This window comes from Rutidosis leptorrhynchoides, chromosome 10 (genome assembly GCF_046630445.1).
Source record: "Rutidosis leptorrhynchoides isolate AG116_Rl617_1_P2 chromosome 10, CSIRO_AGI_Rlap_v1, whole genome shotgun sequence".
Classification (NCBI taxonomy): domain Eukaryota; kingdom Viridiplantae; phylum Streptophyta; class Magnoliopsida; order Asterales; family Asteraceae; genus Rutidosis; species Rutidosis leptorrhynchoides.
The window spans coordinates 329,674,115-329,746,203 of record NC_092342.1 but is presented as its reverse complement, the minus strand read 5'-3'; positions in this window follow the sequence as shown (position 1 = coordinate 329,746,203).

The window sequence follows — 72,089 nt, the reverse complement described above, 5'->3', positions numbered from 1 at the left end:
AAACGCTTCGACAGTCCGTACCTTTCTCCTCGATTCGAGTTAAATTTCACCAACTACACCGTTAAACTCGAAATATTTTTATGAACAAAACGAAACTAACTACGTTCGCAACGGACACTTTTTAAAAAAAACGCTAAATGCAACGACAACCCGTATTTTTTCGCTCTCCGCGAGTTAAATTTTTTCGACAGCAGCGTCATACTCGAAATAATTTTATGAACAAAACGAAAAAAAGTCCGTTAGAAACGGACACTTTTTTAAAAAACGCTAAACACAACGACAAACCGTATCTTCCTCCCCGCCGTGAGTTAAATTTTTTCGACAGCACCGTTAGACCCAAAATAATTTTATCAAAAAAACGAAACTAACTACGTTCGAACCGTACATATTTTAAAGAATACTAAAGACGACGACACCTACAACGGCGCTTAACACATGAGCGGTTTTCCCTTCTGTAAATACATAAAGCTACGTTAAATATGAATACGCAGGCCAAAAACCTTCGCCGCATCGCGCGGGCCTGACCCGGACTAGTTAATGGATACTTGCTTAATTCGATAAGGCTAATTACATTTTTGCCTCCAAAGTTAATAATTGTGACAAATTTGACCCTTTATATAACTGTTTTTTAACAATTATTGTGACTGAGATACATTTGACTCTTTGATACACTTGTAATGTTGTCAAATTGTCATTTTAACCCCAATGCTGGAATTTGTTATCATTAATCTTTTACATCCAAATATGTGGTACTGTACCAACTAAATTTTAGTACAATACGTCTAGTTTAAAAGCCCAATAGCAGAATTGATGGTATTTCATATGCCCGAGAGACATATTAAATTAATGTGGCTAATGTATTATAATTCAAGTCGGGTCATACCCAATAACAAGTTTACCAACACTTTATATGTATTTAATCTTAACGACTGGATCGTTAAATAAATACGCGACACTTTAACTTTAGAAAATCGGTTTTCTGAAATGTTATTACTTGAAATAAATTATTTGAATAATTTGTATTTAATTATTTATAGGTTTAAATAATTATGTTGTGTTATATTTTATAAAATTGGTTTATAAAATAAGTGACTTAACAAATGCATACTTTATATAATAAGTTTTATAAAAATTACAAAGTATTTTATAACAAGTTTTATAAAATATAAACCTTGTTATATAATTAATAGTGTGCAGATTTTTGGAGTCTCCAAGGAGACACCCATGATTTGTTTTGTCACTTTTAAGATAGCACAACTCCTAAGGTACATGCTTAAGTAGTTTACCAAAGTCTTGACTCAAGTAATACATGCAAATACACTTAAACACATCAAGAAAACTGCACTTTCTCTCCCACTTTTCTGCTGTAAAACCGTGAGCTGTTGGGAGCCAAAGGAGAGTTCAAAATTCTTTTTTGCAAGTTCATTCAAGTGTCAATTAAATCCTAACTAAAGGCAATGGTGTTCGGGTTAAAAGCTTGGGGTATTACAACTTGAGGCTTCATCTTTTGGAGCTCCATTTTCATCATCTTCATCATCTTTTCTGCTGTTCAAAATTCAGCCCTCAAACAATCTTTGAGGAGTTATATACACTCTTCTTTACTTGTTATATTTGTAAGCATATAATCAAGACTTGATATCTACTTGGAATTCAAATTAATTGGTTAAATATATACACTTGTTTTCTTAATAAATCATGCTTCCGCTTGCTATATATCTTACTAAATTGGTTTAGTAATTATGTTAACATTAAGAACATGTTGTTATATTAAATTCCAACAATGGTATCTAGAGCCGAAGTTGTTGAAATATGCTTCAATATGGTCTTTAAACCCACTATATTTGCATTTCATGTACATGCATGAATATGGAATGTAAAAATGTTCGGGTTTGGGTGGGTTTGTGAGTTTGGCCGAATTCTTAAGAGTTTCCAAGAGGGTTTGGAACTTGCAAATTGGTCATATTTGTTGTATGTAGTAGTTCACAATCAATGCCTTGACCTTATGTTTGAATGCATGTGTGTTTGAATGATTTGTATTTATTCATTTGATATGTAATATTAATTCATTCATTTAGTTTGTAATATTATTAATTTAGGTTATGTAATTTATTTTATATTTGGTATGTAAAATAGATTAGGTTGTAATTTCATTTTTTTTAGACAAAATGTATTAGGATATATTTTGTAAAAATGATGAAGATGATGAAGACTTGAAGAACACAAGAAGGAGCATTTGGATGCAAGATTAAGTGGGAGATTTAAAATCTCCTACTTTGTGTTATAACCCATTAACCGGTGACATTTGTTTTCGGCTAAACAAATGTCCACCAAAAGGCTTGATTGTGAACATAATTATTTTGCATGTGTGGTTGTTTATTTGTTTGATTATATTTTGTATGTTTGGTTGCTATAAGTAAATCACAAATTAACAACAAGCAAAATGACAATTTAATTGGTTAAATTAGACATTATTAACACATGCAAAATAACAATTTAATTGGTTAAATTAGGAATGGCTAAAAGGATTTAATAAATGGTTATTAAAGCATAATAAATGGTTTATTATCAATGTAGTAAAATTGGATTTATTACATGACATGAAAATGGATTTCAAATGAACCATACACTAAATGCATGTTGGTGTATAGTATAAAAGTTTTCTCAAACTAGAATTAAAGAAAACTTAAAACCCTTTACACACTAGGTTAACAAGTTTAACGCCATCCTATTGTATGCCACTTAGACGTGTTAGGGAACTTATAATGTGAAATGTCCCGTTCTTATTGATTAAAAATGTTCCATATTAATTGATTTCGTTGCGAGGTTTTGACCTCTATATGAGACGTTTTTCAAAGACTGCATTCATTTTAAAACAAACCATAACCTTTATTTCATCAATAAAGGTTTAAAAAGCTTTACGTAGATTATCAAATAATGATAATCTAAAATATCTTGTTTACACACGACCATTACATAATGATTTACAATACAAATATGTTACAACAAAATAAGTTTCTTGAATGCAGTTTTTACACAATATCATACAAGCATGGACTCCAAATCTCGTCCTTATTTAAGTATGCGACAGCGGAAGCTCTTAATAATCACCTGAGAATAAACATGCTTAAAACGTCAACAAAAATGTTGGTGAGTTATAAGTTTAACCTATATATATATCAAATCATAATAATAGACCACAAGATTTCATATTTCAATACACATCCCATACACAGAGATAAAAATCATTCATATGGTGAACACCTGGTAACCGACATTAACAAGATGCATATATAAGAATATCCCCATCATTCCGGGACACCCTTCGGATATGATATAAATTTCGAAGTACTAAAGCATCCGGTACTTTGGATGGGGTTTGTTAGGCCCAATAGATCTATCTTTAGGATTCGCGTCAATTAGGGTGTCTGTTCCCTAATTCTTAGATTACCAGACTTAATAAAAAGGGGCATATTCGATTTCGATAATTCAACCATAGAATGTAGTTTCACGTACTTGTGTCTATTTTGTAAATCATTTATAAAACCTGCATGTATTCCCATCCCAAAAATATTAGATTTTAAAAGTGGGACTATAACTCACTTTCACAGATTTTTACTTCGTCGGGAAGTAAGACTTGGCCACTGGTTGATTCACGAACCTATAACAATATATACATATATATCAAAGTATGTTCAAAATATATTTACAACACTTTTAATATATTTTGATGTTTTAAGTTTATTAAGTCAGCTGTCCTCGTTAGTAACCTACAACTAGTTGTCCACAGTTAGATGTACAGAAATAAATCGATAAATATTATCTTGAATCAATCCACGACCCAGTGTATACGTATCTCAGTATTGATCACAACTCAAACTATATATATTTTGGAATCAACCTCAACCCTGTATAGCTAACTCCAACATTCACATATAGAGTGTCTATGGGTGTTCCGAAAATATATATAGATGTGTCGACATGATAGGTCGAAACATTGTATACGTGTATATGGTATCTCAAGATTACATAATATACAATACAAGTTGATTAAGTTATGGTTGGAATAGATTTGTTACCAATTTTCACGTAGCTAAAATGAGAAAAATTATCCAATCTTGTTTTACCCATAACTTCTTCATTTTAAATCCGTTTTGAGTGAATCAAATTGCTATGGTTTCATATTGAACTCTATTTTATGAATATAAACAGAAAAAGTATAGGTTTATAGTCGGAAAAATAAGTTACAAGTCATTTTTGTAAAGGTAGTCATTTCAGTCGAAAGAACGACGTCTAGATGACCATTTTAGAAAACATACTTCCACTTTGAGTTTAACCATAATTTTTAGATATAGTTTCATGTTCATAATAAAAATCATTTTCTCAGAATAACAACTTTTAAATCAAAGTTTATCATAGTTTTTAAATAACTAACCCAAAACAGCCCGCGGTGTTACTACGACGGCGTAAATCCGGTTTTACGGTGTTTTTCGTGTTTCCAGGTTTTAAATCATTAAGTTAGCATATCATATAGATATAGAACATGTGTTTAGTTGATTTTAAAAGTCAAGTTAGAAGGATTAACTTTTGTTTGCGAACAAGTTTAGAATTAACTAAACTATGTTCTAGTGATTACAAGTTTAAACCTTCGAATAAGATAGCTTTATATGTATGAATCGAATGATGTTATGAACATCATTACTACCTTAAGTTCCTTGGATAAACCTACTGGAAAAGAGAAAAATGGATCTAGCTTCAACGGATCCTTGGATGGCTCGAAGTTCTTGAAGCAGAATCATGACACGAAAACAAGTTCAAGTAAGATCATCACTTGAAATAAGATTGTTATAGTTATAGAAATTGAACCAAAGTTTGAATATGATTATTACCTTGTATTAGAATGATAACCTACTGTAAGAAACAAAGATTTCTTGAGGTTGGATGATCACCTTACAAGATTGGAAGTGAGCTAGCAAACTTGAAAGTATTCTTGATTTTATGTAACTAGAACTTGTAGAATTTATGAAGAACACTTAGAACTTGAAGATAGAACTTGAGAGAGATCAATTAGATGAAGAAAATTGAAGAATGAAAGTGTTTGTAGGTGTTTTTGGTCGTTGGTGTATGGATTAGATATAAAGGATATGTAATTTTGTTTTCATGTAAATAAGTCATGAATGATTACTCATATTTTTGTAATTTTATGAGATATTTCATGCTAGTTGTCAAATGATGGTTCCCACATGTGTTATGTGACTCACATGGGCTACTAAGAGCTGATCATTGGAGTGTATATACCAATAGTACATACATCTAAAAGTTGTGTATTGTACGAGTACGAATACGGGTGCATACGAGTAGAATTGTTGATGAAACTGAACGAGAATGTAATTGTAAGCATTTTTGTTAAGTAGAAGTATTTTGATAAGTGTATTGAAGTCTTTCAAAAGTTTATAAATACATATTAAAACACTACATGTATATACATTTTAACTGAGTCGTTAAGTCATCGTTAGTCGTTACATGTAAGTGTTGTTTTGAAACCTTTAGGTTAACGATCTTGTTAAATGTTGTTAACCCAATGTTTATAATATCAAATGAGATTTTAAATTATTATATTATCATGATATTATCATGTATGAATATCTCTTAATATGATATATATATACATTAAATGTCTTTACAACGATAATCGTTACATATATGTCTCGTTTAAAAATTATTAAGTTAGTAGTCTTGTTTTTACATATGTAGTTCATTGTTAATATACTTAATGATATGTTTAATTATCATAGTATCATGTTAACTATATATATATCCATATATATGTCATCATATAGTTTTTACAAGTTTTAACGTTCGTGAATCATCGGTCAACTTGGGTGGTCAATTGTCTATATGAAACATATTTCAATTAATCAAGTCTTAACAAGTTTGATTGCTTAACATGTTGGAAACATTTAATCATGTAAATATCAATCTCAATTAATATATATAAACATGGAAAAGTTCGGGTCACTACAGTACCTACCCGTTAAATAAATTTCGTCCCGAAATTTTAAGCTGTTGAAGGTGTTGACGAATCTTCTGGAAATAGATGCGAGTATTTCTTCTTCATCTGATCTTCGCTCTCCCAGGTGAACTTGGGTCCTCTATGAGCATTCCATCGAACCTTAACAATTGGTATCTTGTTTTGCTTAAGTCTTTTAACCTCACGATCCGTTATTTCGACGGGTTCTTCGATGAATTGAAGTTTTTTGTTGATTTGGATTTCATCTAACGGAATAGTGAGATCTTCTTTAGCAAAACATTTCTTCAAATTCGAGACGTGGAAAGTGTTATGTACAGCCGCGAGTTGTTGAGGTAACTCAAGTCGGTAAGCTACTGGTCCGACACGATCAATAATCTTGAATGGTCCAATATACCTTGGATTTAATTTCCCTCGTTTACCAAATCGAACAACGCCTTTCCAAGGTGCAACTTTAAGCATGACCATCTCTCCAATTTCAAATTCTATATCTTTTCTTTTAATGTCAGCGTAGCTCTTTTGTCGACTTTGGGCGGTTTTCAACCGTTGTTGAATTTGGATGATCTTCTCGGTAGTTTCTTGTATAATCTCCGGACCCGTAATCTGTCTATCCCCCACTTCACTCCAACAAATCGGAGACCTGCACTTTCTACTATAAAGTGCTTCAAACGGCGCCATCTCAATGCTTGAATGGTAGCTGTTGTTGTAGGAAAATTCTGCTAACAGTAGATGTCGATCCCAACTGTTTCCGAAATCAATAACACATGCTCGTAGCATGTCTTCAAGCGTTTGTATCGTCCTTTTGCTCTGCCCATCAGTTTGTGGATGATAGGCAGTACTCATGTCTAGACGAGTTCCTAATGCTTGCTGTAATGTCTGCCAGAATCTTGAAATAAATCTGCCATCCCTATCAGAGATAATAGAGATTGGTATTCCATGTCTGGAGACGACTTCCTTCAAATACAGTCGTGCTAACTTCTCCATCTTGTCATCTTCTCTTATTGGCAGGAAGTGTGCTGATTTGGTGAGACGATCAACTATTACCCAAATAGTATCAAAACCACTTGCAGTCCTTGGCAATTTAGTGATGAAATCCATGGTAATGTTTTCCCATTTCCATTCCGGGATTTCGGGTTGTTGAAGTAGACCTGATGGTTTCTGATGCTCAGCTTTGACCTTAGAACACGTCAAACATTCTCCTACGTATTTAGCAACATCGGCTTTCATACCCGGCCACCAAAAATGTTTCTTGAGATCCTTGTACATCTTTCCCGTTCCAGGATGTATTGAGTATCTGGTTTTATGAGCTTCTCTAAGTACCATTTCTCTCATATCTCCAAATTTTGGTACCCAAATCCTTTCAGCCCTATACCGGGTTCCGTCTTCTCGAATATTAAGATGCTTCTCCGATCCTTTGGATATTTCATCCTTTAAATTTCCCTCTTTTAAAACTCCTTGTTGCGCCTCCTTTATTTGAGTAGTAAGGTTATTATGAATCATTATATTCATAGATTTTACTCGAATGGGTTCTCTGTCCTTCCTGCTCAAGGCATCGGCTACCACATTTGCCTTCCCCGGGTGGTAACGAATCTCAAAGTCGTAATCATTCAACAATTCAATCCACCTACGCTGCCTCATATTCAGTTGTTTCTGATTAAATATGTGTTGAAGACTTTTGTGGTCGGTATATATAATACTTTTGACCCCATATAAGTAGTGCCTCCAAGTCTTTAATGCAAAAACAACCGCGCCTAATTCCAAATCATGCGTCGTATAATTTTGTTCGTGAATCTTCAATTGTCTAGACGCATAAGCAATCACCTTCGTTCGTTGCATTAATACACAACCGAGACCTTGCTTTGATGCATCACAATAAATCACAAAATCATCATTCCCTTCAGGCAATGATAATATAGGTGCCGTAGTTAGCTTTTTCTTCAATAACTGAAACACTTTCTCTTGTTCATCATTCCATTCAAATTTCTTCCCTTTATGCGTTAATGCAGTCAAGGGTTTTGCTATTCTGGAAAAGTCTTGGATGAACCTTCTGTAGTAACCAGCTAGTCCTAAAAACTGGCGTATGTGTTTTGGAGTTTTTGGGGTTTCTCACTTTTCAACAGTTTCTATCTTTGCCGGATCCACCTTAATACCTTCTTTGTTCACTATGTGACCTAGGAATTGAACTTTTTCCAACCAAAATGCACACTTTGAAAATTTAGCATACAATTCTTCCTTCCTCAATACATCTAACACCTTTCTCAAATGTTCACCGTGTTCTTGGTCATTCTTTGAGTAAATAAGTATGTCATCAATGAAAACAATGACAAACTTGTCAAGGTATGGTCCACACACTCGGTTCATAAGGTCCATGAACACAGCTGGTGCATTAGTTAAACCAAACGGCATGACCATAAACTCGTAATGACCGTAACGTGTTCTGAAAGCAGTCTTTGGAATATCATCTTCTTTCACCCGCATTTGATGATACCCGGAACGTAAGTCAATCTTTGAATAAACAGACGAGCCTTGTAGTTGATCAAATAAGTCGTCGATTCTCGGTAGTGGGTAGCAGTTCTTGATGGTAAGTTTGTTCAAATCTCGGTAGTCGATACACAACCTGAATGTACCATCTTTCTTCTTGACAAACAAAACAGGAGCTCCCCACGGTGATGTGCTTGGTCGAATGAAACCACGCTCTAAAAGTTCTTGTAATTGGCTTTGCAGTTCTTTCATCTCGCTGGGTGCGAGTCTGTAAGGAGCACGAGCTATTGGTGCAGCTCCTGGTACAAGATCTATTTGAAATTCAACGGATCGATGTGGGGGTAATCCCGGTAATTCTTTCGGAAATACATCGGGAAATTCTTTTGCAATGAGAACATCATTGATGCTCTTTTCTTCAGTTTGTACTTTCTCAACGTGTGCTAGAACAGCATAGCAACCTTTTCTTATTAGTTTTTGTGCCTTCAAATTACTAATAAGATGTAGCTTCGTGTTGCCCTTTTCTCCGTACACCATTAAGGGTTTTCCTTTTTCTCGTATAATGCGAATTGCATTTTTGTAACAAACGATCTCTGCTTTCACTTCTTTCAACCAGTCCATACCGATTATCACATCAAAACTCCCTAACTCTACTGGTATCAAATCAATATTAAATGTTTCGCTAACCAGTTTAATTTCTCGATTCCGACATATATTATCTGCTGAAATTAATTTACCATTTGCTAATTCGAGTAAAAATTTACTATCCAAAGGCGTCAATGGACAACTTAATTTAGCACAAAAATCTCTACTCATATAGCTTCTATCCGCACCCGAATCAAATAAAACGTAAGCAGATTTATTGTCAATAAGAAACGTACCCGTAACAAGCTCCGGGTCTTCCTGTGCCTCTGCTGCATTAATATTGAAAACTCTTCCGCGGCCTTGTCCATTCTTGTTCTCCTGGTTCGGGCAATTTCTAATAATGTGGCCCGGTTTTCCACATTTATAACAAACTACATTGGCATAACTTGCTCCGACACTACTTGCTCCGCCATTACTCGTTCCGACACCATTTGTTCCTTTCGTTCTATTAACCCCTGGTCCGTAGACCTCACACTTCGCCGCGCTATGACCATTTCTTTTACACTTGTTGCAAAATTTGGTGCAGAACCCCGAGTGATACTTTTCACACCTTTGGCATAGCTGCTTCTGATTGTTGTTGTTGTTGCGGTTATTATTGTTGTGGGGATGATTGTTGTAGTTGTTGTTGTTGTTGTTGTTGTTGTTGTTGGGCCGTTTGTTGTAGTTGCGATTGATGTTGCGATTGTTGGGATAATTGTTGCGATTATTGTTGTAATTGCTGTTGTTGTTGTATTGGTGATTCTTATCACCGTTTTCCTCCCACTTTCTTTTGACTTGCTTCACATTGGCCTCTTCAGCAGTCTGTTCTTTAATTCTTTCTTCAATCTGGTTCACTAGTTTGTGAGCCATTCTACATGCCTGTTGTATGGAGGCGGGCTCGTGTGAACTTATATCTTCTTGGATTCTTTCCGGTAATCCTTTCACAAACGCGTCGATCTTCTCTTCCTCATCTTCGAATGCTCCCGGACACAATAGGCACAATTCTGTGAATCGTTTTTCGTACGTGGTAATATCAAATCCTTGGGTTCGTAACCCTCTAAGTTCTGTCTTGAGCTTATTGACCTCGGTTCTGGGACGGTACTTCTCGTTCATCAAGTGCTTGAATGCTGACCACGGTAGTGCGTACGCATCGTCTTGTCCCACTTGCTCTAGATAGGTATTCCACCATGTTAACGCAGAACCTGTGAAGGTATGTGTAGCGTACTTCACTTTGTCCTCTTCAGTACACTTACTTATGGAAAACACCGATTCGACTTTCTCGGTCCACCATTTCAATCTGATCGGTCCTTCGGTTCCATCAAATTCCAAAGGTTTGCAGGCAGTGAATTCTTTGTAGGTGCATCCTACACGATTTTCTGTACTGCTAGATCCAAGGTAATTGTTGGTATGTAGCGCAGCCTGTACTGCGGTTATGTTTGAAGCTAGAAAAGTACGGAATTCCTCTTCATTCATATTCACGGTGTGTCGAGTAGTCGGTGCCATTTCCTTCAAAATAGTCAAATGGAACAAGTTAATCATACAGAATATTAAGAGTAGTTAATAGTATTTCGTAGCATAATATGAACTCATTTATAAAAGCTTTTTCTTCATATTAGCGTTTTATAAGTTTAAATTCGGGTAGTACCTACCCGTTAAGTTCATACTTAGTAGCTAATATACAATTCAACTACTACAATTCTATATGAAAAAGTGATTATAATAATATTTCGCGTTCAAACTTTTACACAATATTTTACAAACTTACAATACCGCTTATTTTACATATAGCATGAAATATAGCACACAATAAATTTGATACAAGATGGTTGTGAAGATAATTCTAGCTAGTACACAAGTCGTTCAGCAAAGGCAATAAAGACACGTAATTCATACGTCCAGAAACAAGTCATGCATTCTGGTTTTACTAGGATTACTTCCCATCCTTGGTCTTGTGGAACATAACCGTTATGGCCGTTGATAAGACAGCGTGTTGTAACGTCGTCAAAGGGACGAGGGTTACGTAATGTCCAACAGTCCCGTAACAATCTAAAAACCTCATTTCTTACCCCAATTACCGACTCCGTCACTTGTGGGAACGTTTTGTTTAATAGTTGTAGCCCGATGTTCTTGTTCTCACTTTGGTGAGAAGCGAACATTACTAATCCGTAAGCATAACATGCTTCTTTATGTTGCATGTTAGCCGTTTTTTCTAAATCACGAAGTCCAATATTCAGATATATTGAGTCAAAATAATTTCTTAACCCATTGCGTAAAATAGCATTTGGGTTCCCCGCAATATATGCGTCAAAGTAAACACATCGTAACTTATGGATTTACCAATGTGATATCCCCCATCTTTCGAACGAAAGCCTTTTATAAACCAAGGCATTCTTGGAACGTTCTTCGAATGTCTTACAAACTGATCTCGCCTTAAATAGTTGTGCCGAAGAATTCTGACCGACTCTAGACAAGATTTCATCAATCATGTCTCCGGGTAGGTCTCTTAAAATATTGGGTTGTCTATCCATTTTGTGTTTTTATACTGTAAAATAGACAAGAGTTAGATTCATAAAAAAAAATACTTATTAATACAAGCAATTTTTACATATATCATAAAGCATAAGCACACTATATTACATATATTACACCACACGAATACAACTATCTTATTCCGACTCGCTTGTTTCTTCTTCTTCGGTTTTGGTTCGTTTTGCCAAGTTTCTAGGGATATATGATGTTCCCCTAATACGAGCCGTCATTTTCCACATTGGTTTAGAAAAACCTGGTGGTTTAGAGGTTCCCGGGTCATTGTTACAACTTAAGGACTTCGGGGGTTGACGATACATATAAAGTTCATCGGGGTTGGAATTAGATTTCTCTATTTTTATGCCCTTTCCCTTATTATTTTCTTTTGCCTTTTTAAATTCAGTTGGGGTAATTTCTATAACATCATCGGAATTCTCGTCGAAATCCGATTCATCAGAGAATTGGTAATCCTCCCAATATTTTGCTTCCTTAGCGGAAACACCATTGACCATAATTAACCTTGGTCGGTTGGTTGAGGATTTTCTTTTACTTAACCGTTTTATTATTTCCCCCACCGGTTCTATTTCTTCATCCGGTTCCGATTCTTCTTCCGGTTCCGACTCTTCTTCCGGTTCCTCTTCGGGAACTTGTGAATCAGTCCACGAATCATTCCAATTTACATATGACTCTTCATTATTATTAGGTGAGTCAATGAGACTTGTTCTAGAGGTAGACATCTATCACATAATATCAAATGCGTTAAGAGATTAATATATCACATAATATTCACATGTTAAAAATATATAGTTTCTAACAAAATTTGTTAAGCAATCATTTTTCAAGTAAACACGGTCGAAGTCCAGACTCACTAATGCATCCTAACAAACTCGATAAGACACACTAATGCAAAATTCTGGTTCTCTAAGACCAACGCTCGGATACCAACTGAAATGTCCCGTTCTTATTGATTAAAAATGTTCCATATTAATTGATTTCGTTGCGAGGTTTTGACCTCTATATGAGACGTTTTTCAAAGACTACATTATTTTAAAACAAACCATAACCTTTATTTCATCAATAAAGGTTTAAAAAGCTTTACGTAGATTATCAAATAATGATAATCTAAAATATCCTGTTTACACACGACCATTACATAATGATTTACAATACAAATATGTTACAACAAAATAAGTTTCTTGAATGCAGTTTTTACACAATATCATACAAGCATGGACTCCAAATCTCGTCCTTATTTAAGTATGCGACAGCGGAAGCTCTTAATAATCACCTGAGAATAAACATGCTTAAAACGTCAATAAAAATGTTGGTGAGTTATAGGTTTAACCTATATATATCAAATCATAATAATAGACCACAAGATTTCATATTTCAATACACATCCCATACATAGAGATAAAAATCATTCATATGGTGAACACCTGGTAACCGACATTAACAAGATGCATATATAAGAATATCCCCATCATTCCGGGACACCCTTCGGATATGATATAAATTTCGAAGTACTAAAGCATCCGGTACTTTGGATGGGGTTTGTTAGGCCCAATAGATCTATCTTTAGGATTCGCGTCAATTAGGGTGTCTGTTCCCTAATTCTTAGATTACCAGACTTAATAAAAAGGGGCATATTCTATTTCGATAATTCAACCATAGAATGTAGTTTCACGTACTTGTGTCTATTTTGTAAATCATTTATAAAACCTGCATGTATTCTCATCCCAAAAATATTAGATTTTAAAAGTGGGACTATAACTCACTTTCACAGATTTTTACTTCGTCGGGAAGTAAGACTTGGCCACTGGTTGATTCACGAACCTATAACAATATATACATATATATCAAAGTATGTTCAAAATATATTTATAACACTTTTAATATATTTTGATGTTTTAAGTTTATTAAGTCAGCTGTCCTCGTTAGTAACCTACAACTAGTTGTCCACAGTTAGATGTACAGAAATAAATCGATAAATATTATCTTGAATCAATCCACGACCCAGTGTATACGTATCTCAGTATTGATCACAACTCAAACTATATATATTTTGGAATCAACCTCAACCCTGTATAGCTAACTCCAACATTCACATATAGAGTGTCTATGGTTGTTCCGAAATATATATAGATGTGTCGACATGATAGGTCAAAACATTGTATACGTGTCTATGGTATCTCAAGATTACATAATATACAATACAAGTTGATTAAGTTATGGTTGGAATAGATTTGTTACCAATTTTCACGTAGATAAAATGAGAAAAATTATCCAATCTTGTTTTACCCATAACTTCTTCATTTTAAATCCGTTTTGAGTGAATAAAATTGATATGGTTTCATATTGAACTCTATTTTATGAATCTAAACAGAAAAAGTATAGGTTTATAGTCGGAAAAATAAGTTACAAGTCGTTTTTTTAAAGGTAGTCATTTCAGTCGAAAGAACGACGTCTAGATGACCATTTTAGAAAACATACTTCCACTTTGAGTTTAACCATAATTTTTGGATATAGTTTCATGTTCATAATAAAAATAATTTTCTCAGAATAACAACTTTTAAATCAAAGTTTATCATAGTTTTTAATTAACTAACCCAAAACAGCCCGCGGTGTTACTACGACGGCGTAAATCCGGTTTTACGGTGTTTTTCGTGTTTCCAGGTTTTAAATCATTAAGTTAGCATATCATATAGATATAGAACATGTGTTTAGTTGATTTTAAAAGTCAAGTTAGAAGGATTAACTTTTGTTTGCGAACAAGTTTAGAATTAACTAAACTATGTTCTAGTGATTACAAGTTTAAACCTTCGAATAAGATAGCTTTATATGTATGAATCGAATGATGTTATGAACATCATTACTACCTTAAGTTCCTTGGATAAACCTACTGGAAAAGAGAAAAATGGATCTAGCTTCAACGGATCCTTGGATGGCTCGAAGTTCTTGAAGCAGAATCATGACACGAAAACAAGTTCAAGTAAGATCATCACTTGAAATAAGATTGTTATAGTTATAGAAATTGAACCAAAGTTTGAATATGATTATTACCTTGTATTAGAATGATAACCTACTGTAAGAAACAAAGATTTCTTGAGGTTGGATGATCACCTTACAAGATTGGAAGTAAGCTAGCAAACTTGAAAGTATTCTTGATTTTATGTAATTAGAACTTGTAGAATTTATGAAGAACACTTAGAACTTGAAGATAGAACTTGAGAGAGATCAATTAGATGAAGAAAATTGAAGAATGAAAGTGTTTGTAGGTGTTTTTGGTCGTTGGTGTATGGATTAGATATAAAGGATATGTAATTTTGTTTTCATGTAAATAAGTCATGAATGATTACTCATATTTTTGTAATTTTATGAGATATTTCATGCTAGTTGCCAAATGATGGTTCCCACATGTGTTAGGTGACTCACATGGGCTACTAAGAGCTGATCATTGGAGTGTATATACCAATAGTACATACATCTAAAAGCTGTGTATTGTACGAGTACGAATACGGGTGCATACGAGTAGAATTGTTGATGAAACTGAACGAGGATGTAATTGTAAGCATTTTTGTTAAGTAGAAGTATTTTGATAAGTGTATTGAAGTCTTTCAAAAGTGTATAAATACATATTAAAACACTACATGTATATACATTTTAACTGAGTCGTTAAGTCATCGTTAGTCGTTACATGTAAGTGTTGTTTTGAAACCTTTAGGTTAACGATCTTGTTAAATGTTGTTAACCCAATGTTTATAATATCAAATGAGATTTTAAATTATTATATTATCATGATATTATCATGTATGAATATCTCTTAATATGATATATATACATTAAATGTCTTTACAACGATAATCGTTACATATATGTCTCGTTTAAAAATCATTAAGTTAGTAGTCTTGTTTTTACATATGTAGTTCAGTGTTAATATACTTAATGATATGTTTACTTATCGTAGTATCATGTTAACTATATATATATCCATATATATGTCATCATATAGTTTTTACAAGTTTTAACGTTCGTGAATCACCGGTCAACTTGGGTGGTCAATTGTCTATATGAAACATATTTCAATTAATCAAGTCTTAACAAGTTTGATTGATTAACATGTTGGAAACATTTAATTATGTAAATATCAATCTCAATTAATATATATAAACATGGAAAAGTTCGGGTCACTACATAATGGGACAAAGGTCACCTAACCGTTATGAGCAAACTAATATGATTGAGGTAAATTTCACACACTTGTGGGATGAAGGTCACCTAACCACTTGTATGTTAAGTTTACATGTCTATACAAGTAGGATGACTTGATTTGGAAATCATGAACTTAGGGTCACCGAAGCATGATGAACAAATAGGCGTTGATGGGATAATATGCCATGCAAAAGGATTGCATGATCCCATAACTTAGAAGTTGCAAAAGGATTGCAATTGTCATATAATGACTACCTAGCTAAATCAAATGACGGGATAAAGGTCACCTAACCGAAATTTGGTTTACCGTTGGATTCTAAAATTTAATAAATATCAATTGGATTTAAAGGGTATTGATTGTTAAATTAAAACTAATACTTAAACAACTTTGTTAAATTTTGTAGATGGCCGCCAATAACAACAACATTCCAAATGCACCCATAAACTTTAACAACCTATCGTTGAGGTCAATCCTCGAAAAGGAAAAACTCAACCATACGAACTTCATGGATTGGTTTCGCAATCTAAGAATTGTCCTCAAACTTGAGGATAGGGCGTATGTGTTGGAAGACCCCATTCCCGATCAACCGGACGAGGATGATACCGAAGGCATGGCTTATTGAGAGAAATATTGCACCGATTCGGTGCAAGTTTCTTGCCTCATGCTTGGGACTATGATACCCGAACTCTAAAAGGACTTCGAGCATCACAGTGCATATGACATGATCACACAGTTGAAGGAGATGTTCCTTCAACAAGCTCGTGTCGAGCGCTTTGAAACGGTCCGAGCACTTCATGCATGTCGGATGGACGACTCCCAATCCGTTTCATCTTATGTCCTTAAGATGAAAAGCCTAATTGATCGAGCGAACTGTCTAAACTGCAACGTATCTAATGAATTAGCCACGGACCTTATCCTTAATTCCTTGTCAAAGAGGTTTGACACATTTGTAATAAATTACAACATGAATGGATGGGATAAGAGCATTGGTGAATTACATGCCATGCTAAAGACGGCCGAAGCGAGCATGGGTAAAAGGGCTTCACCCATGTTTATGATCAATAACGGTGGGTCCAAAAACAATAACACTTCTAAGCCAAAGGCGGCTAAGAGGAAAGGACCCGCCTACCAAGGCAAGGGCAAGGGAAAAGGGAAAGTGGTTACCCCAACCAATAATAACAAGAAGCAAAAGGTTGCCGGTAAAGCTAACCCCAAGGAAGATCCGTGCTTCGGTTGCGGTGAAATGGGTCACTGGAAACGAAACTGCCCGGTCTACCTTAAGGAGTTGAAGGAAAAGAGGGATGCAGGGCAAACCTCAGGTAATGTATATATGGTATACATTGAGCTTAGTATTACTTCTTCTAATACATGGGTATTAGACACAGGATGTGGAACTCACATTTGCAATTCTATGCAGGGGTTCAAAAGAAGTAGACAAGAAGTGGAAACATCAAGTCTCTTCATGGGAAATGGAGCTAAGGTGCAAGTAGTAGCTCAAGGAGACTTTATTTTGAAGCTTCCAAGTGGTTTGGAGCTTATGTTGAAAAATATTTTGTATGCACCCGATTTATCACGAAACATTATTTCTGTATCCCGTTTGAAACAATATGGTTTTAATCTTAATTTCATTAATGATGATATCCATGTTTCTTTAAATAACGTGTTCTATTTTAAGGCTTCGCCTTCGAATGGTATTTATGAATTGGTTCATGATGACACATCATACAATAGCTCAATATACCATGCAAACACCAAGAAACTCAAAAGGAATTTGAGTGATTCCTACTTATGGCATTGTCGTCTTGGTCACATAAACAAGAATCGAATGCATACACTTCAAAAGAATGGACTTTTGAAATCAAATGAACTAGACTCGTTTGATGTATGTGAATCTTGTTTACAAGGCAAAATGACTAAAGCACCTTTCAAAGGGACCTATGAAAAGGCTAAAGACTTATTAGGATTAATACATTCGGATGTATGTGGACCTTTTAAGCCCATAACTAGGAAAGGTGAAAGATACTTCGTTACTTTCATTGATGACTTTAGTCGTTTCGGATATGTCTACTTATTAAGACACAAGGACGAAACTTTTGAAGCATTCAAGGAATATCAAAACGAAGTACAAAATCAACTCAATAAGACAATCAAGGTACTTCGTACCGATAGAGGAGGTGAATACCTAAGCGATGTTTTCCAAGATCATCTTAAAGGTTGTGGGATTATCTCGCAACTCACTCCTCCTGGAACACCCCAACTTAATGGAGTTTCCGAAAGGAGGAACCGAACCCTAATGGATATGGTTCGATCTATGATAGCTAGAAGCTCGTTACCTCTATCATTTTGGGGTTATTGTCTATGCTCCGCGGCTCGTATTTTAAATATGGCCCCAACCAAGAAAGTGGAACGAACTCCTCATGAGATGTGGTTTGGAAAACCTCCATCTCTATCATACTTAAAAGTATGGGGATGTGAAGCTTACCCTAAGCGTTACGTCCATAATAAATTGAATGCTCGATCCACGAAGTGTATCTTCATAGGATATCCCAAGGATGATATGGGATACTATTTCTATGATCCATCCGAGCAAAATGTATTTGTTGCTCGGAAGGCAGAATTCCTTGAAACTAAGTTTCTAATGGAAGGAAATAGTGAAAGGAAGATAGATCTTGAAGAGGTTCAAGATCAAGTAGATAATACATAATTGGTTGACACTAGCACTCAACGTGAAAATGTTGAGAATGATCAAATGGATGATCAAAATACACAAGACGTTCACAGATCTGGTAGGATTAGTAATCCTCCTGAGAGATATGGGTTTCTCATGGATGGTTGCTATGTGGTTGATTTGGATGAACCAATAAACTACCAAGATGCTTTATCAAGGATTGATAAAGATAAATGGCAGGAAGCCATGAACGCTGAGATGCAATCCATGTATGACAACCAAGTTTGGGAACTTGTTGAACAACCTACTGGCTCAAGGCTAGTTGATTGTAAATGGCTTTTCAAAATGAAAACTGACATACATGGAAACTTGGATACATATAAATCTAGACTTGTAGCAAAAGGTTTCACTCAAACTAAGGGGTTGACTATGATGAAACTTTTTCGCCTGTGGCAATGCTAAAGTCTATTAGGATATTACTTGCCATTGCTGCTCATTATGATTATGAAATATGGCAAATGGATGTCAAGACCGCTTTCCTAAATGGACATCTTGAGGAAGATGTCTATATGGTTCAGCCTGAAGGTTTTGTTGATCCTAAATATCCTAAAAAGGTATGCAAGTTAAAGAAGTCAATCTACGGATTGAAACAAGCATCTAGAATGTGGAATCATCGTTTTAATGAGGAGGCCAAGAAATTTGGCTTCATTAAAAATGGTGATGAAGCTTGTGTATACAAGAAAGCTAGTGGGAGCACTATCATGTTCCTTGTATTATATGTGGATGACATATTATTATTTGGGAATGATATTCCAGCAATTCAAGGAGTTAAAACTTGGTTAAGTAAATGCTTCTCCATTAAATAAATGATTCTCCATTAAATAAATGATTCTCCACTAAGGATCTTGGAGACTCACCTAATAATAATGAAGAGTCAAATGTAAATTGGAATGATTCGTGGACTGATTCACAAGTTTCCGAAGAGGAACGGGAAGAAGAGTCGGAACCGGAAGAAGAATCGGAACCGAAAGAAGAATCGGAACCGGAAGAAGAAATAGAACCAGTGGGGGAAATAATAAAATGGTTAAGTAGAAGAAAATCCTCAACCAACCGACCAAAGTTAATTATGGTCAATGGTGTTTCCGCCAAGGAAGCAAAGTATTGGGAGGATTACCAATTCTCCGATGAATCAGATCCCGACAAGGATTCCGATGATGTTATAGAAATTACCCCAAAACAATTTAATAAGGCAAAAGAGAGCAATAAGGGAAAGGGCATAAAAATAGAGAAATTTAATTCCAAACCCGATGAACTTTATATGTATCGTTAACACCCGTATTTCTTAAGTTGTGACAATAACCCGAGAACCTCTAAACCACCAGGTTTTTCTAAACCAATGTGGAAAACGACGGCTCGTATTAGGGGAACATCATATATCCCTAGAAACTTGGCAAAACGAACCAAAACTGAAGAAGAAGAAACGAGCGAGTCGGAATAAGATAGTTGTATTCATGTGGTGTAATATATGTAATATAGTGTGCTTATGCTTTATGATATATGTAAAAATTGCTTGTATTAATAAGTATTTTTTTTATGAATCTAACTCTTGTCTATTTTACAGTATAAAAACACAAAATGGATAGACAACCCAATATTTTAAGAGACCTACCCGGAGACATGATTGATGAAATCTTGTCTAGAGTCGGTCAGAATTCCTCGGCACAACTATTTAAGGCGAGATCAGTTTGTAAGACATTCGAAGAACGTTCCAAGAATGCCTTGATTTATAAAAGGCTTTCGTTCGAAAGATGGGGGATATCACATTGGGAAATCCATAAGTTACGATGTGTTTACTTTGACGCATATATTGCGGGGAACCCAAATGCTATTTTACGCAACGGGTTAAGAAATTATTTTGACTTAATATATCCGAATATAGGACTTCGTGATTTAGAAAAAGGGGAAAACATGCAACATAAAGACGCATGTTATGCTTACGGGTTAGTAATGTTCGCTTCTCACCAAAGTGAGAACAAGAACATCGGGCTACAACTATTAAACAAAACGTTCCCACAAGTGACGGAGTCGGTAATTGGGGTAAGAAATGAGGTTTTTAGGTTATTACAAGACTGTTGGTCATTACGTAACCTTCATCCTTTTGACGATGTTACAACACATTGTCTTACTATCGGTCACAACGGTTATGTTCCACAAAACCAAGGATGGGAAGTGGTATTAGTAAAACCAGAATGCATGACTTGTTTCTGGACGTATGAATTACATGTCTTTATTGCCTTTGCTGAACGCCTTATTTATTAACTAGAATTATCTTCGCAACTACTTTGTATCAAAGTTTTATGTGCTATATTTCATGCTATATGTAAAAAAAAAAAAGCGGTATTGTAAGTTTGCAAGTTATTGTATAAAAGTTTGAATATGATATTTTTTTTTTTGTGATTAGTTTTTCATATAGAATTGTAGTAGTTGAAATGGTATGTTAGCTACTAAGTATGAACTTAACGGGTAAGTACTACCCGAATTAAAGAGTATAAAACGCTAATATGAAGAAAGAGCTTTTATAAATAAGTTCATATTACGCTACGAAATACTATTGACTACTCTTGATATTCTATATGATTAACTCGTTTCATTTGACTATTTTGAAGGAAATGGCACCGACTACTCGACACACCTTGAATATGAGCGAAGAGGAATTTCGTGCCTTTCTTGCTTCAAACATAGCCGCAGTACAGGCTGCGCTACATACCAACAATAACTCCGAATCTAGCAATGCAGCTAACGGCGCAAGAAATCGTGTAGGATGCACCTACAAAGAATTCACTGCCTGCAAACCTTTGGAATTTGATGGAACCGAAGGACCGATCGGATTGAAATGGTGGACCGAGAAGTTCGAATCGTTGTTTGCCATAAGTAAGTGTACTGAAGAGGACAAAGTGAAGTACGCTACGCATACCTTCACAGGTACTGCGTTAACATGGTGGAATACCTATCTAGAGCAAGTGGGACAAGATGATGCTTACGCACTACCGTGGTCAGCATTTAAGCACTTGATGAACGAGAAGTACTGTCCCAGAACCGAGGTCAATAAGCTCAAGACAGAACTTAGAGGGTTACAAACCCAAGGATTTGATATTACCACGTACGAAAGATGATTCACAGAATTGTGCCTATTGTGTCCGAGAGCGTTCGAAGATGAGGAAGAGAAGATCGATGCGTTTGTGAAAGGATTACCGGAAAGAATCCAAGAAGATATAAGTTCACACGAACCCGCCTCCATACAACAGGCATGTAGAATGTCTCACAAACTAGTGAACCAGATTGAGGAAAGAATTAAAGAACAGGCGGCTGAAGAGGCCAATGTGAAGCAAGTCAAAAGAAAGTGGGAGGAAAACGGTGATAAGAATCACCAATACAACAACAACAGCAATTACAACAATAATCGCAAAAACTATCCCAACAATCGTAACATCAATCGCAACTACAACAAACTGCCCAACAACAACAACAACAACAGCAACTACAACAATCATCCCAACAACAATAACAACCGCAACAACAACAATCAGAAGCAGCTATGCCAAAGGTGTGAAAAGTATTACTCAGGGTTCTACACCAAATTTTGCAATAAGTGTAAAAGAAATGGTCATAGCACGGCGAAGTGTGAGGTCTACGGACCAGGGGTTAACATAACGAAAGGAACAAATGATGTCGGAAAGAGTAATGGTGGAGCAAGTAGTGTCGGAGCAAGTTATGCCAATGTAGTTTGTTAAAAATGTGGAAAATCGGGCCACATTATTAGAAATTACCCGAACCAGGAGAACACGAATGGACAAGGCCGTGGAAGAGTTTTCAATATTAATGCGGCAGAGGCACAGGAAGACCCGGAGCTTGTTACGGGTACATTTCTTATTGACAATAAATCTGCTTACGTTTTATTTGATATAGAAGCTATATGAGTAAAGATTTTTGTGCTAAATTAAGTTGTCCATTGACGCCGTTGGATAGTAAATTTTTACTCGAATTAGCAAACGGTAAATTAATTTCAGCAGATTATATATGCCGGAATCGAGAAATTAAACTGGGTAGCGAAATATTTAAGATTGATTTGATACCAGTAGAGTTAGGGAGTTTTGATGTAATAGTTGGCATGGACTGGCTGAAGAAGGTGAAAGCAGAGATCGTATGTTATAAAAATGCAATTCGCATTGTACGAGAAGAAGGAGAACCCTTAATGGTGTACGGAGAAAAGGGCAACACGAAGCTACATCTTATTAGTAATTTGAAGGCACAAAAACTAATAAGAAAAGGTTGCTATGCTGTTCTAGCACACGTCGAGAAAGTACAAACTGAAGAAAAGAGCATCAATGATGTTCCTGTCGAAAAAGAATTTTCTGATGTATTTCTGAAAGAATTACCGGGATTACCCCCACATCGATCCGTTGAATTTCAAATAGATCTTGTACCAGGAGCTGCACCAATAGCTCGTACTCCTTATAGACTCGCACCCAGCGAGATGAAAGAACTGCAAAGCCAACTGCAAGAACTATTAGAACGTGGTTTCATTCGACCAAGCACATCACCATAGGGAGCTCCCGTTTTGTTTGTCAAGAAGAAGGATGGTACATTTAGGTTGTGTATTGACTAAAGAGAGTTGAACAAACTTACCATCCAAAACTGTTATCCACTGCCGAGAATTGACGACTTATTTGATCAACTACAAGGCTCGTCGGTTTATTCGAAGATCGATTTACGTTCTGGATATCATCAAATGCGAGTAAAGGAGGATGATATTCCAAAAACTGCTTTTAGGACGCGTTATGGTCATTACAAGTTTATGGTTATGCCGTTTGGATTGACTAACGCACCAGCTGTGTTCATGGACCTTATGAACCGAGTGTGTGGGCCATATCTTGACAAGTTTGTCATTGTTTTCGTCGATGACATACTTATTTACTCAAAGAATGATCAAGAGCACGAAGAACATTTGAGAAAAGTGCTGGAAGTATTGAGGAAAGAAAAACTGTACGCTAAGTTTTCAAAGTGTGCATTTTGGTTAGAAGAAGTTCAATTCCTCGGTCATATAGTGAACAAAGAAGGTATCCAGGTGGACCCGGCAAAGATTGAAACCGTTGAAAAGTGGGAAACCCCAAAAACTCCGAAGCATATACGTCAATTTTTAGGATAGGCTGGTTACTACAGAAGATTCATCCAAGATTTCTCCAAAATAGCAAAACCCTTGACTGCATTAACGCATAAATGGAAGAAATTTGAATGGAAGGAGGAACAAGAGAAGGCGTTTCAGTTATTGAAGAAAAATCTAACTACGGCACCTATATTGTCATTGCCTGAAGGGAATGATGATTTTGTGATTTATTGTGACGCATCAAAGCAAGGTCTCGGTTGTATATTAATGCAACGAATGAAGGTGATTGCTTATGCGTCTAGACAATTGAAGATTCACGAACAAAATTATACGACGCATGATTTGGAATTAGGCGCGGTTGTTTTTGCATTAAAGACTTGGAGGCACTACTTATATGGGGTCAAAAGTATTAAATATATCGACCACAAAAGTCTTCAACACATATTTAATCAGAAACAACTGAATATGAGGCAGCGTAGGTGGATTGAATTGTTGAATGATTACGACTTTGAGATTCGTTACCACCCGGGGAAGGAAACTGTGGTAGCCAACGCCTTGAGCAGGAAGGACAGAGAACCCATTCGAGTAAAATCTATGAATATAATGATTCACAATAACCTTACTACTCAAATAAAGGAGGCGCAACAAGGAGTTTTAAAAGAGGGAAATTTAAAGGATGAAATACCCAAAGGATCGGAGAAGTATCTTAATATTCGGGAAGACGGAACCCGGTATAGGGCTGAAAGGATTTGGGTACCAAAATTTGGAGATATGAGAGAAATGGTACTTAGAGAAGCTCATAAAACCAGATACTCAATACATCCTGGAACGGGGAAGATGTACAAGGATCTCAAGAAACATTTTTGGTGGCCGGGTATGAAAGCCGATGTTGCTAAATACGTAGGAGAATGTTTGGCGTGTTCTAAGGTCAAAGCTGAGCATCAGAAACCATCAGGTCTACTTCAACAACCCGAAATCCCGGAATGGAAATGGGAAAACATTACCATGGATTTCATCACTAAATTGCCAAGGACTGCAAGTGGTTTTGATACTATTTGGGTAATAGTTGATCGTCTCACCAAATCAGCACACTTCCTGCCAATAAGAGAAGATGACAAGATGGAGAAGTTAGCACGACTGTATTTGAAGGAAGTCGTCTCCAGACATGGAATACCAATCTCTATTATCTCTGATAGGGATGGCAGATTTATTTCAAGATTCTGGTAGGCATTACAGCAAGCATTAAGAACTCGTCTAGATATGAGTACTGCCTATCATCCACAAACTGATGGGCAGAGCGAAAGGACGATACAAACGCTTGAAGACATGCTACGAGCATGTGTTATTGATTTCGGAAACAGTTGGGATCGACATCTACCGTTAGCAGAATTTTCCTACAACAACAGCTACCATTCAAGCATTGAGATGGCGCCGTTTGAAGCACTTTATGGTAGAAAGTGCAGGTCTCCGATTTGTTGGAGTGAAGTGGGGGATAGACAGATTACGGGTCCGGAGATAATACAAGAAACTACCGAGAAGATCATCCAAATTCAACAACGGTTGAAAACCGCCCAAAATCGACAAAAGAGCTACGCTGACATTAAAAGAAAAGATATAGAATTTGAAATTGGAGAGATGGTCATGCTTAAAGTTGCACCTTGGAAAGGCGTTGTTCGATTTGGTAAACGAGGGAAATTAAATCCAAGGTATATTGGACCATTCAAGATTATTGATCGTGTCGGACCAGTAGCTTACCTACTTGAGTTACCTCAACAACTCGCAGCTGTACATAACACTTTCCACGTCTCAAATTTGAAGAAATGTTTTGCTAAAGAAGATCTCACTATTCCATTAGATGAAATCCAAATCAACGAAAAACTTCAATTCATCGAAGAACCCGTTGAAATAACGGATCGTGAGCTTAAAAGACTTAAGCAAAACAAGATACCAATTGTTAACGTTCAATGGAATGCTCATAGGGGACCCGAGTTCACCTGGGAGAGTGAAGATCAGATGAAGAAGAAATACCCGCATCTATTTCCAGAAGATTCGTCAACACCTCCAACTGCTTAAAATTTCGGGACGAAATTTATTTAACGGGTAGGTACTGTAGTGACCCGAACTTTTCCATGTTTATATATATATATTAAATGAAATTGTTATTTACATGATTAAGTGTTTCTAACATGTTAAGCAATCAAACTTGTTAAGACTTGATTAATTGAAATAGATTTCATATAGACAATTGACCACCCAAGTTGACCGGTGATTCATGAACGTTAAAACTTGTAAAAACTATATGATGACATATATATGGTTATATATATAGTTACATGATATTATGATAAGTAAACATATCATTAAGTATATTAACAATGAACTACATATGTAAAAACAAGACTACTAACTTAATGATTTTGAAACGAGACATATATGTAACGATTATCGTTGTAACGACATTTAATGTATATATATCATATTAAGAGATATTAGTACATCATAATATCATGATAATATAATAATTTAAAATCTCATTTGATGTTATAAACATTGGGTTAACAACATTTAACAAGATCGTTAACCTAAAGGTTTCAAAACAACACTTACATGTAACGACTAACGATGACTTAACGACTCAGTTAAAATGTATATACATGTAGTGTTTTAATATATATTCATACACTTTTGAAAGACTTCAAGACACTTATCAAAATACTTCTACTTAACAAAAATGCTTACAATTACATCCTCGTTCAGTTTCATCAACAATTCTACTCGTATGCACCCGTATTCGTACTCGTACAATACACAGCTTTTAGATGTATGTACTATTGGTATATACACTCCAATGATCAGCTTTTAGCAGCCCATGTGAGTCACCTAACACATGTGGGAACCATCATTTGGCAACTAGCATGAAATATCTCATAAAATTACAAAAATATGAGTAATCATTCATGACTTATTTACATGAAAATAAAATTACATATCCTTTATATCTAATCCATACACCAATGACCAAAAACACCTAAAAACACTTTGATTCTTCAATTTTATTCATCTAATTGATCTCTCTCAAGTTCTATCTTCAAGTTCTAAGTGTTCTTCATAAATTCTACAAGTTCTAGTTTCATAAAATCAAGAATACTTCCAAGTTTGCTAGCTTACTTCCAATCTTGTAGAGTGATCATCCAACCTCAAGAAATCTTTCTTATTTATAGTAAGATATCTTTCTAATACAAGGTAATACTCATATTCAAACTTTGATTCAATTTCTATAACTATAACAATCTTATTTCGAGTGGAAATCTTACTTGAACTTGTTTTCGTGTCATGATTCTACTTCAAGAACTTTCAAGCCATCCAAGATCCTTTGAAGCTAGATCCATTTGTCTCTTTTCCAGTAGGTTTATCCACAAAACTTGAGGTAGTAATGATGTTCATAACATCATTCGATTCATACATATAAAGCTATCTTATTCGAAGGTTTAAACTTGAAATCACTAGAACATAGTTTAGTTAATTCTAAACTTGTTCGCAAACAAAAGTTAATCCTTCTAACTTGAATTTTAAAATCAACTAAACACATTTTCTATATCTATATGATATGCTAACTTAATGATTTAAAACCTGGAAACAAGAAAAACACCGTAAAACTGGACATACGCCGTCGTATTAACATCGCGGGCTGTTTTGGGTTTGATAATTAAAAACTATGATAAACTTTGATTTAAAAGTTTTTCTTCTGGGAAAATGATTTTTCTTATGAACATGAAACTATATCCAAAAATCATGGTTAAACTCAAAGTGAAAGTATGTTTTTCAAAATGGTCATCAAGACGTCGTTCTTTCGACTGAAATGACTACCTCTTACAAAAATGACTTGTAACTTATATTTCTGACTATAAACCTATACTTTTTCTGTTTAGATTCATAAAATAGAGTTCAATGTGAAACCATAGCATTTTTATTCACTCAAAACGGATTTAAAATGAAGAAGTTATGGGTAAAACAAGATTGGATATTTTTTGATTTTGTAGCTACGGGAAATATTAACAATTCTATACAAATCATATCCTAGCTAACTTATATTGTATTATACATGTATTCTAATATATTATGTAATCTTGGGATACCATAGACACTTATGCAAATGTTTTGACATATCATATCGACTCATGTATATATATTATTTGGAACAACCATAGACACTCTATATGCGGTAATGTTGGAGCTAGCTATACAGGGTTGAGGTTGATTCCAAAAATATATATACTTTGAGTTGTGATCTAGCCTGAGACGTGTATACACTGGTGATAATGCTAAAAACGAACATATATTTCATTGTATTATCCCTCAAGAAAGACAAGCTTTTAGTTGCAGTTGTCCTATTTACAAGTAATATTCGTTTAAATAATAAAAGGTGAAGACAAAAGACAGATTCGACGAATTGAAGATGCAAACGACCAAAAAGCTCAAAAGTACAAAGTACAATCAAAGTGGTTCCAATTATTGAAAAGAAACGTCTCAAAATTACAAGAGTACAAGATTCGAAACGCAAAATACAAGATATTAAATTGTACGCAAGGACGTTCGAAAATCCGGAATCGGGACCAGAGTCAACTCTCAACGCTCGACGCAACGGACTAAAAATTACAAGTCAACTATGCACATAAATAAAATATAATATTTAAATAATTCTTATAATTATTTATATATTATATTATTATTTAAAAAACCGTCGGCAAACTAAAAAACAAAGACATGTGAGCCTCCCCAGCTGGCCATGCGATCGCATGGCCTTGAAGGGCAAAGCTCATGCGACCGCATGAGCTCATTTTTCAGCTCACAGGCCTATAAAATCGAGTGTTTGGTTCATCATAATCATATATCCATCCATCAATCTCTCTATCTAAATGTGTGTGTATATATATATATATATATATATATATATATATATATATATATATATATATTTATATTATAATTTTAATTTTAATTTTAATTTGCAATAATAAGGGTATGTTAGCGAATGTTGTAAGGGTGTAAGTCGAAATTCTGTCCGTGTAATGCTACGCTATTTTTAATCATTGTAAGTTATGTTCAACCTTTTTACATTAATGTCTCGTAGCTAAGTTATTATTATGCTTATTTAAAACGAAGTAATCATGATGTTGGGCTAAATACTAAAATTGGGTAATTGGGCTTTGCACCATAATTGGGGTTTGGACAAAAGAACGACACTTGTGGAAATTAGACTATGGGCTATTAATGGGCTTTATATTTGTTTAACTAAATGATAGTTTATTAATTTTAATATAAAGATTTACAATTGGACATACCTATAAATAACCATATACACTCAATCGGACACGATGGACGGGGTATTTATATGTACGAATAATCGTTCATTTAACCGGACACGGGAATGGATTAATAGTCTATGGAATGATTAAAACAGGGGTGAAATTATGTATAAGGACACTTGGCATAATTGATAACAAAGTATTAAAACTTTGGGTTACACGCAATCGATAACCTGGTGTAATTATTAAACAAAGTATTAAAACCTTGTTACAGTTTAATTCCCCAATTAGTTGGAATATTTGACTTCGGGTATAAGAATAATTTGACGAGGACACTCGCACTTTATATTTATGACTGATGGACTGTTATGGATAAAAACCAGACGGACATATTAAATAATCCAGGACAAAGGACAATTAACCCATAGGCATAAAACTAAAATCAACACGTCAAACATCATGATTACGGAAGTTTAAATAAGCATAATTCATTTATTTTCATATTTAATTGCATTTCTAATTATCGCATTTTTATTTATTATCATTGTATTTAATTGCACTTTTAATTATCGTACTTTTTAATTATTGCAAGTTTATTTTATCGCACTTTTATTATTCGCAATTTCATTATCGTTATTTAATTTACGCTTTAAATTAAGTTGTATTTTTTTTTTTTTACATTAGGTTTTAACTGCGACTAAAGTTTTTAAAATCGACAAACCGGTCATTAAATGGTAAAAACCCCCTTTTTATAATAATAATATTACTTATATATATTTGTATTTTTATAAAATAAAATTAATATAGCGTTAAGCTTTGTTTAAAGATTTCCTTGTGGAACGAACCGGACTTACTAAAAATTATACTACTGTACGATTAGGTACACTGCCTATAAGTGTTGTAGCAAGGTTTAAATATATACATTCTATAAATAAATAAATATCTTGTGTAAAATTGTATCGTATTTAATAGTTTTTCCTAGTAAAATATTTTAACGCCTTGATTCGAGTAAAAAAATTTTTTTTTTTTTTTTTTTTTTTGAAAAGTTAAGTTACTGCCTGGACAAGGCTTATGCCGCGGCGCGGCGAGCCTTGTCGCGGCGCGGTACAACACGGGAAAACTTATGTTTCTTGACTCAGCTTCTGTTATCAACCTTAGTGCATTGCCGCGGCGCGGAGCCCCTGGCCGCGGCGCGACATAACACGGGTCCAGGACCCTACCTGCAACATTTTACTAACACCAAATTTTTACACATTTTCTCATTTTCAAACACAAGCAAAACTGCATAAATCGTACACAAACTTAAGAAATCCGTTTCAAATACCACTAAACATTCACAAACATCTTTTAAACATCAAAACATATTTTCATGATCTAAACCATACTTTTGTCCCAAAACTTGACATATAACAAACATGACACATTCAAAATACTAGGCGTTGATAAGCGGTAACCGTAGAGCGTGTTTACAAATAGGGACTTGCAATACCACTTACACCAATGCCAATACTCCTCCAGCTCTTCACACGGGTTCCTTACCTTCTCGATGAACCTTAGCACCTAAAACATAAAACATCATGGGGGTAAGCTTTTACACTTAGTGAGTTATAGGAAAGCAACAAACATAAAACATAAACATAAATCATTTGGGCATAATCGAAACACTTATCCTTCAACCCTTAGGTTGCTTGCATACTTTCGGATCCGATCATTCATACCATAGACATGACTTACTAGGCCGAACCTAGTAATCATGTCTAAGCTAACCATAGACATACTAAATATGCCTAAGCTATCATCATCTCATACATAGACACCCGAAGTGTCTAAGCTAACATGAACCATAGGCAAGATTACTAGCAATGTAATAACCTTGCCTAAGCTAAGCATCATCCATAGACACAACTATTGAGCTAACCCAATAGTTCTATCTAAGCTACGTAACTAGTGCACTTAGTCGTTACTCTCTTGCACGGATGCAATCCGAGAACACTAAGCCACTCTTGACCCGCCCATATTACCCCTATAAACTCACCTTGCTTAATTGAATTTCCTTGGTCACTTGTAACTTCTTTTCCTTGATTAGCACCTATACATGAGCTAATCTCATTAATCACATAACTAAATCAAAATCACAACTTTCTTGAATCATTACGTCATTCATACTTACACTTACACTTTACCCCCTAATCACAACATACATTCATTCATACTTTCTAACTTAGAACTCATCTTTTCTAAAACAAGCATGTTACCAAATCAAACATCACATTTAATCATGTACATTACTAACTCATCACTTTTAGCTTTATCATGCAACTTTTTCCTTTAATCCTTTCATTAAACATCAAATGTGCATAATAATTCAATTTCATTACTAACACCATTAACTTATCAAATTATCAATTTCTATAACTTATAACTATAACAAAAGTTCATACATGAGCATCCTTCATCAAAATTTCTAGCTAGAACACAAAATCATCTCATTGAGGCATTTTAACAAACACTTGGTGTGCATGACTAGAAATCTAATTAGAACATCATCATTCTCACCATAATCATGCCATAAATCTATAATGCAAGTTCATACATGTAATTACTTCCAAAATCAACAACAAATCCATACTAACTCATCCAAATGTGCACAATTTAACAAATAGCAACTTTCTTAAGCATAATCTCATCATTAGCATACAATGCAAGCAATAATTAGACACAAAATCCATACCTTGTCTTTTAGAGTTTTAAGAACCCTAATTGTGCACAATGAAGATGAAATTGGAAGATTAGAGCTTGCTAAAGTGATTAGGGTGTGTTAGATTTCACAAATTCAAGCTTGCATGAGTTAAATTTCAACAAATGATGGATCCTCCTTCTTCCCTTGCAAATGTCGACATACACAACCCAGGAGCACCCTCTGTATTTTATTTTTTTGTGAATAATAATCAATTTCCAGCATTTCTAATTTCTTTTATTAAAACAACTATGGCATAATTGCAATTTCTACCCTCCCCATGTAAACTATAGTTAAGGAGGTCCTAAATCATAACCTTGCATCTTTAGTCCCTTGAAACTTAACTAACAACATTAACTTTCGTCTATTTAACATAAAATATCCTTTACCATATAATTTCTTGGCAATAAAAATTTACAATAAATAATACCTTAAATATTTGGGATGTTACAACTCTCCCCCTCTTGGATCGTTCGCGTCCTCGCGAACCATTCTTGATGCAACGACGGATAATACTTCAAGAGCCATTCTTCGGGTTCCCATGTACATTCGGAACCTTTTCTAAATTGCCATAATACCTTCAACAATATAACCGATTTATTTCTCAAGTGCTTAACCTTTTGATCCAAAATCTTTATCGGCTTCTCCACATATCTTAACTTATTATCGACCTCAATTTCATTCAAAGGAACATAGGTTGAATCATCCGCCAAACACTTTCTCAATTGCGACACGTGAAACGTGTCATGTATATTACTCAATTCATCGGGTAAAGCCAAACGGTAGGCTACCTTCCCAACTTTCGCCACTATCTCAAATGGTCCCACAAACCTTGGACCCAATTTTCCCCTCTTTCTAAAACGGATAATGCCTTTCCATGGAGAAACTTTTAGCATCACTTTATCACCTACTTGAAATTCTATCGGCTTTCTCCTCTTATCAACATATGACTTTTGTCGATCTTGTGCCGCCTTCATTCTTTCACGAATTTGATCAATCATCTCGGTGGTTTGTTGCACTATTTCCGTACTTCCCAATTCTCGTTGACCTACCTCGCCCCAACAAATCGGGGTTCTACACCTCCTTCCATACAACATCTCATATGGTGCCATTCCAATCGTAGAGTGATAACTATTGTTATATGAAAATTCAACTAAAGGTAAATGAGTATCCCAACTCCCACCAAAATCGATGATACATGCTCTTAACATATCTTCAAGGGTTTGTATAGTCCTTTCACTTTGACCATCCGTTTGCGGGTGAAACGCGGTACTTATGTGTAACTTAGTACCCATTTCCTCTTGAAACTTTCTCCAATATCGTGATGTAAATCGGGTGTCTCGATCCGAAACAATGGAAACCGGCACTCCATGCCTTGCAACAACTTCTTTCATATACAACTTAGACATTGCTTCCGATGATGAAGCTTCCCTTATTGCCAAAAATAATGCACTTTTAGTCAATCTATCAACAATAACCCAAATTGCATCGTGTTGTCGAGGGGTCTTAGGCAACTTAGTCACTAAATCCATCGTAATATGCTCCCATTTCCACACCGGTACCTCTAAAGGTTGCATCTTACCGTAAGGCATTTGATGATCGGCCTTCACTTGAAGACAAGTAAGACACTTGTGCACATACTTAACTATATCCCTTTTCATTCCCGGCCACCAATAGTCTTTCCTTAAATCTCTATACATCTTCGTAGCACCGGGGTGAATCGAATACTTAGACTTGTGAGCTAAGTCAAGGAGCTCACTTCTAACACCACCTTGCAAAGGTACCCAAATTCTCCCATATCTAAGCCTTAAACCACGAGAATCCACTATAAAATCATTAACTTGCCCCTTGATCCTTTCCTTTCTCACGTTCTCGGGCGATAATGCTTCACCTTGTGCATCACGAATATCATCAAATATTTGAGGTGCTATTACCATAGCCAAACTTGTTATCTTAATCGGTTGATGACTCGACTTCCTACTAAGAGCATCCGCCACCACGTTCGCTTTTCCGGGGTGATATAAGATCTCACAATCATAATCTTTCACTAAATCAAGACCCCTCCTTTGCCTATCATTCAAATCCCTTTGATCAAACAAATACTTTAAGTTCTTATGATCGGTATAAATGGAAAACTTAACACCATAAAGATAATGACGCCAAATCTTTAAAGCAAAAACTACGGCCGTCAATTCTAGATCATGTGTGGGATAACGTTTCTCGTGTTCCTTCAATTGTCGGGAAGCGTATGCTATGACCTTCCCATTTTGCATCAATACACACCCTAAGCCTTTCTTAGAAGCATCACAATAAACCGTCATGTTCTCATTTCCTTCCGGTAAAACCAATATAGGAGCTTGAACAAGCTTCTCCTTAAGGAGTTGAAACGCTTGTTCCTGCTTTTCTTCCCATTTCCATGGCACACTTTTCCGAGTCAACTTAGTGAGTGGGGTGGCTATTCTTGAGAAATCTTGTATAAACCGTCGATAATACCCCGCTAAGCCTAGAAAACTCCTAACCTCGGTAGGATTCGTAGGTGGTTCCCATCTCATAATTGCCTCTATTTTAACCGGATCAACACAAATACCCTTCTTGTTAATGACATGACCCAAAAATTGAACTTCACGAAGCCAAAACTCGCACTTAGAGAACTTAGCAAACAATCTTTCTCTTCTTAAAGTCTCTAATACTTGTCTTAGATGTACCGCATGCTCCTCTTCACTCCTTGAATATACCAAAATATCATCAATAAATACAATTACGAACCTATCAAGCATCGGTCGACAAACTCTATTCATCAAATCCATAAATGCGGCCGGTGCATTCGTTAACCCAAACGGCATAACCACAAACTCATAATGACCATACCTCGTTCGAAAAGCCGTTTTAGGGACGTCTTCTTCCCTCACTTTCAATTGATGGTAACCCGACCTTAAATCTATCTTTGAAAAGAAACTTGCACCTTGTAATTGATCAAACAAGTCGTCTATCCTTGGCAACGGATACTTATTCTTAATCGTGACTTTATTCAATTCTCGATAATCAATACACATTCTCATAGTTCCATCCTTCTTTTTCACAAATAAAACCGGAGCTCCCCAAGGTGAGCTACTAGGACGTATAAAACCTTTATCTATCAAATCTTGCAATTGAGTCATCATTTCTCTCATTTCCGATGGGGCTAATCGATATGGAGCTTTGGCAATTGGCGTGGCCCCGGGTATCAAATCTATTCTAAACTCTACCTCACGCTCGGGAGGTACACCGGGCAATTCACTTGGAAACACATCCGGAAACTCGTTAACTATCGGTACATCATTTAAATCAACAATCTTTTTCGAATTATCCACAACATGTGCCAAAAACGCACAACACCCGTGAGACAAAAACCTTTTAGCCTTAGCATACGTGCATATAGGAATAGCACGCCTAGCTCTTTCCCCATAAATCCATATAACCTTCCCACTAGGTGATTGAACTAACACAATTTTCTTACGACACAAAATTATTCCTTCATTGTCGTCTAGCCAATCCATGCCCACTATTACTTGAAATTCCCCCATATGCATGGGTATTAAATCAATGACAAACTTTTCATCATCCAAAATAATTTCACACCCCTTAATGATACTATACACCATCACAGTCTTATTATCCGCTATTTCAACCTCTAATGGGTGTTCTAACATACTTGGGGTCATATTAAAATGCTTACAAAAAGAATATGATACAAACGACCGCGTAGCACCGGAATCAAACAAAACATGCGCAGGTAAAGAGTTTACAATAAAGGTACCTGACACCACATTTTGGGACTCCTTCGCTTCGAGTGCGGTAATCTGATGAGCTCGGGCCCTTGGTCGGCTATCACTAGTCTTCGGTTCCGTCTTAACCTCTTTCTTAACACTACCACTAGCTAAATCTTTCTTGTATTCTGGACATTCGGCTTGAAAGTGACCTTTCTCAAAACAATAATAACATTGCTTACCTTTCTTAGGACATTCGGCGGCCCTATGTCCCGGCTTCCCACAAGAGTAACAATCGGAGGTACCTGCTTTACATTCACCCGTATGATTTTTACCACATCTAGTACACAACTTGGCTTCTTTCCCACCGCTCTTACCCGACACAAAACCCCCTTTTGACTTGTGCGGGGATTCGGAACCAAACTTACCCTTCTTCGGACTAACATTTTGCATTGCCTTAGAGTCTTGGTCTAACTTTCGCTTGAACGCCGCCTTCTTCCTAAGTTCATGTTCTCTAACAAGTGCTCGATTCATCATCTCGGCTAAAGTCTTATAAGTACTCTTATCGATAAACTCACTTATTTCGGGATTCAACTTTTCATGATAATGGTCCATCATCAACTTGGGACTTGACACGAAGTCCGGACAAAAACGAGACTTATCATTAAACTCGGCATTAAACTCGGTCACCGACTTACTTCCATGCTCTATATTCATAAACTCGGATTTCAACCTACTAACCTCGGCGGGTGGAGCAAATTGGGTCATAAACATTTCACGGAACTTGTCCCATGAGAAACTCGTAGCCACGTCTCGCCCATGAGACTTAACTATAAAATTCCACCACTCATAACCACTACCCTTCATTTGATGAGCCGCATAGATCACCTTTAAATGCTCGGGGCATTCACACAACATGAAAGTCTCTTCAATCTCATCAATCCATCTTTGGCTAACAATAGGGTCAACCTTACCATGAAACTCCGGGGGATGGCAATTTGCAAAGTTCTTATATTCAAAACGGTCATCCTTTCTTTTCGGGGCTTCTACCTCTTCTTGCCTTACTCCACTTCCCCCTTCACCTCTTAAGGTAGGGTTATTAGCAACAAAAGTCTTTAACTTCTCATCTAATTGATCATTGATCAACGTCTTAATCTTCTCTAACAAAGTTGGAGTATAACGTATCAAAGCTTGCCCTATTTGCCCCGAAATGTCATTTGGCATGTTAACTTCTTCCGATTCGTTTTGAGAGTCTTCTATAGACTCCGTGGATGGGGTGCGGACGTACTCATCATCCTCATCTTGACCTCGGTTTGGCGATACAATAGCCATTCTGAAAATTACATTCAACCATTAGTTCAAATACCGGTAACACCATTATTCATCAAAACCAAACAATCCGAAAGAATTCCTAACTCGATTCACCATGACCATAGTAGACGTCCATGTGTACTAGAATGAAATAATAGCAATGGCCTGTTGTTATTACACCATTTCATTACACATCTAGTCTACCACGACATCATGGCTAGCGAGTATCAAACTCCTTACATAAACCAATTCGTAATCTTATTCATTATTCTATGGGTCTTGTCAATGACTCTACCCTATGGAGCATGGCACAACTATACGACTTTAACACTTATGCAAGTCCTAAACCGCTTATCCTTTCGCAACAATGGTTTAAGCCTAGATAATCCCTATCGTGGGTTATCCAAGTCCCTTAAACCACAGCTCTGATACCAACTTTTAACGCCTTGATTCGAGTAAAAAAATTTTTTTTTTTTTTTTTTTTTTTGAAAAGTTAAGTTACTGCCTGGACAAGGCTTATGCCGCGGCGCGGCGAGCCTTGTCGCGGCGCGGTACAACACGGGAAAACTTATGTTTCTTGACTCAGCTTCTGTTATCAACCTTAGTGCATTGCCGCGGCGCGGAGCCCCTGGCCGCGGCGCGACATAACACGGGTCCAGGACCCTACCTGCAACATTTTACTAACACCAAATTTTTACACATTTTCTCATTTTCAAACACAAGCAAAACTGCATAAATCGTACACAAACTTAAGAAATCCGTTTCAAATACCACTAAACATTCACAAACATCTTTTAAACATCAAAACATATTTTCATGATCTAAACCATACTTTTGTCCCAAAACTTGACATATAACAAACATGACACATTCAAAATACTAGGCGTTGATAAGCGGTAACCGTAGAGCGTGTTTACAAATAGGGACTTGCAATACCACTTACACCAATGCCAATACTCCTCCAGCTCTTCACACGGGTTCCTTACCTTCTCGATGAACCTTAGCACCTAAAACATAAAACATCATGGGGGTAAGCTTTTACACTTAGTGAGTTATAGGAAAGCAACAAACATAAAACATAAACATAAATCATTTGGGCATAATCGAAACACTTATCCTTCAACCCTTAGGTTGCTTGCATACTTTCGGATCCGATCATTCATACCATAGACATGACTTACTAGGCCGAACCTAGTAATCATGTCTAAGCTAACCATAGACATACTAAATATGCCTAAGCTATCATCATCTCATACATAGACACCCGAAGTGTCTAAGCTAACATGAACCATAGGCAAGATTACTAGCAATGTAATAACCTTGCCTAAGCTAAGCATCATCCATAGACACAACTATTGAGCTAACCCAATAGTTCTATCTAAGCTACGTAACTAGTGCACTTAGTCGTTACTCTCTTGCACGGATGCAATCCGAGAACACTAAGCCACTCTTGACCCGCCCATATTACCCCTATAAACTCACCTTGCTTAATTGAATTTCCTTGGTCACTTGTAACTTCTTTTCCTTGATTAGCACCTATACATGAGCTAATCTCATTAATCACATAACTAAATCAAAATCACAACTTTCTTGAATCATTACGTCATTCATACTTACACTTACACTTTACCCCCTAATCACAACATACATTCATTCATACTTTCTAACTTAGAACTCATCTTTTCTAAAACAAGCATGTTACCAAATCAAACATCACATTTAATCATGTACATTACTAACTCATCACTTTTAGCTTTATCATGCAACTTTTTCCTTTAATCCTTTCATTAAACATCAAATGTGCATAATAATTCAATTTCATTACTAACACCATTAACTTATCAAATTATCAATTTCTATAACTTATAACTATAACAAAAGTTCATACATGAGCATCCTTCATCAAAATTTCTAGCTAGAACACAAAATCATCTCATTGAGGCATTTTAACAAACACTTGGTGTGCATGACTAGAAATCTAATTAGAACATCATCATTCTCACCATAATCATGCCATAAATCTATAATGCAAGTTCATACATGTAATTACTTCCAAAATCAACAACAAATCCATACTAACTCATCCAAATGTGCACAATTTAACAAATAGCAACTTTCTTAAGCATAATCTCATCATTAGCATACAATGCAAGCAATAATTAGACACAAAATCCATACCTTGTCTTTTAGAGTTTTAAGAACCCTAATTGTGCACAATGAAGATGAAATTGGAAGATTAGAGCTTGCTAAAGTGATTAGGGTGTGTTAGATTTCACAAATTCAAGCTTGCATGAGTTAAATTTCAACAAATGATGGATCCTCCTTCTTCCCTTGCAAATGTCGACATACACAACCCAGGAGCACCCTCTGTATTTTATTTTTTTGTGAATAATAATCAATTTCCAGCATTTCTAATTTCTTTTATTAAAACAACTATGGCATAATTGCAATTTCTACCCTCCCCATGTAAACTATAGTTAAGGAGGTCCTAAATCATAACCTTGCATCTTTAGTCCCTTGAAACTTAACTAACAACATTAACTTTCGTCTATTTAACATAAAATATCCTTTACCATATAATTTCTTGGCAATAAAAATTTACAATAAATAATACCTTAAATATTTGGGATGTTACAAATATAAGCTATTTCATATACACCTCGCATAACATCAAGTATTTTTGGCACCGCTGCCGGGGAACAATCTAGCTTAAAAGCCGGAAGCGCAACGCTAATATTTTAAAAAAAAAAGATTTTTATTTTTTTAGTTTAACTTTTATAAAAAAATACGCTTTTGTAAAAATACGTTTTAAATATTCAAAAATATAAAAAGAAAACAAAAATTATAAATATTTTTAAGAGTTTGTTAAATATATAAGTTTTATAAAGTTTCTTTATTTTTATTTTAGTTTCTAAAAATATAAATTTTATTTAAATATTTTGTTTTAATATAAATCAAAACAGCAAAACAGAAAAGAAAAAAAAAACATTCGGCCTGGTACTGTAGCAGCCCGTAACCTGGCCCAAAATCCTAGCTCATGCGATCGCATGAGCTCGAAGGCATATTTTCATGTGATCGCATGAGGGCATCTGACACGCCACAGTTGATTCTCGTAGTGCATTAATTACGGATAATAATTATAATTATTATTATTTAACTTAAAACCCTAATTAGGGTTAGTATTTTTAATTGTTTAATTTTAGTTTTTAGATTTAATTTGTATTTTTAGTTTTAGTTTTTATTAATACATAAAATTAATAGTTTTATAAAATAAAAAATATAAAAATAATATTTTTATAAAAATTGTACTTTTTACAACTTTTAGTATATTTTTATATTTTGTACCTTTTAATTGTTTTAGCGTAATTTTTATATCTTTCGTTTGTATTTAGTTTTAAGATATAGTTTTTGCCATAGTTATTTTTACTTCTAGATTTTTAGGCTTTGCCGTAAAAACCATTAAGTGCTTTTTCTTTAGACTAAGATTTAGGTGCTTTAGAATTTTGCGACACCTTTTTAAGTTTTAGTACCTTTTTAAGATATTGCCATTTGGGATATAGTTTTTCTTGTAAGCTTTAATATTTTTAGACGCAACTTTTAATTTTTTAGTTTTTAGTGCCTTTTTAAGTTTAGACGCGCTACTTTCTTATTTTTATTTTTCGACGCCTATTATTTTTCAATCTTTTATTTTTTCGACGTTTTTCGACGCGCTCTTTTTCTTTCTTATTTTTCGACATTCTAGTTTTAGGACATAGATTTTTATTCTACTTCTTCTCTATATTTCTTTAAATTACGAAAATTTATTTTAAGTGGTTAAATTGATAGACATCAAAATTTTCTGGTTCGTAGTAATAGTTGGATTTGTACGTGAACCGGGTTATTGGAGCCAAACAGTACTCAATTATATTGAGACCAAATGAATCCTGCCCCTCTGCTGCATCTTTTGGCTATTCGAAACGTGGACAAAATCAGAAAAGTCTATTAATTGGATAACTTATATAATTTTTCTTTCTTTTTAAAAACTAATATGATATTCAGTGAATGCACCGAGCAAAACGTTCACCACCTTTTGTACGTTCACCACCTGTAACTCGATCAAGACATTTAGCAAATATTGTCGCCGTTGATTTTTCTTTAGAATCGTCATCCAGTCGACCAAGTACTCCAATTCAAATTTCCGATAATCCATTTTTTGAACCCAACCTCACAATTGAGAATCCGGAGAATATTCAGGGACGATTCATAGATCCTGAACCATTAATTTGTCCTCCGGAACCACCAATCATTCAAACAGAGATTGTTGAGGAACGAACCATTAAATCAGAATCCTCTAGTGATTCAGATTCAACAAATTCAATCATGGAAAATCTGGAACCTCTAAGTATGGAAGACCGAATGCGAGCTAAACGCACTGGCCATGGTCACGCAATTACTCAATCAGACATTAATGCGCCAGATTATGAAATCAAAGGACAAATTCTACATATGGTGACTAATCAATGCCAATTTAGTGGTGCGCCGAAGGAAGATCCAAATGAACATCTTCGTACCTTTAATAGGATCTGTACTCTATTTAAAATAAGAGAAGTAGAGGATGAACAGATATATCTCATGTTATTTCCCTAGACTTTAAAGGGAGAAGCCAAAGATTGGTTGGAATCGTTACCTGAAGGGGCGATTGATACATGGGACGTTTTAGTTGAAAAATTTCTTAAACAATTCTTTCCGGCATCTAAAGCCGTAAGACTTCAAGGAGAAATTGATACATTCACACAAAAGCCAAACGAAACTCTATATGAGGCGTGGACAAGATTTGGAAAGTTATTGAGAGGATGTTCGCAACATGGTTTAGACACTTGTCAAATAGTACAAATATTCTACCAAGGATACGACATCACTACAAGAAAAGACATAGATATAGAAGCTGGTGGTTCTTTTATGAAGAAAACAGAAACTGATGCTTATAAAATTATTGATAACACTGCTTCCCACTCACATGAGTGGCACCAAGAAAAAAATATCGTTAGATCATCTAAAGCAGCTAGAGCCGATTAGAGCCATGACTTAGATTCCATTTCTGCAAAGATAGATGCTGTCGAGAGACGAATGGAAAAGATGACTAAGGATATACACTCAATACGAATTAGTTGTGAGCAGTGTGGAGGACCACATTTGACAAAAGATTATCTTAGTATTGAACTAACAATGGAACAAAGAGAGAATGTTTCATATCTAAACCAAAGGCCTGGAAATAATTATCAGAATAATTATCAACCGCCAAGACCAATTTACAATCAAAACCAAAATTATAATCGAAATGTTCCATACAACAACCAACAAGGTCCTAGTAATCAACAAGTATCCAATAATACTTACAATCAGCAAAGACCTAATTTTCAAAATAAACCACCACAAACCGATGATAAAAAGCCAAATTTAGAAGATATGATGACGAAGCTAGTTGAATTTCAAACACAGTTTTTCACATCTCAGAAACAAACCAATGAACAAAATGCTCAAGCATTTAGAGATCAAAAGCTTCTATTCAAAATTTAGAACAAGAAGTAAGTAACCTAGCAAGGTTGATAGGTGAAAGAAAACCGGGAAGTCTACCTAGTGATACAAATGCTAACCTCCGGAATGAAACAGCTAAAGCTATTACCACAAGAAGTGGTATTACACTTAAACCACCTGAAATACCTATAATTTCTGATGAAACTATTCCTACTCCACAAGAACCACAACCTGAACAAGATAAGGAAAAAGAATCGGTAGTTGAAAAGGTTAATGAAGATAACACAGTTAAGACTAAACCTTATGTTAAACCATACCAACCACCACTTCCTTACCCGAGTAAAATGAGAAAAGAGAGACTTGAAGCCGAGCAATCCAAATTCTTGGATATGTTTAAACAGATAAATGTAAATCTTCCTTTCATTGATGTAATTTCAGGAATGCCTAGATATGCTAAATTTCTGAAAGATCTAATCTCAAATAGAAAGAAAATGAAAGAACTCTCGGCTGTTACTATGAATGCTAATTGTTCAGCAGTGCTGTTGAATAAGATACCAGAAAAATTATCTGATCCAGGAAGTTTCACAATTCCATGTTTTCTGGATAGTCTTAGTTCAATAGAAGCATTGGCAGACTTAGGTGCTAGTATAAATTTAATGTCATATTCACTATACGCTAAACTAGACCTTGGAGAATTGAAACCAACAAGAATAAGTATACAACTAGCCGATAGATCAATAAAATATCCTAGAGGGATAATGGAGAACATGCTAGTTAAATTTGGTACTTTAGTATTTCCAGTAGATTTTGTTGTTCTGGACATGGAAGAAGATTCTCAAGTTTCTCTCATATTAGGAAGACCATTCTTAAACATGGCTAAAGCAATGATAGACGTGTTTGGTAAGAAACTGACCCTAAGTATAGAAGACGAGAGTGTTACCTTTTCAGTTGATAGAGCAATGCAACAACCGCAATCTGCAGATGATACATGTTATTATATTCAAACTATAGAATCACATACAGAACTGTTAGAAGAATTTTCAGAATTACAAGGAACAGGAGAATGTTCTTTAGGAGAAGGAACTGAACCAATTGATGAAACTGAAATGTTAGCTACACTTATGGCGAATGGATATGAACCAACAACAGAAGAAATTCAAATGCTAAAAGAAGAAGACAGATATCGATATAAATCATCGATAGAAGAACCTCCGACATTAGAGTTAAAGCCACTTCCAAACCATTTGGAATATGCTTATTTACATGGTGAATCTGAATTACCTGTAATAATATCGCCTTCTCTTACTGAAAATGAAAAATCTCAACTCATTTCTGTGTTGAAAGCTCATAAACCAGCTATTGCATGGAAAATTCATGATATTAAAGGAATAAGTCCTTCGTATTGCACACATAAAATCCTTATAGAAGAAGGTCATAAAACGTATGTGCAACGTCAACGAAGACTAAATCCTAATATGCAAGATGTTGTTAAGAAAGAAATTATTAAACTGCTTGATGCAGGTTTAATTTATCCAATTTCTGATAGTCCATGGGTAAGCCCAGTTCAATGCGTGCCTAAGAAAGGTGGCATGACTGTCATTACAAATGAGAAAAATGAGCTTATTCCGACTAGGACTATAATAGGATGGCGTGTTTGTATTGATTATAGAAAATTAAATGACGCCACCAGAAAAGATCACTTTCCCTTACCTTTCATTGATCAAATGTTGGAAAGATTAGCCGGAAATAGTTACTATTGTTTTCTTGATGGTTTTTCCGGATACTTTCAGATTCCAATAGCACCCGAGGACCAAGAGAAAACCACATTCACGTGCCCTTATGGTACTTTTGCTTACAAACGCATGCCATTTGGACTTTGCAACGCCCCTGCAACCTTTCAAAGGTGCATGATGGCAATTTTTCATGACCTGATAGAAGAATGCATGGAAGTTTTCATGGATGACTTTTCAGTCTTCGGTGATACATTTGAATCATGTCTAGTTAATCTTGAACGAATCCTTATTAGATGCGAACAATCAAATCTAGTGCTTAATTGGGAGAAATGCCATTTAATGGTTAAAGAAGGCATCGTTCTTGGACATAAAATTTTAAAAGAAGGAATTGAAGTGGATAGAGCTAAAGTAGATGTAATTGCTAAACTTCCACATCCCACCAATGTTAGAGGAGTTAGGAGTTTTATAGGGCATACCGGTTTTTACCGACGTTTCATAAAAGATTTTTCTAAAATTGCCACTCCTATGAATAAACTCCTAGAAAAGGATGCTCCATTCATCTTTTCAGATGAATGTATCAAATCTTTTAATATTCTTAAAGAGAAACTCACTAATGCGCCGATCATGATAACACCAAATTGGAATCTACCATTTGAACTTATGTGTGATGCAAGTGATTTTGCAATGGGAGCCGTTTTAGGACAAAGGATTGAAAAACGATTTCAACCTATATATTATGCTAGTAAGACGTTACAAGGAGCACAAACAAATTACACAACTACTGAAAAAGAACTCCTTGCTATTGTCTTTGCTTTTGACAAATTTCGTTCATATCTCGTTCTAGCTAAAACGGTGGTCTATACTGACCATTCTGCTCTTAGATACCTATTTTCGAAACAAGATGCCAAACCAAGATTAATCCGTTGGATCTTACTCTTACAAGAGTTTGATATTGAAATCCGAGATAAAAGAGGAGCAGAAAATCTCGCCGCTGATCATCTTTCTCGTCTTGAAAATCCTGAATTAGAAGTTCTAAATGAATCGGCCTTACAAGACAACTTTCCTGATGAATATCTATTGAAGATAGATTATAATGAAATTCCATGGTTTGCAGACTATGCAAACTACTTAGTATATGAATTCCTTGAAAAAGGATTGTCGTACCAAAAACGAAAGAAATTCTTTAGTGACATAAAACACTATTTCTGGGAAGATCCACATTTATTTAAAAGTTTTCCAGATGGAATAATACGCCGATGTGTATTCGGAGATGAAGCTAGTAAAATCTTAAACCATTGTCACACAGGACCAACAAGAGGGCATTATGGGCCTCAACTCACAGCAAGAAAAGTTTACGATGCTGGATTCTATTGGCCTACAATTTACAAAGATGCACACCTTCTTTGTAAATCCTGTGATGCTTGTCAAAGGGCCGGAAAAATAAGTCAACGTGATGAAATGCCACAAAATGTCATTCAAGTATGTGAAGTATTTGACATTTGGGGTATTGACTTTATGGGTCCATTTCCAAAATCTCATAATAATCTATATATTCTCGTAGCCATTGATTATGTATCTAAATGGGCGGAAGTACAAGCTCTCCCAACTAATGATGCACAAGTTGTAGTCAACTTTTTAAAACGTCTTTTTGCAAGGTTTGGAACACCGAAAGCTTTAATAAGTGATCGGGGAACTCATTTTTGTAATAATCAACTTGAGAAAGTTCTTAAAAGATATGGAGTAACTCATAAAATCTCCACTGCTTATCATCCACAGACAAGTGGACAAGTTGAAAATACCAACCGAGCTTTAAAACGTATTCTAGAGAAAACCGTAGGATCAAACCTGAAGGAATGGTCAATTAAATTGGAGGATGCACTCTGAGCTTTTAGAACAGCCTACAAAACTCCAATTGGAACCATACCTTTTAGACTCGTTTACGGAAAAACATGTCATCTTTCAGTAGAAATTGAACACAAAGCATTTTGGGCTTTGAAAACATGTAATCTTGATTTACATGAAGCCGGACGTCTACGGTTAAATCAATTAAACGAATTAAAAGAATTAAGACATGAAGCATATGAAAATTCGTTAATCTATAAGGAAAGAACGAAGAAATGGCATGATAAAAGAATCAGAAGTTCAAAAGAATTTAAAGAAGGAGATAGAGTTCTTCTTTTCAATTCACGATTCAAACTATTTCCTGAAAAATTGAAATCAAGATGGTCTGGACCATTCATAGTCAAAAGAGTTTTCCCATACGGAATAGTAGAATTGATAAATTCAAATGGGATTGAATTTAAAGTTAATGGTCATAGAGTTAAACATTACATAGATAGTCCGATGGAAGTTGACAACGAAGTTAATCACAATTTCAACACCACAGCTAACTAAGTGTGGGGAGAATCAAGTCTTTAAAGGATAATATGTGTTTTTGTTAGAGTTAGATTTTCTGTTTTCGTGTAGTTCTCGACAATGGAACCCGAATGGTCTTTCCCTAGCAGACCCTAAAGAACTAGTCTTCTCCCCCCATTCTGAATTTTTATTTTTTTTAGGTTTTACGAAATGAAGACTTCCTGTGAACTAAACCATGGTCTAATGCTACACGCTTCAATCACTAAACGTAATAATGACACCCTTCCAAGTGAAATAGTATCAGTAATCAGAGAAAAATTGGACGGAGTAAGAAAAGAATCCAGATGCGAAGATAATAAGTTACAATTTGGTAAAGGAAAATCAAAATCCGCAGCGAAAAGAAGAGCACGACACCTTGAAAAATGTCACAAATGCGGAAAATGGTCACACGAAGGTAAATGTTCAAATAATCAAACCTATTCAAACACCGAATTTGTTACTTTATGCAGAGACGGACTGTTCATATGTTTAGAAGAAAAAACGTTAAATGCTCGATGTTACGCCTATGTAGCCATGGAAAACCAATTAGTCCGACTATCTTATGAGTGGGCTAGAGCATATCACTAAGAATACTATCTCACAGGTAAGTCTGTACAGTTTTTATTTTTATTTTTATTTTTAACCTTTTGATAATAAACGCTAATTTGTTCGCTATAAAGTATTAAATTGGTATTCAATAAAATTAGGTATTGCGACCGAAATTATTGATATCATACAAAAATTTATTACATCACTGCGAAATTTACCATTTATTCTTAAGGTATAAATATCTTTAATCAATCAACCCAAAATATTTCAAAAATTCGTCATGAGTTAAATTATGTCATGGAACCGAAATTACTTTACCGAAAAGAGGGGCGTATATTTTTTATAATATTTGATTGATTAAAGTGGGATAAAAGACCAAAAAGATTTTTAATTTTATTTTTACCTTGTTTTTAAAATTAATATATAAATATTAAATTAATATTGTAAACTTCTTTAAAATTGTAAATATTTGAAAAATTAATATTTTTAATATAAGTTTGTATGTATAAAAACAAAAATATAATATAAGTTTGGTGTGAATTTAAAAACAAAAATTTACTTTATTTTGCTATGTTAAAAAAATAATTTTTAAAATTCGTCGTAAGTTGAAGACTAGGTCGTTGAACCGAAATTGCTTTACCCGAGGGAGTGACGAGAAATTTTATTATCATTATTTTTAATCTTATTGAATTAAAGTATGCCAAAAACATTAAAAAAACCCAAAAATCTTTACTTTTAAAAACCGCGCTTTAAATTGACAAATTTTAAAATTTTGTCGAGGGACGGACTAGGACAACGATCCGAAACACCCTCGCTCCTAAAGGAAAACAAAATTTTTAGAATTTAATTAATTATAAGTTTTATAAAGTATAAGGTTTTATATAATAAAAAAAAGCCAAAAATACTGTAGCCGGACCCCCATGCGATCGCATGGGTATTGCACTCCAACTCCATGCGATCGCATGGAGCTGGAAATTTGGCCAGGATCATAAGGCAGTCGCCTGTTCTGCCTCACTCCACAAACACACACATATTCGAACCAACTCCCAAATCACCTCTAAAATTCGCAAATTTTCACCGTAATTCGTCAAATTTCTTGCTCTAATCATGCCTAGATTCTCATTCTTCAGCAAAAAGGTAAAAATTACACCCCTAAACTCTATAAATTCCTAGTTTTTGTGATAATTACCAATATTTTACCTAATGCAATTTTGTTAATTTCTAGTGTAATTAGTGTTAAATTGTTGGTATTTTATGCATGTATAACCTAGATTGATGCTATTTAACATGATTTGAAGCCAAAAACTTCAAAATTTTTAGAAATCTAGGGTTTGTGTTCTTGAGCAATTTGGCGCTTTTTGATATAAACAGGTTATGGCCGATTTTTGTCATGAATTATTGCTAAATTGAGTAGTGTAACATGTTTAGGTAGTTAAATGATCCAAACATTGATCCTAAACATGATTTTTAAAGATTAAAGTGGACTTATTAGGTACAAAATTCATGAACTTGATTAATTTGATATATTTGCCATTTGAGACTTGTTTAATTATTAGTAATGACTATTTTGACATGTTATTTGAGTTAAATGCTTATGAACTTTGTCTACATTTCCATATGTGCTTATTTGAAAAAGTATAGAATTGTAAAAAATTGTGAAAATATGTATAAGTTTAATTTTGATTTAACATGTTATTGTGATTGTTTTAAGTTGTTATTTTGCTAACACTAATGCATATTTGAATGCACAAATTTTGTGTTTAATGTGTTTTGAAGAAAGCCGATACTGGAGGTTCAGGATCATCATCATCTAGACAACCTGCTCCAGAACCAGAACCAGAAATGCAATATGAACCTGAACAACAACCACAACAGGAACCACAACATCAGCCTGATCAGCACGTACCTTATTATGATCCGCTACAGTTACCTAATGAATTCACAGTATTTTCCCCGCATCCGCCTGTCGAATACCCAACAATTTCGGAACACATGTTACATCCTAATCTGAGATTCGATAGACGATGGAGAGATTACCCGGCATATCAAAGTAATAAATTTAAATTGGTAACAAAAGAGGTAGAGGTGCCGAGGGTAATTGATAATGCTAAAAACGAACATATATTTCATAGTATTATTCCTCAAGAAAGACAAGCTTTTAGTTGCAATTGTTCTATTTACAAGTGATATTCGTTTAAATAATAAAAGGTGAAGACAAAAGACAGACTCGACGAATTGAAGACGCAAACGACCAAAAAGCTCAAAAGTACAAAGTACAATCAAAGAGGTTCCAATTATTGATAAGAAACGTCTCGAAATTACAAGAGTACAAGATTCAAAACGCAAAGTACAAGATATTAAATTGTACGCAAGGACGTTCGAAAATCCGGAACCGGAACATGAGTCAACTCTCAACGCTCGACGCAACGGACTAAAAATTACGAGTCAACTATGCACATAAATATAATATAATATTTAAATAATTCTTAAAATTATTTATATATTATATTTATATTAAAAATCCGTTGGCAAGCTAGGAGCCAAGGCTTTGTGAGCTGGATTTGATATCTCCGCGACTCGCGGAGTTTGAGGAACGAGAGGGTCGCGACTCACGGAGCCCCAAAAAATGAAACTGCCTATAAAAGCAAACGCAGTTTGATCGATCCATATATCAATCTCTCTATATCTATACGTAATATTTATTTATAATTTATATTTTAATTTTAATTTTAATTTTAAATCGTAATAATAAGGGTATGTTAGCGAATGTTGTAAGGGTGTAAGTCGAAATTCTGTCCGTGTAACGCTACGCTATTTTTAATCATTGTAAGTTATGTTCAACCTTTTTACATTAATGTCTCGTAGCTAAGTTATTATTATGCTTATTTAATCCAAAGTAATCATGATGTTGGGCTAAAAATATTAAAATTGGGTAATTGAGCTTTGTACCATAATTGGGGTTTGGACAAAAGAACGACACTTGTGGAAATTAGACTATGGGCTATTAATGGGCTTTATATTTGTTTAACTAAATGATAGTTTGTTAATTTTAATATAAAGATTTACAATTGGGCGTCCCTATAAATAACCATATACACTCGATCGGACACGATGGGCGGGGTATTTATATGTACGAATAATCGTTCATTTAACCGGACACGGGAATGGATAATAGCCACTAGAATTATTAAAACAGGGGTGAAATTATGTACAAGGACACTTGGCATAATTGTTAACAAAGTATTAAAACCTTGGGTTACACTCAGTCGACATCCTGGTGTAATTATTAAACAAAGTATTAAAATCTTGTTACAGTTTAAGTCCCCAATTAGTTGGAATATTTGACTTCGGGTATAAGGATAATTTGACGAGGACACTCGCACTTTATATTTATAACTGATGGACTGTTATGGACAAAAACCAGATGGACATATTAAATAATCCAGGACAAAGGACAATTAACCCATGGGCATAAAACTAAAATCAACACGTCAAACATCATGATTACGGAAGTTTAAATAAGCATAATTCTTTTATTTCATATTTAATTTCCTTTATTTTATATTTAATTGCACTTCTAATTATCGCACTTTTATTTATTGTTATTATATTTAATTGCATTTTTAATTATCGTACTTTTTAATTATCGCAAGTTTATTTTATCGCACTTTTATTATTCGCAATTTCATTATCGTTATTTACTTTACGCTTTAAATTAAGTCTTTTATTTATTTAGTATTTTACATTTGGTTTTAACTGCGACTAAAGTTTTAAAATCGACAAACCGGTCATTAAACGGTAAAACTCCCCCTTTATAATAATAATATTACTTATATATATATTTGTATTTTTATAAATTAAACTAATATAGCGTTAAGCTTTGTTTAAAGATTTTCCCTGTGGAACGAACCGGACTTACTAAAAACTACACTACTGTACGATTAGGTACACTGCCCATAAGTGTTGTAGCAAGGTTTAAGTATATCCATTCAATAAATAAATAAATATCTTGTGTAAAATTGTATCTTATTTAATAGTATTTCCTTGTAAAATTTAATAGTATTTTATACCCCTTAGCTTTAAACATCAGTAATTGATTGGAATCCTTTGGAAACGGTCCATCTAGCTGACCGTGTTAGACAACATTTAGTACAAAGGTATGGCAGTTCTTCTTTTACAGATTGGGAACGTCTTTTCACCATTCGTAGACCTGTATATAAAGAATGGTGTGTTGAGCTGATGAGTACTATAGCATTAAATGTAGATGTAGATAGGTTAGATGATAGAAGTTTTCTTAGATTTATCCTTGGCGGTAGGATGTACAGAATGTCCATGATGGACATGGCCAGGGCATTACAGATTTACACTCCTAGTGAATTGCTACTACCCGATTGTATGAGTTTGATTTATCGTGGTGAAAGGGTATATAGGAACTTTGACGCTGACGCCGTTTGGAGGCGTATGTCAAACTATAATGTTTTTACACTAGGAGGAAAACACTCCTACTTACATATTAACAAAGCCGAGCTTCGTGTGATTCATAGATTTTTGGCTAACTCGATTACACAGAGAGGTCACAATAAGGAGAAAATGACCTTACATGATTTATTTTACCTAAAGTGTATTCGAGACCCAAGGAGCTTTGTTAATATCCCTTACTGTGTTGGTTTTTATTTATCTAAAATGGTAGAAGGAATGCAGGACGGGAGTATAATAGGAGGAGGTATTTTTGTTACTCTCATTGGAGAGTATTTAGGTGTTGATAGGAACCAAGGAGGTCCATTACAGCTTTGTAGAGAACAGGATGAGACCATAGGATTGCGGGTTTATGTGGGTGCTAAAGTATTGAAGAGTAGATGCAACCAGGCATTGCCCTATGAAGGTAATCATCCTCAGGTAGAGAGAGGCTCAGACGAGGAAATGAAGGAAGTGGAAGACATTAGGGATGTCTTTCGAGATGCTATTCTTGACGTCCACGTTCGTATAGATGAGGAATCAATGACGAACGCGGCCAGACATAGTATGTATGAGCAGTGGAACTCCGAGCGAGTATACGAGGATTATAGGCGATGCCAACACGATAGCTGGGTAGTTCATCAGCACCAAATCATGAGCCAGCTATCATATCAGGTACCAAATAATTACGTGCCTACTCGACCTGCTCATTTTCCGCCACACAGCCCCGACATCTGACCACCCTTTAACCGGTATGACTATAACCAAGCCTATCAGAACACCTATAACCAACATTGTAACATATTTTTATTTCTATTCTAGTTTTTAAAATATAAGTTTTATTTAAATTATATAAATATTTTAATTAAATTAAAAATAGAAAAATAAAAAAATATATATAAATAAAATTACGTTGAACCTGTCAAACGAAGCAACCTGATCTGAAATTAAAAAACCCCGCGACTCGCGGAGTTTTTCAGCCTCGGGCACCGCAAGTCGCGGAGCAGCCCTGACACGGGTACACAGGAACCCTAACAGCATTAATTACGGGATAATTATTATTATTATTAATTCTAAACCCTAATTAGGGTATTTTTATTATAATATTTAGTTTTAATTAGTTTATTTAGTTTTATTTAATTTTATTTAGTTTAATTAAATTATAAAATTAATAATTTTATAAAATAAATAATATAAAAATAATATTTTTATAAAAATTGTACTTTTTACAACTTTTAGTATATTTTTATATTTTGTCCCTTTTTAATTGTTTTAGCGTAATATTTGTGTTTTTCGCTAGTTTTTAGTTTTAAACTTAATTTTTGCCATAGTTATTTTTATTTATAGATTTTTAGGCTTTGTCGTAAAATCCCTTAAGTGCTTTTTCTTTAGACTAAGATCTAGGTGCTTTAGAATTTTGCGACACCTTTTTAAATTTTAGTGCTTTTTTTTTAAGTTATTGCCATTTGAGATATAGTTTTACTTGTAAGCTTTAATATTTTTAGACACCTTTTACCTATGTATCAATTATCATTCCAATTAGTAATCTCAATTTGCGATTATAATTTTAAGTTAGTGATAGTAATAAGGTTGGGTTAGTCGAGTGTTTTTTAAGTTCTATAAGTCATTTCTTTTTATTTCTTATTTTCTGACGCCTTTCATTTTTCACCCCTTTTCTTTTTCTTTTTCGACGCACTCTTTTTCTTTCTTATTTCTCGCTATTCTAGTTTTAGGACATAGATTTTTTTTCTACTTCTTATCTAAATTTCTTAAAATTACGAAAATTTATTTTAAGTGGTTAAATTGATAGACATCAAAATTTTCTGGTTTGTAGTAATAGTTGGATTTGTACGTGGACCGGGTTATTGGAGCCAAACAGTCCTCAATTATATTGAGACCAAACGAATCCTGCCCCTCTGCTGCATCTTTTGGCTATTCGAAACGTGGGCAAAATCAGAAAAGTCTATTAATTGGATAACTTATATAATTTTTCTTTCCTTTTTAAAAACTAATAGGATATTCAGTGAATGCACCGAGCAAGACGTTCACCACCTTTTGTACGTTCACCACCTGTAACTAGATCAAGACATTTAGCAAATATTACCGCCGTTGATTTTTCTTTAGAATCGTCATCCAGTCGACCAAGTACTCCAATTCAAATTTCCGATAATCCATTTTTTGAACCCGACCTCACAATTGAGAATGCGGAGAATATTCAGGGACGATTCATAGATCCTGAACCATTAAATTTTCCTCCGGAACCACCAATCATTCTAAAAGAGATTGTTGAGGAACGAACCATTAAATCAGAATCCTCTAGTGATTCCGATTCAACAAATTCAATTATGGAGAATCTAGAACCTTTAAGTATGGAAGATCGAATGAGAGCTAAACGTACTGGCCAAGGTCACGCAATTACTCATCCAGACATTAATGCGCCAGATTATGAAATCAAAGGACAAATTCTACATATGGTGACTAATCAATGCAAATTTAGTGGTGCGCCGAAGGAAGATCCAAATGAACATCTTCGTACCTTTAATAGGATCTGCACACTATTTAAAATCCGAGAATTGGAAGATGAACAAATATATCTCATGTTATTTCTCTGGACTTTAAAGGGAGAAGCCAAAGATTGGTTGGAATCATTACCTGAAGGGGCGATTGATACATGGGACGTTTTAGTTGAAAATTTTCTTAGACAATTCTTTCCGGCATCTAAAGCCGTAAGACTTCAAGCAGAAATTGTTACGTTTACACAGAAACCGAATGAAACTCTATATGAGGCGTGGACAAGATTTGAAAAGTTATTAAGAGGATGTCCGCAACATGGTTTAGACACCTGTCAAATAGTACAAATATTCTACCAAGGATGCGACATCACTACAAGAAAAGACATCGATATAGCAGCTGGTGGTTCTATTATGAAGAAAACCGAAACTGATGCTTATAAAATTATTGATAACACTGCTTCCCACTCACATGAGTGGCACCAAGAAAAAGATATCGTTAGATCATCTAAAGCAGCTAGAGCCGATTCTAGCCATGACTTAGATTCCATTTCTGCAAAGATAGATGCCGTCGAGAGACGAATGGAAAAGATGACTAAAGATATCCACTCAATACGAATTAGTTGTGAGCAGTGTGGAGGACCACATTTGACAAAAGATTGTCTCAGTATTGAACTAACAATGGAACAAAGAGAGAATATTTCATACATAAACCAAAGGCCTGAAAATAATTATCAGAATAATTATCAACCGCCAAGACCGATTTACAATCAAAACCAGAATTATAATCGAAATATTCCATACAACAACCAACAAGGTCCTAGCAATCAACAAGTATCCAATAATACTTACAACCAGCAAAGACCTAATTTTCAAAACAAACCACCACAAATCGATGATAAAAAGCCAAATTTAGAAGATATGATGACGAAGCTAGTTGAAACTCAAACGTAGTTTTTCACATCTCAAAAACAAACTAATGAACAAAATGCTCAAGCATTTAGAAATCAACAAGCTTCTATTCAAAACTTGGAACAAGAAGTAAGTAACCTAGCAAGGTTAATAGGTGAAAGAAAACCGGGAAGTTTACCTAGTGATACAAATGCAAACCCCCGGAATGAAACAGCTAAATCCATTACCACAAGAAGTGGTACAACACTTAAACCACCTGAAATACCTGTAACAATTGATGAAGCTATTCCTACTCCACAAGAACCACAACCTGATCAAGATAAGGAAAAAGAACCGGTAGTTGAAAAGGTTAATGAAGATAACACAGCTAAGGATAAACCTTATGTTAAACCATACCAACCACAACTTCCTTACCCAAGTAAAATGAAAAAAGAGAAACTTGAAGCCGAGCAATCCAAATTCTTGGATATGTTTAAACAGATAAATGTAAATCTTCCTTTCATTGATGTGATTTCAGGAATGCCTAGATATGCTAAATTTCTGAAAGATCTAATCTCGAATAGAAAGAAAATGGAAGAACTCTCGGCTGTTACTATGAATGCTAATTGTTCAGCAGTGCTGTTGAATAAGATATCAGAAAAACTATCTGATCCAGGAAGTTTCACAATTCGATATTTTCTGGGTAGTCTTAGTTCAATAGAAGCATTGGCAGACTTAGGTGCTAGTATAAATTTAATTCCGTATTCACTATACGCTAAACTAGACCTTGGAGAATTGAAACCAACAAGAATAAGCATACAACTAGCCGATAGATCAATAAAATATCCTAGAGGGATAATGGAGAACATGCTAGTTAAAGTTGGTACTTTAGTATTTCCAGTAGATTTTGTTGTTCTGCACATGGAAGAAGATTCTCAAGTTCCTCTCATATTAGGAAGACCATTCTTAAACACGGCTAAAGCAATGATAGACGTGTTTGGTAAGAAACTGACCCTAAGTATAGAGGATGAGAGTGTTACCTTTTCAGTTGATAGAGCAATACAACAACCGCAATCTGCAGATGATACATGCTATTATATTCAAACTATAGACTCACATGCAGAATTGTTAGAAGAATTTCCAGAATTACAAGGAACAGGAGAATGTTCTTTAGGAGAAGGTAATGAACCAATTGATGAAACTGAAATGTTAGCTACACTAATAGCTAATGGATATGAACCAACAACAGAAGAAATTCAAATGTTAAAATAAGAAGACAGATATCGATATAAATCATCGATAGAAGAACCACCGACATTAGAATTAAAGCCACTTCCAAACCATTTGGAATACGCTTATTTGCATGGTGAATCTGAATTACCTGTAATAATATCGTCTTCTCTTACTGAAAATGAGAAATCACAACTCATTTCTGTGTTGAAAGCTCATAAACCAGCCATTGCATGGAAGATTCATGATATTAAAGGAATAAGTCCTTCGTATTGCACACATAAAATCCTTATGGAAGAAGGTCATAAAACGTATGTACAACGCCAACGAAGACTAAATCCTAATATGCAAGATGTAGTTAAAAAAGAAATTATTAAACTGCTAGATGCAGGTTTAATTTATCCAATTTCTGATAGCCCATGGGTAAGCCCAGTTCAATGCGTGCCTAAGAAGGGTGGCATGACTGTCATTACAAATGAAAAAAATGAGCTTATTCCTACTAGGACTGTAACAGGATGGCGTGTATGTATTGATTATAGAAAATTAAATGACGCCACCAGAAAAGATCACTTTCCCTTACCTTTCATTGATCAAATGTTGGAAAGGCTAGCCGGAAATAGTTACTATTGTTTTCTTGATGGATTTTCCGGATATTTTCAAATTCCAATAGCACCCGAAGATCAAGAGAAAACCACGTTCACGTGCCCTTATGGTACTTTTGCTTACAAACGCATGCCATTTGGACTTTGCAACGCCCCTGCAACCTTTCAAAGATGTATGATGGCGATTTTTCACGACATGATAGAAGAATACATGGAAGTTTTCATGGATGACTTTTCAGTCTTCGGTGATACATTTGAATCATGTCTAGCTAATCTTGAACGAATGCTGATTAGATGCGAACAATCAAATCTAGTACTTAATTGGGAGAAATGCCATTTCATGGTTAAAGAAGGCATCGTTCTTGGACATAAAATTTCAAAAGAAGGAATTGAAGTGGATAGAGCTAAAGTAGATGTAATTGCTAAACTTCCACATCCCACCAATGTTAGAGGAGTTAGGAGTTTTCTAGGGCATGCCGGTTTTTACCGACGTTTCATAAAAGATTTTTCTAAAATTGCCACTCCTATGAATAAACTCCTAGAAAAGGATGCTCCATTCATCTTTTCAGATGAATGTATCAAATCTTTTAATATTCTTAAAGAGAAACTTACTAATGCGCCGATTATGATAACACCAAATTGGAATCTACCGTTTGAACTAATGTGCGATGCAAGTGATTTTGCAATGGGAGCCGTTTTAGGACAAAGGATTGAAAAACGATTTCAACCTATATATTATGCTAGTAAGACATTACAAGGAGCACAAACAAACTATACAACTACTGAAAAAGAACTCCTTGCTATTGTCTTTGATTTTGACAAATTTCGTTCATATCTCGTTCTAGCAAAAACGGTGGTCTATACCGACCATTCTGCTCTCAGATACCTATTTTCGAAACAAGATGCCAAACCAAGATTAATCCGTTGGATCTTACTCTTACAAGAATTTGATATTGAAATCCGAGATAAAAGAGGAGCAGAAAATCTCGCCGCTGATCATCTTTCTCGTCTTGAAAATCCCGAATTAGAAGTTCTAAATGAATCGGCCATACAAGACAAATTTCCTGATGAATATCTATTGAAGATAGATTATAATGAAATTCCATGGTTTGCAGACTATGCAAACTATTTAGTATGTGGATTCCTTGAAAAAGGATTATCGTACCAAAAACGAAAGAAATTCTTCAGTGATATAAAACACTATTTCTGGGAAGATCCACATCTATTTAAAAGTTGTCCAGATGGAATAATACGCCGATGTGTATTCGGAGATGAAGCTAGTAAAATTTTAAACCATTGTCAGACAGGACCAACAAGAGGGCATTATGGGCCTCAACTAACAACAAGAAAAGTTTATGATGCTGGATTCTATTGGCCTACAATTTACAAAGACGCACATCTTCTTTGCAAATCCTGTGATGCTTGTCAAAGGGCCGGAAAAATAAGTCAACTTGATGAAATGCCACAAAATGTCATTCAAGTATGTGAAGTATTTGACATTTGGGGTATTGACTTTATGGATCCATTTCCAAAATCTCATAATAATCTCTATATTCTCGTAGCCATTGATTATGTATCTAAATGGGCGGAAGCACAAGCTCTCCCAACTAACGATGCACGAGTTGTAGTCAACTTTTTAAAACGTCTTTTTGCAAGGTTTGGAACACCGAAAGCTTTAATAAGTGATCGGGGAACTCATTTCTATAACAATCAACTTGAGAAAGTTCTCAAAAGATATGGAGTAACTCATAAAATCTCCACCGCATATCATCCACAAACAAGTGGACAAGTTGAAAATACCAACCGAGCTTTAAAACGTATTCTAGAGAAAACCGTAGGATCAAATCCGAAGGAATGGTCCATTAAATTGGAGGATGCACTCTGGGCTTTTAGAACAGCCTACAAAACTCCAATTGGAACCACACCTTTCAGACTCGTCTACGGAAAAGCATGTCATCTTCCAGTAGAAATTGAACACAAAGCATTTTGGGCTTTGAAGACATGTGATCTTGATTTACATGAAGCCGGACGTCTACGATTAAGTCAACTAAACGAATTAGAAGAATTAAGACATGAAGCATACGAAAATTCGTTAATCTATAAGGAAAGAACGAAGAAATGGCATGATAAAAGAATCGGAAGTTTAAAAGAATTTAAAGAAGGAGACAGAGTTCTTCTTTTTAATTCACGATTCAAGCTATTTCCTGGAAAATTGAAATCAAGATGGTCTGGACCATTCATAGTCAAAAGAGTTTTCCCATACGGAATGGTAGAATTAATAAATTCAAAAGGGATTGAATTTAAGGTTAATGGTCACAGAGTTAAACAGTATATAGATAGTCCAATGAAAGTTGACAATGAAGTTAATCACAATTTCGATACCACAGCTAACTAAGTGTGGGGAGAATCAAGTCTTTAAAGGATAATATGTATTTCTGTTAGAGTTAGATTTTCTGTTTTGGTGTAGTTCTCGAAAATGGAACCCGAATGGTCTTTCCCTAGCAGACCCTAAAGAACTAGTCTTCTCCCCCCATTCTGAATTTTTATTTTTTTTAGGTTTTTACGAAATGAAGACTTCCTGCGAACTAAACCATGGTCTAATGCTACACGCTTTGATCACTAAACGTAATAATGACACACTTCTGAGTGAAATAGTATCAGTAATCAGAGAAAGATTGGACGGAGTAAGAAAAGAATCCAGATGCGAAGATAATAAGTTACAATTTGGTAAAGAAAAATCAAAATCCGCAGCGAAAAGAAGAGCACGACACCTAGAAAGATGTCACAAATGCGGAAAATGGTCACATGGAGGTAAATGTTCAAATAATCAAACCTATTCAAACACCGAATTTGTTAGTTTATGCAGAGACGGACCGTTCATATGTTTAGAAGAAAAAACACTGAATGCTCGAGGTTACGCCTATGTAGCTATGGAAAACCAATTAAACCGACTATCTTATGAATGGGATAGATCATATAACTAAGAATACTATCTCACAGGTAAGTCTGTACAGTTTTTTTTATTTTTATTTTTAACCTTTTGATAATAAACGCTAATTTATTTGCTATAAAGTATTAAATTGGTATTGAATAAAATTAGGTTTGGCGATCGAAATTATTGATATCATTCAAAAATTTATTACATCACTGCGAAATTTAACGTTTATTCTTAAGGTATAAATATCTTTAATCAATCAACCCAAAATATTTCAAAAATTCTTCATGAGTTAAATTAGGTCATGGAACCGAAATTACTTTACCGAAAAGAGGGGCGTATGTTTTTGATAATATTTGATTGATTAAAGTGGGATAAAAAGCCAAAAAGATTTTTAATTTTATTTTTACCATGTTTTAAAATTAATATATAAAAATTAAAATAATATTGTAAACTTTTTAAAATTAATATATTTAAAATTGTAAATATTTGAAAAATTAATCTTTTTAATATAAGTTTGTATGTTTAAAAACAAAAATATAATATAAGTTTGGTGTGAATTTTTAATTTTTATTATATGAATTCTTAATTTTATGCATTTTAAATTTAAGTTTGGTGTGAATTTAAAAACAAAAATTTACTTTATTTCGCTAAGTTAAAATATGATTTTTAAAATTCGTCGTGAGTTGAAGACTAGGTCTTTGAACCGAAATTGCTTTACCCGAGGGAGGGACGAGAACTTTTATTATCATTATTTTTAAACTTATTGAATTAAAGTATGCCAAAAACAAAACAAAAAAAAACCCCCCCCCCAAAAATCTTAGCTTTTAAAACAATCGCTACAAAAAGACAAATTTTAAAATTTTGTCGAAGGACGGACTAGGACATCGATCCGAAACGACCTCGTCCTAAAACAAAGGAAAACAAAATTTTAAATTTATTTTATATTTGTTTTATAAGTTAAGGCTTATATAAAAAAAAAAAAAAAAAAAACCCAAACACCGCGACTCGCGGTATTTGAAACTGCCAAACGCCGCGACTCGCGGAGAGACCACAATACAGAAAAAAATAAAATCGCTGGAACTGATCAGTCCACACACCACACACAAAAACTGCGAACAAAACACCCGAAAAACACACACTAAAACCTCCAAAAATCGAAATTTTTCACCGTTTTTCATCAAATCTTTTACTAAAATCATGTTGAGAAGGATGCTATCAAGAAATTACTCAAGAAAAATGGTAAATTTCTACACCTAAACACCATTTAATCCGAAAATTGGTGTTCTTGAGCAATTTTTTCCCCAATTCGATTTTGATACTTTTTAGTGTAATTATGCTTAAATTGCTTATGTATTATGCTTGTATAACCTAGATTGATGCTATTTAACATGATTAGATGCCTTAAACTTCAAATTTTGAGTAATCTAGGGTTTGTGTTCTTGAGCAAATTTGGGGCTTTTTGATATAAACAGGTTATGGCCGATTTTTGTCATGAATTATTGCTAAATTAAGTAGTGTAACATGTTTAGGTAGTTAAATGATCCAAATTTTGAGCCTAAGCATGATTTTGAGAATTAAAGTGGACTTTTTCAAGTCTAAAATTCATGAACTTGATTTTTGAGAGATAATGCCATTTGAAACTTGTTTAATTGCTAGTAATGATTATTTTGACATGTTATTTGAGTTGAATGCTTATGAACTTGGTGAACATTTTCGTATATGCTTATTTGAAAAAGTGTAGATTTGATAAAAATATGAAAATGAGCTTATGTTTGATATAAATTGAACATGTCATTGTAATTATTTTGATTGATGATTTTGCTGACACTAATGCATATTTGGATGCACAAAAATTGTGTTTGATGTGTTTTGCAGACTGAAAGGGGTGAAACTGAAATGTACCGTTCTTATTGATTAAAAACGTTCCATATTAATTGATTTCGTTGCGAGGTTTTGACCTCTATATGAGACGTTTTTCAAAGACTGCATAACATTTTAAAACAAACCATAACCTTTATTTCATCAATAAAGGTTTAAAAAGCTTTACGTAGATTATCAAATAATGATAATCTAAAATATCCTGTTTACACACGACCATTACATAATGGTTTACAATACAAATATGTTACAACAAAATAAGTTTCTTGAATGCAGTTTTTACACAATATCATACAAGCATGGACTCCAAATCTCGTCCTTATTTAAGTATGCGACAGCGGAAGCTCTTAATAATCACCTGAGAATAAACATGCTTAAAACGTCAACAAAAATGTTGGTGAATTATAGGTTTAACCTATATATATCAAATCATAATAATAGACCACAAGATTTCATATTTCAATACACATCCCATACATAGAGATAAAAATCATTCATATGGTGAACACCTGGTAACCGACATTAACAAGATGCATATATAAGAATATCCCCATCATTCCGGGACACCCTTCGGATATGATATAAATTTCGAAGTACTAAAGCATCCGGTACTTTGGATGGGGTTTGTTAAGCCCAATAGATCTATCTTTAGGATTCGCGTCAATTAGGGTGTCTGTTCCCAAATTCTTAGATTACCAGACTTAATAAAAAGGGGCATATTCAATTTCGATAATTCAACCATAGAATGTAGTTTCACGTACTTGTGTCTATTTTGTAAATCATTTATAAAACCTGCATGTATTCTCATCCCAAAAATATTAGATTTTAAAAGTGGGACTATAACTCACTTTCACAGATTTTTACTTCGTCGGGAAGTAAGATTTAGCCACTAGTTGATTCACGAACCTATAACAATATATACATATATATCAAAGTATGTTCAAAATATATTTACAACACTTTTAATATATTTTGATGTTTTAAGTTTATTAAGTCAGCTGTCCTCGTTAGTAACCTACAACTAGTTGTCCACAGTTAGATGTACAGAAATAAATCGATAAATATTATCTTGAATCAATCCACGACCCAGTGTATACGTATCTCAGTATTGATCATAACTCAAACTATATATATTTTGGAATCAACCTCAACCCTGTATAGCTAACTCCAACATTCACATATAGAGTGTCTATGGTTGTTCCGAAATATATATAGATGTGTCGACATGATAGGTCGAAACATTGTATACGTGTCTATGGTATCTCAAGATTACATAATATACAATACAAGTTGATTAAGTTATGGTTGGAATAGATTTGTTACCAATTTTCACGTAGCTAAAATGAGAAAAATTATCCAATCTTGTTTTACCCATAACTTCTTCATTTTAAATCCGTTTTGAGTGAATCAAATTGCTATGGTTTCATATTGAACTCTATTTTATGAATCTAAACAGAAAAAGTATAGGTTTATAGTCAGAAAAATAAGTTACAAGTCGTTTTTATAAAGGTAGTCATTTCAGTCGAAAGAACGACGTCTAGATGACCATTTTAGAAAACATACTTCCACTTTGAGTTTAACCATAATTTTTGGATATAGTTTCATGTTCATAATAAAAATCATTTTCTCAGAATAACAACTTTTAAATCAAAGTTTATCATAGTTTTTAATTAACTAACCCAAAACAGCCCGCGGTGTTACTACGACGGCGTAAATCCGGTTTTACGGTGTTTTTCGTGTTTCCAGGTTTTAAATCATTAAGTTAGCATATCATATAGATATAGAACATGTGTTTAGTTGATTTTAAAAGTCAAGTTAGAAGGATTAACTTTTGTTTGTGAACAAGTTTAGAAGTAACTAAACTATGTTCTAGTGATTACAAGTTTAAACCTTCGAAAAAGATAGCTTTATATGTATGAATCGAATGATGTTATGAACATCATTACTACCTTAAGTTCCTTGGATAAACCTACTGGAAAAGAGAAAAATGGATCTAGCTTCAACGGATCCTTGGATGGCTCGAAGTTCTTGAAGCAGAATCATGACACGAAAACAAGTTCAAGTAAGATCATCACTTGAAATAAGATTGTTATAGTTATAGAAATTGAACCAAAGTTTGAATATGATTATTACCTTGTATTAGAATGATAACCTACTGTAAGAAACAAAGATTTCTTGAGGTTGGATGATCACCTTACAAGATTGGAAGTGAGCTAGCAAACTTGAAAGTATTCTTGATTTTATGTAACTAGAACTTGTAAAATATATGAAGAACACTTAGAAGTTGAAGATAGAACTTGAGAGAGATCAATTAGATGAAGAAAATTGAAGAATGAAAGTGTTTGTAGGTGTTTTTGGTCGTTGGTGTATGGATTAGATATAAAGGATATGTAATTTTGTTTTCATGTAAATAAGTCATGAATGATTACTCATATTTTTTTAATTTTATGAGATATTTCATGCTAGTTTCCAAATGATGGTTCCCACATGTGTTAGGTGACTCACATGGGCTGCTAAGAGCTGATCATTGGAGTGTATATACCAATAGTACATACATCTAAAAGCTGTGTATTGTACGAGTACGAATACGGGTGCATACGAGTAGAATTGTTGATGAAACTGAACGAGGATGTAATTGTAAGCATTTTTGTTAAGTAGAAGTATTTTGATAAGCGTCTTGAAGTCTTTCAAAAGTGTATGAATACATATTAAAACACTACATGTATATACATTTTAACTGAGTCGTTAAGTCATCGTTAGTCGTTACATGTAAATGTTGTTTTGAAACCTTTAGGTTAACGATCTTGTTAAATGTTGTTAACCCAATGTTTATAATATCAAAAGAGATTTTAAATTATTATATTATCATGATATTATGATGTACGAATATCTCTTAATATGATATATATACATTAAATGTCGTTACAACGATAATCGTTACATATATGTCTCGTTTCAAAATCATTAAGTTAGTAGTCTTGTTTTTACATATGTAGTTCATTGTTAATATACTTAATGATATGTTTACTTATCATAATATCATGTTAACTATATATATAACCATATATATGTCATCATATAGCTTTTACAAGTTTTAACGTTCGTGAATCACCGGTCAACTTGGGTGGTCAATTGTCTATATGAAACCTATTTCAATTAATCAAGTCTTAACAAGTTTGATTGCTTAACATGTTGGAAACATTTAATCATGTAAATATCAATCTCAATTAATATATATAAACATGGAAAAGTTCGGGTCACTACAGTACCTACCCGTTAAATAAATTTCGTCCCGAAATTTTAAGCTGTTGAAGGTGTTGACGAATCTTCTGGAAATAGATGCGGGTATTTCTTCTTCATCTGATCTTCACGCTCCCAGGTGAACTCGGGTCCTCTACGAGCATTCCATCGAACCTTAACAATTGGTATCTTGTTTTGCTTAAGTCTTTTAACCTCATGATCCATTATTTCGACGGGTTCTTCGATGAATTGAAGTTTTTCGTTGATTTGGATTTCATCTAACGGAATAGTGAGATCTTCTTTAGCAAAACATTTCTTCAAATTTGAGACGTGGAAAGTGTTATGTACAGCCGCGAGTTGTTGAGGTAACTCAAGTCGGTAAGCTACTGGTCCAACACGATCAATAATCTTGAATGGTCCAATATACCTTGGATTTAATTTCCCTCGTTTACCAAATCGAACAACGCCTTTCCAAGGTGCAACTTTAAGCATGACCATCTCTCCAATTTCAAATTCTATATCTTTTCTTTTAATGTCAGCGTAGCTCTTTTGTCGACTTTGGGCGGTTTTCAACTGTTGTTGAATTTGGATGATCTTCTCGGTAGTTTCTTGTAAAATATCCGGACCCGTAATCTGTCTATCCCCCACTTCACTCCAACAAATTGGAGACCTGCACTTTCTACCATAAAGTGCTTCAAACGGCGCCATCTCAATGCTTGAATGGTAGCTGTTGTTGTAGGAAAATTCTGCTAATGGTGGATGTCGATCCCAACTGTTTCCGAAATCAATAACACATGCTCGTAGCATGTCTTCAAGCGTTTGTATCGTCCTTTCGCTCTGCCCATCAGTTTGTGGATGATAGGCAGTACTCATGTCTAGACGAGTTCCTAATGCTTGCTGTAATGTCTGCCAGAATCTTGAAATAAATCTGCCATCCCTATCAGAGATAATAGAGATTGGTATTCCATGTCTGGAGATGACTTTCTTCAAATACAGTCGTGCTAACTTCTCCATCTTGTCATCTTCTCTTATTGGCAGGAAGTGTGCTGATTTGGTGAGACGATCAACTATTACCCAAATAGTATCAAAACCACTTGCAGTCCTTGGCAATTTAGTGATGAAATCCATGGTAATGTTTTCCCATTTCCATTCCGGGATTTCGGGTTGTTGAAGTAGATCTGATGGTTTCTGATGCTTAGCTTTGACCTTAGAACACGTCAAACATTCTTGAGATCCTTGTACATCTTCCCCGTTCCAGGATGTATTGAGTATCTGGTTTTATGAGCTTCTCTAAGTACCATTTCTCTCATATCTCCAAATTTTGGTACCCAAATCCTTTCAGCTCTATACCGGGTTCCGTCTTCCCGAATATTAAGATGCTTCTCCGATCCTTTGGGTATTTCATCCTTTAAATTTCCCTCTTTTAAAACTCCTTGTTGCGCCTCCTTTATTTGAGTAGTAAGGTTATTATGAATCATTATATTCATAGATTTTACTCGAATGGGTTCTCTGTCCTTCCTGCTCAAGGCATCGGCTACCACATTTGCCTTTCCCGGGTGGTAACGAATCTCAAAGTCGTAATCATTCAATAATTCAATCCACCTACGCTGCCTCATATTCAGTTGTTTCTGATTAAATATGTGTTGAAGACTTTTGTGGTCGGTATTTATAATACTTTTGACCCCATATAAGTAGTGCCTCCAAGTCTTTAATGCAAAAACAACCGCGCCTAATTCCAAATCATGCGTCGTATAATTTTGCTCGTGAATCTTCAATTGTCTAGACGCATAAGCAATCACCTTCGTTCCTTGCATTAATATACAACCGAGACCTTGCTTTGATGCGTCATAATAAATCACAAAATCATCATTCCCTTCAGGCAATGACAATATAGGTGCCGTAGTTAGCTTTTTCTTCAATAATTGAAACGCCTTCTCTTGTTCATCCTTCCATTCAAATTTCTTCCCTTTATGCGTTAATGCAGTCAAGGGTTTTGCTATTTTGGAGAAATCTTGGATGAATCTTCTGTAGTAACCAGCCAATCCTAAAAATTGACGTATATGCTTCGGAGTTTTTGGGGTTTCCCACTTTTCAACGGTTTCGATCTTTGCCGGGTCCACCTGGATACCTTCTTTGTTCACTATGTGACCGAGGAATTGAACTTCTTCCAACCAAAATGCACACTTTGAAAACTTAGCGTACAGTTTTTCTTTCCTCAATACTTCTAGCACTTTTCTCAAATGTTCTTCGTGCTCTTGATCATTCTTTGAGTAAATAAGTATGTCATCGATGAAAACAATGACAAACTTGTCAAGATATGGCCCACACACTCGGTTCATAAGGTCCATGAACACAGCTGGTGCATTAGTTAAACCAAACGGCATGACCATAAACTCGTAATGACCGTAACGTGTTCTGAAAGCAGTCTTTGGAATATCATCTTCTTTCACCCGCATTTGATGATACCCGGAACGTAAGTCAATCTTTGAATAAACAGACGAGCCTTGTAGTTGATCAAATAAGTCGTCGATTCTCGGTAGTGGGTAGCGGTTCTTGATGGTAAGTTTGTTCAACTCTCGGTAGTCGATACACAACCTGAATGTACCATCTTTCTTCTTGACAAACAAAACAGGAGCTCCCCACGGTGATGTGCTTGGTCGAATGAAACCACGCTCTAAAAGTTCTTGTAATTGGCTTTGCAGTTCTTTCATCTCGCTGGGTGCGAGTCTGTAAGGAGCACGAGCTATTGGTGCAGCTCCTGGTACAAGATCTATTTGAAATTCAACGGATCGATGTGGGGGTAATCCCGGTAATTCTTTCGGAAATACATCGGGAAATTCTTTTGCAATGGGAACATCATTGATGCTCTTTTCTTCAGTTTGTACTTTCTCGACGTGTGCTAGAACAGCATAGCAACCTTTTCTTATTAGTTTTTGTGCCTTCAAATTACTAATAAGATGTAGCTTCGTGTTGCCCTTTTCTCCGTACACCATTAAGGGTTTTCCTTTTTCTCGTATAATGCGAATTGCATTTTTGTAACAAACGATCTCTGCTTTCACTTCTTTCAACCAGTCCATACCGATTATCACATCAAAACTCCCTAACTCTACTGGTATCAAATCAATCTTAAATGTTTCGCTAACCAGTTTAATTTCTCGATTCCGGCATATATTATCTGCTGAAATTAATTTACCATTTGCTAATTCGAGTAAAAATTTACTATCCAAAGGCGTCAATGGACAACTTAATTTAGCACAAAAATCTCTACTCATATAGCTTCTATCCGCACCCGAATCAAATAAAACGTAAGCAGATTTATTGTCAAAAAAAAAACGTACCCGTAACAAGCTCCGGGTCTTCCTGTGCCTCTGCCGCATTAATATTGAAAACTCTTCCGCGGCCTTGTCCATTCGTGTTCTCCTGGTTCGGGCAATTTCTAATAATGTGGCCCGGTTTTCCACATTTATAACAAACTACATTGGCATAACTTGCTCCGACACTACTTGCTCCGCCATTACTCGTTCCGACACCATTTGTTCCTTTCGTTCTATTAACCCCTGGTCCATAGACCTCACACTTCGCCGCGCTATGACCATTTCTTTTACACTTGTTGCAAAATTTGGTGCAGAACCCCGAGTGATTCTTTTCACACCTTTGGCATAGCTGCTTCTGATTGTTGTTGTTGTTGCGGTTATTATTGTTGTTGGGATGATTGTTGTAGTTGCTGTTGTTGTTGTTGTTGTTGTTGTTGTTGGGCCGTTTGTTGTAGTTGCGATTGATGTTGCGATTGTTGGGATAATTGTTGCGATTATTGTTGTAATTGCTGTTGTTGTTGTATTGGTGATTCTTATCACCGTTTTCCTCCCACTTTCTTTTGACTTGCTTCACATTGGCCTCTTCAGCAGTCTGTTCTTTAATTCTTACTTCAATCTGGTTCACTAGTTTGTGAGCCATTCTACATGCCTGTTGTATGGAGGCGGGCTCGTGTGAACTTATATCTTCTTGGATTCTTTCTGGTAATCCTTTCACAAACGCGTCGATCTTCTCTTCCTCATCTTCGAATGCTCCCGGACACAATAGGCACAATTCTGTGAATCGTCTTTCGTACGTGGTAATATCAAATCCTTGGGTTCGTAACCCTCTAAGTTCTGTCTTGAGCTTATTGACCTCGGTTCTGGGACGGTACTTCTCGTTCATCAAGTGCTTGAATGCTGACCACGGTAGTACGTACGCATCGTCTTGTCCCACTTGCTCTAGATAGGTATTCCACCATGTTAACGCAGAACCTGTGAAGGTATGCGTAGCGTACTTCACTTTGTCCTATTCAGTACACTTACTTATGGCAAACACCGATTCGACCTTCTCGGTCCACCGTTTCAATCCGATCGGTCCTTCGGTTCCATCAAATTCCAAAGGTTTGCAGGCAGTGAATTCTTTGTAGGTGCATCCTACACGATTTCCTGTACTGCTAGATCCAAGGTTATTGTTGGTATGTAGCGCAGCCTGTACTGCGGCTATGTTTGAAGCTAGAAAAGTACGGAATTCCTCTTCATTCATATTCACGGTGTGTCGAGTAGTCGGTGCCATTTCCTTCAAAATAGTCAAATGGAACAAGTTAATCATACAGAATATTAAGAGTAGTTAATAGTATTTCGTAGCATAATATGAACTCATTTATAAAAGCTTTTTCTTCATATTAGCATTTTATAAGTTTAAATTCGGGTAGTACCTACCCGTTAAGTTCATACTTAGTAGCTAATATACAATTCAACTACTACAATTCTATATGAAAAACTGATTATAATAATATTTCGCGTTCAAACTTTTATACAATATTTTACAAACTTACAATACTGCTTATTTTACATAAGGCATGAAATATAGCACACAATAACTTTGATACAAGATAGTTGTGAAGATAATTCTTGCTAGTACACAAGTCGTTCAGCAAAGGTAATAAAGACACGTAATTCATACGTCCAGAAACAAGTCATGCATTCTGGTTTTACTAGGACTACTTCCCATCCTTGGTCTTATGGAACATAACCGTTATGGCCGTTGATAAGACAGCGTGTTGTAACGTCATCAAAGGGACGAGGGTTACGTAATGTCCAACAGTCCCGTAATAATCTAAAAACCTCATTTCTTACCCCAATTACCGACTCTGTCACTTGTGGAAACGTTTTGTTTAATAGTTGTAGCCCGATGTTCTTGTTCTCACTTTGGTGAGAAGCGAACATTACTAATCCGTAAGCATAACATGCTTCTTTATGTTGCATGTTAGCCGCTTTTTCTAAATCACGAAGTCCAATATTCGGATATATTGAGTCAAAATAATTTCTTAACCCGTTGCGTAAAATAGCATTTGAGTTCCCCGCAATATATGCGTCAAAGTAAACACATCGTAACTTATGGGTTTCCCAATGTGATATCCCCCATCTTTCAAACGAAAGTCTCTTATAAACCAAGACATTCTTGGAACGTTCTTCGAATGTCTTACAAACTGATCTCGCCTTAAATAGTTGTGCCGAAGAATTCTGACCGACTCTAGACAAGATTTCATCAATCATGTCTCCGGGTAGGTCTCTTAAAATATTGGGTTGTCTATCCATTTTGTGTTTTTATACTGTAAAATAGACAAGAGTTAGATTCATAAAAAAAATACTTATTAATACAAGCAATTTTTACATATATCATAAAGCATAAGCATACTATATTACATATATTACACCACACGAATACAACTATCTTATTCCGACTCGCTTGTTTCTTCTTCTTCTTCGGTTTTGGTTCGTTTTGCCAAGTTTCTAGGGATATATGATGTTCCCCTAATACGAGCCGTCGTTTTCCACATTGGTTTAGAAAAACCTGGTGGTTTAGAGGTTCCCGGGTCATTGTTACAACTTAAGGACTTCGGGGGTTGACGATACATATAAAGTTCATCGGGGTTGGAATTAGATTTCTCTATTTTTATGCCCTTTCCCTTATTATTTTCTTTTGCCTTTTTAAATTCAGTTGGGGTAATTTCTATAACATCATCGGAATTCTCGTCGGAATCCGATTCATCGGAGAATTGGTAATCCTCCCAATATTTTGCTTCCTTGGCGGAAACACCATTGACCATAATTAACCTTGGTCGGTTGGTTGAGGATTTTCTTTTACTTAACCGTTTTATTATTTCCCCCACCGGTTCTATTTCTTCATCCGGTTCCGATTCTTCTTCCGGTTCCGATTCTTCTTCCGGTTCCGACTCTTCTTCCGGTTCCTCTTCGGGAACTTGTGAATCAGTCCACGAATCATTCCAATTTACATTTGACTCTTCATTATTATTAGGTGAGTCAATGGGACTTGTTCTAGAGGTAGACATCTATCACATAATATCAAACGCGTTAAGAGATTAATATATCACATAATATTCACATGTTAAAAATATATAGTTTCCAACAAAAATTGTTAAGCAATCATTTTTCAAGTAAACACGGTCGAAGTCCAGACTCACTAATGCATCCTAACAAACTCGATAAGACACACTAATGCAAAATTCTGGTTCTCTAAGACCAACGCTCGGATACCAACTGAAATGTCCCGTTCTTATTGATTAAAAACGTTCCATATTAGTTGATTTCGTTGCGAGGTTTTGACCTCTATATGAGACGTTTTTCAAAGACTGCATTCATTTTAAAACAAACCATAACCTTTATTTCATCAATAAAGGTTTAAAAAGCTTTACGTAGATTATCAAATAATGATAATCTAAAATATCCTGTTTACACACGACCATTACATAATGGTTTACAATACAAATATGTTACAACAAAATAAGTTTCTTGAATGCAGTTTTTACACAATATCATACAAGCATGGACTCCAAATCTCGTCCTTATTTAAGTATGCGACAGCGGAAGCTCTTAATAATCACCTGAGAATAAACATGCTTAAAACGTCAACAAAAATGTTGGTGAATTATAGGTTTAACCTATATATATCAAATCATAATAATAGACCACAAGATTTCATATTTCAATACACATCCCATACATAGAGATAAAAATCATTCATATGGTGAACACCTGGTAACCGACATTAACAAGATGCATATATAAGAATATCCCCATCATTCCGGGACACCCTTCGGATATGATATAAATTTCGAAGTACTAAAGCATCCGGTACTTTGGATGGGGTTTGTTAAGCCCAATAGATCTATCTTTAGGATTCGCGTCAATTAGGGTGTCTGTTCCCAAATTCTTAGATTACCAGACTTAATAAAAAGGGGCATATTCAATTTCGATAATTCAACCATAGAATGTAGTTTCACGTACTTGTGTCTATTTTGTAAATCATTTATAAAACCTGC